General features: G+C 43.8%; 1 protein-coding gene across 2 annotated transcripts; it reads left to right on the top strand.

Moving 5' to 3' along the window:
* The first annotated feature begins 37,809 nt into the window (after positions 1-37,809).
* On the top strand, positions 37,810-70,697 carry cnga3a (cyclic nucleotide gated channel subunit alpha 3a). 2 transcript variants are annotated; one of them, XM_078544819.1, is made up of 7 exons: positions 37,810-38,016; positions 42,474-42,590; positions 49,134-49,313; positions 55,324-55,326; positions 61,564-61,668; positions 64,252-64,358; positions 68,989-70,697. In XM_078544819.1, exons 1-7 carry the CDS (start codon positions 37,916-37,918, stop codon positions 70,392-70,394), a joined length of 2,019 nt encoding a protein of 672 aa, XP_078400945.1. In that variant the 5' UTR covers positions 37,810-37,915; the 3' UTR covers positions 70,395-70,697. The 2 variants fall into 2 exon arrangements, with proteins under 2 accessions (XP_078400945.1, XP_078400943.1); XM_078544817.1 differs by lacking the exon at positions 55,324-55,326.
* The last annotated feature ends 1,392 nt before the right edge of the window (positions 70,698-72,089 follow it).

Here is a 72,089-nt window from a genome sequence, read left to right as displayed (position 1 = left end):
TTCTCCTTGGAGAGGAGAAGGCTAAGAGGAGATTTGAAAGAAGTGTTCAAAATCATGAGGGGGCTGGGCAGAGGAGATAGGGAGAAACTGTTACTGCTGATAAAAGAATCGAGAATGAGAGGGCACAGATTTAAAATGATTTGCAAAAGAAGCAAATGTGATTAAAAAAAACTTTTCCGCACAGCAAGTGGTTCAGGTCTGGAGTGCACTGCCTGGAAGTGTGGTGGACGCAAGTGCAATCGAGGCATTCAAGAGGGCATTAGATGATTAGTTGAATGGAAACAATATGCAAAGGGGGAAAAGGCAGGAGAATGGCACTAAGTCATAATGTTCATTTAGAGAGCCGATGCAGATATGATGGGCCCAATGGCCTCCTTCTGTGCTGTAAGAATTCTGTGATCCTATATACCTTAAAATGGCACTCCAGTATTACTGGTGCCAGTATTACTGATTTTTACCGGGATTTGACATTTTGAACTGGTTTTTCCTCCTGTTGCTTTCAGTTATCCTGCTCCTTTCTTTAGCTGTGGTGGGATAAATACGGAGACTCCAGGGCTTGAATTTTTCAGGTTTAGATGGGCTATTGGAAGTTGGGTACTTTCCCGACCCTGTGACCCCGTCTCCATCCTGGAGAAACCTGCCTGCCCTCTTTACATGTCAGGGAGACAGGCATGGGCTGGAGACAGGCCCATTGCCTCCAAAAGCAGGCCTGAGGCAGAAATGGGCCCAGAGACAGGGTCAGGCCAATGCTGGCGCGGCTCAGCTTTGAGGCCCACCTTTGTGGATGAGAACATCGGTGACTCGTACAATAAATGAAGTAATGCAGATCTTTTTTTTTTGGACGTGGGACTTCTGGGTCTGGCATTTTCCCAGCCTCGCCTCCATTTGGGACCATAAAAATTCCGCCCGGATGGAGACGGGGTCACAGGGTCTGAACACACTTTTTTGTGATCAAAAGTAATGGTGCCATCAGCTAATGGGAAGTGTACTTTTCTAGGGAGGGGTTAATTTTTCCGGTCTACCCTCGAATCTGCTGCTGCCCAGCTGAGAGCTGGTAAACCCAGCTGTGAAGCGAAGGTAAATTTAATGCCAGTCACACCTGGGATGTGAGCTCCCAACTCGCTGATGCTTTACTTTGTTTAACAACTGCAACCTGAAGGCTACTTCAGAGAATGAATTATTACCATTAAAAATATTTCCCATTAGTGTCACGATCAATTCTTTGCTGTATTGCAAGACAATAAAGGGTTGAAAGTGCGACGTGTGGTATTAGTAACAAACACATTAACACATTCATATAAAATTGCTTTTTCTGCTATTTTAAGTAAGGCAATTAGTTTAAAATTTTTCTACTTTTTCATTGCATCAACAACACAGCCATAAGCCGATGGAAACTGTACTTTTACATTTAAAGGTAGTGGGGAAAGGAATATCATATGTACAGGCCTTCTATGATCTGCTAGAATGGCAGGTCTAAGCATTATAGCAATGAGCCCAGAGACAGGGTCAGGCCAATGCTGACACGGCTCAGATTTGAGGCCCATCTTTGTGGATGAGAACATCGGTGGCTCGAACAATAAATGAAGCAATGCAGATCTTTATTTTTGGACGTGAGACTTCCGGATCTGGCATTTTCCCAGCCCCGCCTCTATTTGGGACCATAGAAATTCCGCCCACACACTTTTTTTGTGATCAGAAGTAATGGTGGCATCTTGTCAATCTGCTATATTACCTCCACAACTATAATATTAGCATTTGTATTCCACTCGGAGTCAGCCTCAGGTACACAGATCTTGCACATTTGGCTGTAAACACTCTGGATTGCTGGGAAGACCCAAGTCTTCCTAATTAAGCTCCATCTATAACTAATCTTGGAAATTTACTTTTAGTTTGATGGGAGGGAGTTTTACCAGCACGGATCGACACACTTTAAAGTGAGCTATTGACATGCATTAAGGCTGTGTTATTTACGCCCAGATAACTTGCCTATTCATAAGCTCTCTTTACACATCAGATTTTTGTCAATTATAGATGTAAGGTCAGCAGTTACCATCTAATATTGTCAAAGCCGACCGACTGATGGTAGTGATCTTTTGCCTTCCAGCTGTCAGTATGTAGAGCCCCAGAACTGCTTCTGGCTCTCAGAGGACCAGTTTCAATCAGCTGTGAAGATTTACAAGAAGGGGCACTGGGAAAATGACCAACACTCTGAAGACAAGCAAAAAACAGCATTCAGAAGATGAATTAGCAGAGTTCAATTTTTCCAGTTCATCAACAGGCACTCTATGCTGATGGATTAATGCAGTCAGATTAATATGAAATGATTTTATGTTCTTGTTGAATTATAATGTGAAAAACTGAGTATATTCTTACTTTCAAAAGATGTTTTCTTTGCAAATGATTGTTCCCTCCTTCATCTCAAGTCCCTAGATTGTCTCTCCTTGTTCCACCCTTTCTTGTCTTTTTCTATTTTATCGATGCTTTTGTAATCATTCCATCTCTGAACTTTCCTCTTTTGATCCTCCAAGCAACAAATATGCCATCCTACTTGAAGTTCCTCTATTCAATTGATTGTACCTCTAATTCGTGCCCAGAATCTCACAACTGTGCAACTTAGCTCAGCTGCCATTTCTCCCACAATCAGGTTTAGCATCACCTTACCACAGTTTGTTGATTTGTCGTTTCTCTCCTACCGTGGTGATGTTCGCCACTGCGGTCTTATCCTTTCACCCAGCTTTCTCTGAAAAAGAAATCTGATGTCTGAAAGCTTCCTCACCGCAGAAGTTTGCATTTTCTTTTCTATGTTTTTGGTGATATTACAGGACGAATAACTAAAACATACTTCACCTCATCCTCACCAACCTGCCTGCCGCAGATGCATCTGTCTATGACAGTGTCGGTAGGAGTGACCAGCTCACCGTCATTGTGAAGTCCTGCCTTCACATTGAGGATATCCACCATTGTGTTGTGTGGCACTACCACCGTGCTACATGGGGTAGATTTAGAAACGATCTAGCAACTCAAGACTGAGCAACCATGAGGCGCTGTGGGCTATCAGCAGCAACAGAATTGTATTCAACTACAATCTGTAAGCTCATGGCCCAGCATATCCCCCACTCTACCATTACCATCAAGTCAGGAGATCAACCCTGGTTCAATGAAGAGTGCAGGAGGACATGCCAGGAGCAGCACCAGGCACACCTAAAAATGAGGTGTCAATCTGGTGATGTTACAACACAGGGCTACTTGTGTGCCAAACAGCATAAGCAGCAAACAACAGACAGAGCTAAGCGATCCCACAACCAACGGATCAAAGCTCTGTCGTCCTGCCACATCCAGTCACGAATGGTGGTGGGTAATTAAACAACTCAGTGGTGGAGGAGGCTCCACAAATATCCCCATCCTCAATGATGGAGGAGCCCAGCACATCAGTGCAAAAGATAAGGCTGAAGCATTTGCAACAACCTTCAGCCAGAAGTGCCGAGGGGATGATCCATCTTGGCCTCCTCCAGTGGTTCCCAGCATCACAGATGCCAGTCTTTAGCCAATTCGAATCATGTGCTGTGCCCCTAGCTAAGCTGTTCCTGTACAGCTACAAGACTGGCATCTAACCGGCTTTGTGGAAAATTGCCCAGGTATGTCCTGTATACAAATTCAGGACAAATCCAACCCGGCCAATTACTGCTCCATCAATCTACTCTCCATCATCAGTAAAGTGATGGAAGGTGTCATCAACAGTGCTTTCAAACGGCACTTGTTTAGCAATAACCCGCTCACTGATGCTCAGTTTGTGTTCCAGCAGTTTCACTCAGCTCATCACAGCCTTGGTGCAAACATGGACAAAAGAGCTGAACTTCAGAGGCGAGGTGAAGGTGACTGCCATTGACATCAAGGCCACAGTTGACCGAGTGTGGCATCAAGGAGCCCTCCAGCAAAACTGGAGTCAATGGGAATCAGGGGGAAAACTCTCCACTGGTTGAAGTTATATTTTGTGCAAAGGAAAATGGTTGTGGTTGTTGGAAGTCGATCATTTCAGTTCTAGGACATCACCGCAGGAGTTCCTCAGGATAGTGTCCTAGGGCCAATGATCTTCAGCTGTTTCATCAATGACCTTCCTTCCATCCTAAGGTCAGAATTGGGGATGTTCGCTGATGATTGCACAATGTTCAGCACCATTAGTGACTCCTCAGATACTGAAGCAGTCCATGTCCAAATGCAGCAAGACCTGGACAATATCCAGGCTTCAGTTGACAAGTAGCAAGTAACATTCACACCACACAAGTAGCAGGCAATGACCATCTCCAACAAGAAAGAATCTAACTGTCACTCCTTGACACTCACTGGCATTACCATCATTGAATCCCCCACTATCAACATCCTGGGGTTTACCATTGACCAGAAACTGAACTGGACTAGCCGTATAAATACTGTGGCTACAAGAGCAGGTCAGAGGCTAGGAATCCTGCGGCGAGTAACTCACCTCCTGACTCCCCAAAGCCTGTCTACATGTACAAGGCACAAGTCAGGAGTGTGATGGAATACTCTCCATTTGCTTGGATGAGTGCAGCCCCAACAACACTCAAGAAGCTTGACACCATCAAGGACAAAGCAGCCTGGCTTGATTGGCACCACATCCACAAACATTCAGTCCCTCCACCACAAGATGCACTGCAGGAATTCACCAATGCTCCTTAATCAGTACCTTCCAAGCCCACGACCGCTAGCACTTGGAAGGACATGGACAGCAGACACATGGGAACACCAGCACCTGGAAGTTCCCCTCCAAGCCACTCACCATCCTGACTTGAGAATATATCGCCGTTCCTTCACTGTCTCTGGGTCAAAATCCTGGAACTCTCTTCCTAATAGCACTGTGGGTGTACCTACACCACATGGACTGCAGCGGTTGATGAAGGCAGCTCACCACCACCTTCTCAAGGGCAACTAGGGATGGGCAATAAATGCTGGCCCAGCCAGTGAAGCCCACATCCCATGATTCCATAAGAAAAAGAAAAAATAGTGATATCTTAATGGCCTACTATAAAAGCTTATTTTACTTAAAGTTACGATTTGCCTGATATTTAAAGGTTACAGCGCTGCACTCAACATTTCTTAACTTACTCTCTTAGTTGAGTGCCCTGAGATATTCTTGGTAATTTCCTTACAAATGCAATGACAGATGAGCACCTGAGTACGAGACACTGAGGTTGTAATATATACTTAAAATGGAACTGATACTTAGGACTGGATTTAATGCTACCCAGCTGTTCGGCTTGATGGCAGGAAGCACAAATCCAGTGGGCACCATGCCCACTGCTTATACACCCACTCTTACCCTCACCGTAACTTTACCAGTGGTGGCGGGGGGGTGGGGGGGGGGGGGGGGGTGGAATTGTGTCAGGCTGGTGAGCCAATCAAGGCCATTAAGTAGGCAATTCATGCACACTTAAGGGCCTCATCCCGCCGACACCAGGAGTGGCCCATGCCAAGCGTTCAGCCCAGCAGCTTTCCCTGGGCAAGCTGGTGGAGGCAGGGTGTGGTTTCTCCTTAGTAAGTTCCTGGGCCAATTGGAGAACACCCCTCCCCCCCAACCACCCCCACCCCCCCCAACCCCCCAACAAGGTGCAAGCACCCCAGGTTTCATTCCATCATTTCTACCTTGGCCACCATCCCCCTCACTGCCAGCTTGGTCCCAGCAAGACCTCAGACTCACCTACCAATTTGGATCCAGCGGCAAACACCTTTTATTCTGCCTCGCTGCAGTACCAGCAGTGGCTACCACTTACAGTGGCCCTGCTGCTGGCCTCTGACTGCTCAGCAGCTCTCTGCGGTGGGACTCCCTGTTGCTGAGAGGTGTAAGTCCTGCTTCAAGTCAATTAACAGCCGATATGTCATTTAATTCCTGCGGTGCAGCCATCCGGAGCAGGTATAGACTGGCCCCCTGCCCTTGACTTTTTAGCCAGGGTTGGCGTAGACTATGTGCTACAAGTTATTAATAACAAAAATCAGAAGGTGCTAGCCTGTAAGTATCTGTAAGGGAAAAGGCTGGGTTAGGTCTGACACTTTGGATCAGTTCCCTTTGTCTGAACTGAACACCAAAACATTTTTGTAAAGCTGTATAAAGAGAAGTAGAGACTTAAGGTACTCCATTCACAGTGAAGGAAGTTAATAGGTTGAATGACTTTCAAAAAGCAAAATACTGCAAATGCTAGAAATCTGAAATAACCATGAAAAATGGGGGTTCTTTCTCCAGAGACCCTGTCTGACCTGTTGAGTGTTTTCTGCTTTTATTTTTGAATATTAATAGAAAACTGTTAAGTGATATGAGAGACCATTGCATTGCTGAAGAGACATATAAAGATCAATATCGTTCAAATAGTTAGGAGAGTGAAAGTCTGGGACAGACCCACACCAACAACGGATGAGAAAAGGAGAAAATAGAGGAAGAGAAGAAAAGGACTTCAAGGGGAGAGTTTTCCCCATGTCGGGTGGGCCAAGCAGGAGTGGGCACAGGCAGGCGCGGACCCGATCGCCGCCCATGATCAGTTTCGCGCTGCCGTTTTACACGATTAAGGTCTGTCCAGCGTACTTCAGGACTCCTGTGCATAGCGGGAGTGTGCGTGCGGCGGTGGGCGTGCTCAGTCCGCAGGGTCCAATGGCGACCCGTTAGCCTGTATAAAGGAAGCACTGGCAGCCTTGGAAAGGCTGCTCACAATGGCTGGGTGAAGGGCTCTGCAGAGGGGCAATGGAGGTGACGCAAGTCCGGAGGGTAGGCCATCAGGGCAGGCCTGGCCAGAGGGTAGGCCAGCGGGGCAGTGTGCCCCTCGTTTATCAGATGAGTGCCCAGCTGTCCTGCTGGAGGAGGTGGCAGCGCGGCGGGAGGTCCTTCTTCCGAGGGACGGGAGGCGGAGGCTCCCCCCCACTTGGCCAAACATGCGTGGGAGGAGGTGGTCGAGAGTGTGAGCTCCCATGATGTGGTGGGCGCACATGGCTCTATTGCCGCAAAAGGTTCAAGGATCTCCAGCGCTAGGGAAGGGTGAGTTCCATGTTGCCTCAAGTCACTTAATGCAGCCGTCACCCTTTTCCCCCCAACACCCCCCCTCTCCACACACACTCCAGCGCCAACTCTGAGTACAATAACGTCATTGAATTCCTCACGACATGGATCCCTCACTGGGTGTGACAGCAGAGATTGCCCATGCCCAGTTCACCCTGAGAGGGTTGAGCTAGAATGTGCCCTGCATCCACAGCATGTGTGGCACTGACGCCCAGAGTGTAAAATGGGGTTGAAAGTAGGTCTGGCAACATCTGTGGAGAGAGAAACAGAAACCTTAGAAGTACTGCTCTTCTCTCCGACAGGATTTCCGCTTGTCTCTTTTGCCATATTCACAGTATAAATTTCATCACATTTCCACTTCTCTTCAGCTCTGAAGAAGGGTCGTATGGATTCGAAGTGTTAACTCTGTTTCTCTCTCCACAGATGCTGCCAGACCTGCTGAGTTTTTCCAGCATTTTCTGTTTTTGTTTCAGATTTCCAGCATCCACAGAATTTTGCTTTTATCTTAATGTATATGCTGATTCTTTGAAAGATCTGGCTAACTAGTTCCACTCACCTGCTCAATTCCCAGAGCCCAGCAACTTTTTTTTTCCCCTTTTCAAGTATTTATCCAGTTCCCTCTTGAAAGTCACCATTGAATCTGCTTCCAAGACCCTTTCAGGCAGCACATTTCAGATCACAACAACTCGCTGTCTAAAATAAATTCTCTTCATCTCCCAGCTTGTTCTTTTGCCAATTATCTTAAATCTGCGACCTCTGGGGGCACTGACCCTCTTATCACTGGAAACAGTTTCTCCAAATGAGCAGAGTTTGAGGAAACAGGGCCTGTGTCCTCTAGAGTTTCGAAGAATGAGAGGTGATCTCATTGAAACTTACAAACTTCTTACAAGGCTTGTAGATAGGATGTTTTCCTTGGCCAGGGTTGAGTCTAGAACCAGGGGACACAGTCTCAGAATAAAGAGCAGACCATTTAAGGCTGAGATGAAGAGGAATTTCTTAACTCAGAAGTGGTATATTTTTGGAATTCTCTACCCCAGCGGGCTGTGGAAGCTCAATCATTGAGCATGTTCAAGACAGAAATTGATAGATTTCTGGATACTACTGACATCAAGAGATATGGGGATAGCACAGGAAAGTGGCATTGAGGGAAATGATCAGACATGATCTAATTGAATGGCAGAGCAGGCTTGAGGGGCTGAATGGTCTACTCCTGCTCCTAAGTTCCTACGTTCCTACATTTAATCTATCAAAATTCCTTGGAATTTTAAACAGCTCTAATAAATCTCCCCTTAATCTTTTCTGCCCTCAGCAGAATGCTACCAGAAGTCCCTCATATGAATATACATATAAATTAGGAGCAGGAGTAGGTCATTTGGTCCCTCAAGCCTGTTCCGCAATTCAATATGAGCACTGGCTGATCTGATCGTAGTCCAAAATTATGGCCCCAACTCATGCCTGATATTGTTCTGGTAAATCTCCCCTGCATCCTTTCCAAAACCTTCACATCCTTTCTAACGTGTTGTGTACAGCATGAGACACGGCATGATCCACAATGAGATGATTATTTTTGGTGGTATTGGTTGAGAGAGGATTGTTGGCCAGGAGACTAGGACAACTGTTTGCTCTCTTGCTCTTCTTTGAAATCTTTGACTGAGGTTGTAGATATTAGCTTAACATTGCATCGGAGGGATGAAGCATTTATTGGGTTGTACATTGTGAACCTAGATTATGTGCTGAAATTTTTAAGTGGGACTTGAACCTTCTGCCCAGAGGTAACAATGCTGCCAATGTAGACAAACTGAGAGAAGGAGAATGGGTAACAGTGGAAATCATGATAAGCAAAGAAAAAAGTTTAGATTTTTTTGGTTAAATGTTGATAGCATTTTTTGTTTCAAATTATTAATATTGCACAAGCTGGCATTTGATGAACTTTATTGCTTTTATGTTAAGATTTATTTTGGGTTGTCAGGGAGTTAAGGATGTCCCATAACCATTAACGGAAAACCAACTGGTTTAAATTAAAAAGAAATAATTTAACTTTTTGTTTTGACTGAGATTTCCTTTTTGTTAAATAGGTGCTTATATAAAGCCCACTACTGTGGCTGGTTCATTTTACATTCCAATACTACCTTGACCTTGTTCTGCTGAAATTGTACTTTTTATGGGTTAAAATGATTAATATAGTTCATTAACGTGTTTACTTTGCTATTTAAGGACTGTATTAATCCCTTCATTTTAAAATTGCCTGGAAATTGGAGAGAAATTCAATAGAAATACAGCAACATCACATAATGTAATTTCAAGCCATTCACCTCCCTGTGTTGATTGCTAACTCATGGCTTTGGGAGTATGACAGCCAATGAATGTGGCATTCACCTTGCGAAATAACTGTTGCCGATTTCCCAACAGTCTTATGTATCCCGCAATTGGTTGATCAAAAATTAATACACTTTATTTAAAAACAATTTCCTGACTGACATTTATTACACCTTATGCATTGTCCCAAAGTACATTACCATCAATTTGTTACTATTAAAATGTTATTTAAGCTAACTGGCAACCAATTTGTTCACAGCATGGCCCCCATGCAACAAATGATCAGCTGTTTTTGGTGGCGGCGGTTGAAGTGGGAATGTTGCCACTAGTAAGCATTAGTGGAGATGGTGGTGCAGTGGGAATGTCACTGAGTTCATTAATCTAGAGACCCAGGCTAATACCCCAGGGACACAGGTTCAAATCCCACCATAGCAGCTAGAATAATAAAGCTAGTTTCAGTAATGATCACGTTTGCCCCTTTAGGGAAATAAATCTGACATTCTTACCTGGTCTGCCCTACATGTGACTCCAGACCCACAGTGATGTGGTTGACTCTCAGTTCAAGGGCAATTGGGGATGGGCAGCTGCCCTTGCCAGTGACACCCACATCCCACAGGAAAAAAAGACTGTTCTCCGTCAAATAGTGCCATTTGAGCAGGCAGCTGTCATGCCGGGGTCCAGAGTGGGGAAACCAATGAAAACTGACCATCCAAATGAATGCAGAAAGGCGTTTTTTTTTTACCTCCAGGTTGCTCTACTGGGCGGAATTTTAACAAGAAAGCGAGCTCTGAGATCAGTCAGAGGCTTCTCATTAACAACAATGTTGTCTGTCTTTCTGGAAACTGGCACTCATCCAGCGCGGGATACATGTCAGTTCCCCATCATACAGGTGGATTGACATTGCCCACTGCAATTCGAGTATTTAAATTAAAGAACGCGATTTCACCAGGAAATATTCCTTCCCCCACCACAAAAAAAAATATATTCTGCAAAATGAAATGTACCTTTAAGATGTAAGAGGAGGCGGAATTATTTTCCTCCAGTTTAAAAAGATGTCTATCTCGCTGTTTTGGATCTTTTCTGAATCACCCGAGAATGCAGACAGGGTGGATACAATGTTAAGTTTAGTCCAATTGTCTTGAAAAGCGACACTTAAAAGATCCGTCTTAATACAGAGTAACGTGCTGACAACTAACGTAAAACCAATCAGGCTGCTTGGTCTTTTCATATTCCCGGGAAGAGAGTGCAAATGTGGGACACGAGTGGAAAAGTCGATGTGTGAATTAAATCGTGCGTATACTTAAAAATAAGAGTGTTGCCGGGCGAGGCGCCCAGTTTAGTACACACACTGTTTACAAGGTGCAAGGTCACTGGGTGGAAGTAAGTTTAACATTGAGTCAGGAGACAAAGAGAGAGAGAGAGAGGGAATTAGATACATGTTGGAGGAATGAAATATGCCCTGCAGCAAAAACATCAAGGCTAGTCAGTGCCCTCTACCTTCTCATTTCAGTCGGTCCATGCACTAATGCATATTAAGCAGATGATCTATGTGACGTTCAGAGTTGGACAGACAATGATCATTCAGAGTGTGACGAGTGATGAGATAGGAGATTTCTCTCCCCTCCCGCCTTATCTTTTCCATCTGACTCATGTCGTACCCCTCCCCTCCCACCTCTCTCCACACCCCACCTCAAAACTAGCAACAATCTCAACCTGTTGGGGATTCTCTCTCTCTCCCTCCCTCCCTCCCATGTTGCTACCCTGAACCAGCACAGTGCTGAATGGAGAGTGTGTGTGCCCTCTGCTAGAAACTGGAGGCATGGGTCTGAATGCGAACAGAAAAGCCGTCACTCAGTGAAAGGATCCATCAAGTTCTCCTGGGATCAGAGGAAGGGAATCAACACGTTAGGCGAACGGCGCAGTCGGCGTCAGCAAGTCAGGCTGAGAGGAGAGAGAGAGAGAGGGAGAGAGAGGGAGGGGGAGACCCAGGTAACAGGTTAACTCGAAATCACATCCAACAACAGGAGGATCAGCGCGAAAGCTTCACCCACCAAAGGTAAGGGGCGTGTGGGGAACTGAACAAATGAGGAGGAGGGAGTTTTACAGCGTGGAGAGAAAGTTGCCAGATCTCAGCATCTCACTACTGTGTTTGGGATGCTCCATGGACAGGAGCTGGTCTGCCTCAGCCAGTTAGGAAAGAGAGACTGGGAGACAATGGAGAGAGAAAGTGGATTAGTGAAAGAAACTAAAATTTGCAAACGTGGGGCGGGGGGATGAAGAGTTAATTGTTGTCCACTCCCTCCCTCCCTCCCTTAATAAATCTCCTAGTTGCTCCCACTGACGCTGCTGCTGGTTTTTGCTGGGGTCAATCCCCACTCTGACATTCTCGTTAACCCGAGAGCAGCGGATTGACGGCGATTTTGAGCCCAGGAGTCTCTTTACACTAATCTTACAATCCGTGTGTCTCCTTAATCCGGGGGGAGATGCTGCTCGCCTTTCCCTAAACGGGTTGTGGTTAAACGGGACAAATGTATAGTTTTTGGGGCTTTTTTTGGGGACTGGTACTGTGACAAAGTTATCCGCAAGAAGTTGAGAATTGGAAGTTGCTCCCTCAATCCCGAAAGAAGCATCTCTATTTTAGGGACCCCTACATGCACCAGCTTTCATTCAGTGTGAGATGAAACAAGGCCGGTGCCAGTCGTGGGTTTTTTTTGTTGTTGTTGTTAGATTCAAAGTGTAGACCCAGTGTGGAAATTCTTGCTTTCATTCGGCTATTTGAATCGCCATGGTTACCCGTCTAGTAACCATGGCGAGCGATCTCAGGTTTAAGGTAGATGAGAATTGAGAACAAACACTTGAAGCCTCGCAGCTCCCGTCAGGACACACTCCCCACACTTTCTCAGTAACATTCTGCCCCTGTGGATGTGTCCAATTCTCTCGACACTACACCCACAGGATTTTTAAATTAAGCATTGGAGTTATTTGGCAGATGTCCAACACAAAATAAATGCCCCTTAAAAAAAAAGAAACATGCCCATCTGCAGTTAAATTTGCTCCCAGGAACTGCCTGGAGCTCCAGGTGACATTTTCACTATCCCAATTCGTGGAGCACGGTTTTGTCCAAGCAAGTCTCGGTTTATTAGGAAACGAAAGCGAAATACTGCTGGAAATCTGCTGAACTGACAGCAGAAACTGCTGGGAATTCCCAGCGGGTCTCGCAGCCTCTGGAGAGGGAGAGGCAGAGTTAACTCGGTGACTCTTCAGCTCTTCCCGCTCCACAGAGAAACCCGCTGAGGCTTTTCGAGTATTTTCTGTTTTAATTTCCCTTGAATGGATAGTCACTCGGTGGCTGCTCGATTGCTTCCAGATGGGGGTTCCCTGAACGATGCCGGATGCTCTTTGATCGACTCCTTGGTATTCCTGATGTGAGAGCAGTTACAGGTAGTTACAGGTGGACTCAGTCATGATCTGAAACAAAAACAGAAAATGCTGGAAAAACTCAGCAGGTCTAGCAGCATCTGTGGAGAGAGAAACAGAGTTAACGTTTCGAGTCCCTATGACCCTTCTTCAGAACTTCAGCCCTGTTTCTGAGATCTCTCTCCACAGATACTGCTAAACCTGCTGAGATTTTCCAGCATTTTCTGTTTTTGTTTCAGATTTCCAGTATCCGCAGCATTTTGCTTTTATCTGGGTCATGATCTATTCAGATTTTGCATTGAAAATATCTGACATACACGACACAGAAGGCGTCCTTTCGGCCCACTGTTTCTGTGCTGGCTGAAACACAGCTATCCAGCCTAATTCCACTTTCCAGCTCTTGATCTGTAATCTTGTAGGTTACACCACGTGGGGTGGGTAATCAAGTACAGTATTGGATGAGACTCCATGCCAATGCCACCCTTTCAGGCTGTGAGTTCCAGACCCTCACCATCCTCTGGGCAAAATTGCTTTGACTTAAACACAGCAAATATCTGTCAAAATAGACCAGCCACCATTCTGCCATTCTTCAGTTCACTAACACACAAAATGAGTAGAAGATATATGTATTATCCAATACACCCTATTATTTAAATCTTTTTTTTTTAAGTGGCAACAAGTGTAAACTTGTTCTTGTTATTATCACGTTAATTAAAGACAATCGTAGTGGCTCTTCAGGCAATAAATGTTTTCGATGGTTTTTTTGTTATTTTTGTAAGTGATTTTTTGAACATTGCATCGAAAAGTTAACAATTTTTTGTCACCTCAGGCTAACTGAGCTAACTTACAAACATTACTGAAAAACTATCACATTGTGGTTTGTGGGTGGCGTTTGCTGTATGCTAATTGGCTGCCATGTTTCCTATATCTCAACAGTACCTCATTGGCTTTAAAGCAATTTGAGACATCTGGTTTTCATGAAAAGCAAGTCTTGCGTTTTCTTTATCATTTTCAGTATTAGAACAGCAGCCATAAGCTGCAATGTGTGTGTCACAAAAGTATAATAAGTTTCATAAAATTATTGTGGTTTATTGTAAAGTTGGTTTATGGGTGTGAGTGTAGCTGGTTCTGTGTGTGATTTAATTAAACTAGAGTCAGATCGGCTGCAAGCTTGAAATTGTCAAAAGATGTTTGGGGTAAAGGGCATTTGAAATGCTTAATGACTAAACATGGATGAGGTCTTAGCATGTAGGGTGTGAAGGAAATTTGCCTTTATAGATAAGTGAAGGAGTTGTTTGGGTTTCAAAGGGATGGTGGGATGTTTACAGCTAACAAGATAAATAGAGCAAGGTTATTATGTTTCTCTTTCCCTAAAGGTACTGATCATATTGGCAACATTGAAGTTTTTTATATTATGGGAAAAATACATTTCGAAAGATATATAGAACAATGGAATTTACAGATTAAAGAGGGAGATACATATGTAAAGAATGAGGAAGGTGATGATATGGGGCCAGATAAGAATTAAAAGGAGTGTGTAAAACAGCCACGGGGAAGCCTCCAGCCGTGTTTGCACAGGTCTGCTGTGTCCAGTAACTAAAGTTGGAGAAAAGCCTTTGGAATTCCACTGTCGAGTGGGTGCTGTGGTAAACCTGCTGGCTTGCTATTTAAATTTAAAGTCTATTTTGCATTGTTGCTTTAAAAGGGGGGGGGGGGGTGTAGTTTGGAGTCAGTTTAAATTAGGAATTTTGGGATTTGTTATAATAAGTAACTAATCTCATGTATGTGCTTGAAATCTTTTCTTCTGTTAATAAATGTTTTAATTTAGCTTTTAAAATCTCTAAAGGTGTTAGTGGACTCATTACTTTTGAATTCAGTGCCCAAATCTTCTCGTAATAAATACAAATTGCAAAACCGTTGTGATAGCATGATCAAGGTTCCCTTGTGGATTTGGTCCACCTGGCACACATCACCTGCCACGTCATAACATATTTGATATTTAAAATTCCTTGGTTGGTTTGGAGTTGGTGAATCTTAAAGCTATGAGTACGAGGAGGACATTGAACTCAGGAGTTGGTGTTGAGGGATTTTAAAGTGGTGAGACTGCAAGAATGGCTTTATCCATATTTCTTTCCTGGGAGTAGAAGACATAACTCTGATTGGTTTACAAAAAGTATTTAAGGGTAAGTTAATAGAATTGGCGGATAAGTTGCAGTTGAGATTAACAGACATAATTAAAGTGATAGCACAGCATTTGAATTTGAAAGGGATACTTGAAACTAGTGAGTCACAGTTAGAGGTAGTGAGACTTCAGTTAAAATGAAGAAGCCTGAACATGAACAAGTAATGGAAATAACAAGAACTGGAATTGGAAGCAAAAGAAAAAGAAAGGGCATTTCAAGGGGAGCAAGCAGAAAGGCTGGAGAGAGAACGAAAACAGGAAAGAGAATTGGCACTGTAGAAAATAGCAAGGGAGGAAAGAGAGAAGGAGTGGGAGAGAGAATATCATCTTAAAAAGCTGGAAGTTATAAAAAAAAAGGGATCTCAGATGCTGAGAGAAGTTCTGAGAATGGAATGATCACTTCCAATCTAAGGCACTTCCGAAGTTTGAGGAAAGGGAGGTAGAGGCATTCTTTATTTTGTTTGAGAAGATAGCTAATCGGGTGAAATGGCCACAAGAAATCTAGACATTGCTATTACAGTCTACGCTGGTAGGTAGAACTCATGAGGTTTATGCTTCACTGTCAGAAGAGGTATCGGTGGATTACGATGCAGTGAAAGGCTATTTTGAGTGCAGATGAGTTGGTTCCTGAGGCGTACAGGCAGAAATTTAGGAATATAAGGAAACAGCCTGGCCAAACTTATATTGAGTTTGAGAGAGTAAAACAAAATATTTTTGACTGGTGGACATGGGCATTAAAGGAAGAGACAACATATGCAGCTCTTAGAGAAGTAATTCTTTTGGAAGAATTTAAAGATTCAATTCCTTCTGTAGTGAGAACTCATTTGAAGAAACAGAGGGTTCAAACGTTAAGACAAGCAGTAGAGATAGCTGATGATTATAAGTTAGCTCATAGATCAAAACCTTTCTTTTTTCACCGTTTTAAATCAGAGAAGGATAGGAAGTGGGAAGTTGAAAGGAAGGTAATTAGTCAAGGAAAAGAAGGAGTAGTTGGAAATTCTCTGGAAGTTTTCTCTTGGATCAGGAGGGAAGGTGCTGTGGGTAGAAATGACACTTGAAAACTGAGCTGTTTTCATTGTAATAAGGTTAGGTACACAAAGTCAATGTGTTAGAGGTTATGGGGAAAATCCATCGCAGTAGTTGGAACGCAGAAAAGCTCTGGAAATAAGAGTACTGTGGGTTCTGAGATCCAGGCACAGGAAAAACCAGTGGTTTGTGTATAGGTGAAGCAGGAAGAATCGGTGGTAGGTAAAGAAATGGGAATGTGTTCACAATTTACCCAAGGGAGTTCTGAAGGGCAGGTTACAGAAATGTTTGAAGATTTTGTATGTGAAGGGAAAGTCTTTCCATGTGTACAGAGTGGAGCAGGCAAAGATATTAAAATTTTAAGAGGCACAGGGGCTAGTCAATCCTTAATTTTATGGGATAGTGATATTTGTTGTTCAGAGGGAGTATTGCAGGAAAAAGTGATAATAAAGGAAACTCGTGGAGACACAAAAAGTATTCAATTGTGTAAGTTAAATTTAAAGAGTAAGTTGAACACAGGTGAGGTGATTGTTGGAGTAGTAGGAAAATTGCCCATTGCAGGGGTTCAATTTATTTTAGGTAATGATATAGCTGGGTCACAGATGTTGGTGATGCCTACTGTAGTTGAGAAGCCTGTCAGGGTGCGTTCAACAGTGGTGTTGCAGAAAGATGATCCTGGATAGTTTCCAGTTTGTGTAGTAACGAGATCACAAACTCACAGGTTAAAACAGAGGAGGAATTTGAAAAACAGGGAAAAGGTGCTGGCATTCAATTTGCTGATACCATCTTTGATAAGATTGTTCAGGGAGAGAGAATGGAGGAGAATGAAGTTGAAGTGTTTAGCTCAAGGAAGTTGGTGGCGTTACAACAGTATGATCCATGAATAAAGCAGTTATATCAGACAGCTTACTCAGAAACAGAGGCAGAGTGTAGTCCAGAATGTTATTACTTTAAAGGTAATGCATTAATGAGAAAGTGGAGGCCGTCTCATGTTTCAGCAGATGAGAAATAGATGGTACTGCATCAGATGGTTATGGCATCTGGATACAGAAATTAGATGTTGAGAGTAGCTCATGAAATTCCAATTGGGTTGGGGGGGGTGCTGACATTTAGGAATTAAGAATATTCAGGCAAAAACACATTTCTCTTGGCCTGGATTGCATAGAGATGTAGTCAAATTCTGTAGAACATGTCACACATGTCAGGTGACAGGAAAACCTCAAGCAGTGATTAAACCGGCACCTTTAATTCCGATTCAAGCATTTGAGGAACCTTTTACCAGTGTCCTGATTGATTGTGTAGGGCCCCTCCCTAAGACTAAAAGTGGAAATCAGCTGACAATAATGGATATGTCTACAAGGTTTGTGGAAGCGATACCTTTGCGAAATATTATAGCAAAGAGAATTGTGGAAGAGTTGACTAAATTCGTTACTAGGTATGGTTTACCTAAAGAAATACAATTGGACCAAGGTTCAGATTTAATGTCACAGCTGTTTAAGGAAGCAATGAACAGTTTGGTGATAAAATAGTTTAAGTCAACAGCCTATCATCCTGAATCACAAGGTGCTTTGGAAAGGTGGCATCAAAATTTAAAAACCATGATGAGGGCTTATAGTCAAGGCTATCCACAGGATTGGGATACGGGAATTCCATTCTTGTTATTTGCGATTAGGGATGCTGCTAATGAATCAACAGGATTTAGTCATTTTGAATTAGTCTATGGCCATGAGATAAGGGGACCACTGAAATTGATTCTTGAGAAATTGGTGGGTCAAAATTCAGAAACTACTCTCCTGGATTAGTGACAAACTTCAGAGAAAGATTGAACAGAGCATGTGAGTTAGCTAAGGACCATTTAAAGATATCACAGCAGGTGATGAAGATGAAGGCAGGTAAGTGCACCACAGCTCGTAGTTTTGTTGCTGGGAGAAACGTGCTAGTTTTATTAACAGTATTGGTGAACCATTAAAGGCAAGGCTTAGTGGGTCTTAAAGAATTGAAAAGAAACTGAGTGAAGTAAATTATTTAATAAATACTCCAGCTAGAAGAAAGACGCAGAGTGTGTGTCATGTAAGTATGCTTAAAAAGTACTTTGACAGGGAAGATGACCAAAAGAAGGTATTAGCTGTGGTAGATAAAGAGAGAGAGGTAGAAATGAAATATTCCAAAATTGATTTTCCTCTAATCAAGTTGGATAATGAGGGGGTGCTTAAAAATTTAAACGTAATATTGAGTTACCTTCCAGACAAGTGTCAAAGTGATTTGGAGAAGTTATTGCAGTCACACAAGGCTATTTGTGGGGATAAACTGGGGAGGACAAATTTGGCTATACATGATGTAAATGTGGGTAATTCAGTTTCAATAAGGCAACATCCTTATGGATTAAATCCAGCAAAATTATCAGAAGTACAGAAATAAATCGAATGCATGCCTCAAAATGACATCATTGAGTTTAGTTCCAGTAACTGGAGTTCGCCTATTATGATGGTACCGAAACTGGATGGAACATAAAGACCATGTGTGGATTACGAAAAATGAATGCAGTGACAAAAGTGGATTCATATCCTATTCCATGGTTGGATTGAGGAAGTGGGACAACCAAAGTTTATCACAAAGATTGATGTGCTGAGAGGATATTGGCAAGTACCATTATGAAAGAGAGCAAAGGAGATATCGGCTTTTGTAACGCCAGATGGACTGTATCAGTTTAAAGTTATGCCATTTGGTATGAAAAATGCACCAGCAACTTTTCAAAGACAGACAAACAAAGAAATTGCAGGGCTGAGCAGTTGTGCTGTTTATATTGATGACTTGATAGTTTTCAGTCAAGCGTGGGAGGAGCATTTACAACATCCGAAAGAACTGTTTGATCAACTGCAAGAAGCTAATTTGGTGGTGAACTTGGCTAAGAGTAAGCTTGCGAGAGCACAAGTTATATATCTAGGCCATGCCGTTGGACATGATAAGGTGGTTCTGAGAGATGTGAAAGTAATAGCCATGGTGAATTTCCCTGTGCCTTTTAAAAAAAAATTATTCACGGGATGTGGGCTTCACTGGCTGGGCCAGTGTTTATTGCCCATCCCTATTTGCTCTTGAGAAGGTGGTGGTGAGCTGCCTTCTTGAACCGCTGTAGTCCATGTCGTGTAGGTACACGCACAGTGCTGTTAGGAAGAGAGTTGCAGGATTTTTACCCAACGACATTGACGGAACAGCGATATATTTCCAAGTCAGGTTGGTGAGCAATTTGGAGGACAACTTCCAGGTGGTGGTGTTCCCATCTATCTGCTGCCATTGTCCTTCTAGATGGTAGTAGTCATGGGTTTGGAAGGTGCTGTCTAAAGAGCCTTGGTGAATTCCTGCAGTGCATCTTGTAGATGGTACACACTGCTGCTAATGTACATTGGTGGCGGAGAGAGTGAACGTTTGTGGATGTGGTGCCAATCAAGCAGGCTGCTTTGTCCTGGACAGTGTCGAGCTTGTTGAGTGTTGTTGGAGCTGCACTCACCCAGGCAAGTGTGGAGTATTGGGGAGTATTCCATCACAGTCCTGACTTGTGCCTTGTACTTGTAGGTAGACTTTGGGGAGACAGGAGGTGAGTTACTCGTCATACAATTCCCAGCCTCTCACCTGCTCTTATAGCTACAGTATTTATATGGCAAGTTCAGTTCAACGGTAACCTCCAAGGTGTTGATAGTGCAGGATTCAGTGATGGTAATGCCATTGAATGTTAAGGGGTGATGGTTAGATTCTCTGTTGTTGGAGATGGTCATTGTCTGGCACTTGTGTAGCATGAATGTTACTTGCCACTTGTTAGATCAAGCCTGGATATTGTCCAGGTCTTGCTGCATTTGGACATGGACTGCTTCAGCATCTGAGGAGTCGCAAATGGTGCTGAACATTGTGCAATCATTAGCGAAGATCCCCACTTCTGACCTTATGATGGAAGGAAAGTCATTGATGAAGCAGCTGAAGATGGTTGGGCCTAGGACACTGCCCTGAGGAACTCCTGCAGTGATGTCCTAGAACTGAAACAATTGACCTCCAATAACCACAACCATCTTCCTTTGTGCTCGGTGTGACTCCAACCAGTGGAAATTTTTCCCCCTGATTCCCATTGACTCCTGTTTTGCTAGGGCTCCTTGATGTCACACTGGGTCAAATGTGGCCTTGATGTCAAGGGCAGTCACTCTCACTCAACAAAAATGAGAAGTTTTGAGATTTCGGGGCATGAGTGGATTTTACCAGAAGTTTGTACCAAATTTTAGCAGTGTGGTTGCTTCATTGACTGAGCTATTAAAAAAGAACAAGGAGCAGAATTTGCAGGTCGGCGGGTGGGCGCAATTGGCAGGTCGGGGACTGGCCGGGGAACAGACCCACCGACCGTGATCGGTCCCCTCGACTGCGATTTCACACTGGCTGGCCAATTAAGCATGCGCTGAAATGCTGAGTGCTGCCGGGGCGGGGGCGGGTCGAGGGTGGGTAGTGACGTAAGCGTGGACGTGGGCGAGCGAGGAATGAAAGCTCCCTGAAGGCAGAGAGGTGCCTCAGGGAGCTGAAGACTTCAAATAAAGATTTTAAAATCTGAACAAAAATGCCCAAGCATCACAAACAGTCACCTAAATATATACATTATAAAAATTCTGTCCATCGAGTTTTTTAAAATTTAATAATAGAACCCTCATCCCGACCTTGGATGAAGTTTCATGAGAAATGCAAAGGCCGTCTAGCCGATCCACCTGTCCGCCAACTGTGACGTTGTATGGACAATGAAAAATCGGGGACAATTACAACATTAATGTACCTAATTTCCCTCTTAATTGTTGGCGGGCACACTTCCAAGTTTTGCGCGTGTCTGCCGACCAAAATATCATGCGAGCGTGGGATGACATCGGGATGCTCGCCTGACGTCATCATGTGCTATTTAACGCTCGAGTGGGTCAGGCATGCTCCTGCATGCTGACTTGAAAGTTCAGCCCAAGAAGTTTCAATGGACACAGGAGTGTCAGAATGCATTTGGCAGTTTAAAAACTGTATCGACTACGACCAGTTCTGGCATTACCTAATTACTTCAAGCAATTTAAGTTGGGAGTGGACGCAAATGATGGAGGCATTGGTGCTGTACTGGACAAGAAGATGAACCTGGAATTGAGAAACCGATAGGATATTTTTCACGAAAGCTGAATGTACAACAGAGAAAATATTCAACCATCAAAAAGGAGACTCTGGGTCTGGTGTTAGCCTTGCACCATTTCGAGGTTTATGTTGTAAGCAATTCTTCTGAAACAATTGTTTGCACAGACCACAATCCTTTAAAATCTTTGGGCAAATTTCGAGACCAAAGTGCAAGACTGTTCAGATGGAGCTTATTACTGCAACCGTTTAATTTACAGATTATACAGATGGCTGGATGAGAAAATCTAATTGCAAATGCATTGTCGAGAGTCAAAAGCTCAAAGGAAACTGGACATCTAAAACCTGGACACTGTACTGTAACGACCTCTGTTGATACAAAGAATTTGTGTATACTGCTATGTTAATGCATGCACCTGGTAATGTAATGGCTTGTGTATATAGATAAGTACAGTAAGTAAAGATGGGTTGAAAAAATGAAGCCGTCTTTTAAAATTATGAAGGTTTATTTTTCCATCAGGATGGAGGTGTCACAAAACTATAATAAGTTTCATAATATTATTGTGGTTTATTGTAAGTTAGGTTTATGGGTGTGAGTGTAGATGGTTCTGTCTGTGTGATTTAATTAAATTAGAGTCACATAGGCTGCAAGCTTGAAATTATCAAAAGAAGTTGGAGGTAAAAGGTGTTTGAAATGCTAATGAATAAACATGGATGAGGTTTTAGCATGTAGGGTACAAAGGAAATTTGCATTTTTAGATAAGTGGAGTAGTTTGGGTTTCAAAGGGATGGTAGGATGTCTACAACTAACAAGATTAATAGGGCAAAGCTATTATGTTTATTTTTCCCAAAAGGTATTGACCATATTGGCGATTTGAAAGGTTTTTATATTGTGGGAAAAGTACATTTCCAAAGGCATATAGAACAATGGAATTTACAGATTAATGAGGGAGATACATACATAAAGAAGGAAGGAAGGTGATGTTGTGGGGCCATATTAGAGCTCAAAAGCGTGTGTAAAGCAGCCTCGGGGAAGCCTCGAGCCATGTTTGCAAAAGTCTGCTGTGTCTAATAACTAAAGTTGGAGAAAAGCTTTTGGGATTCTACTGTCGAGTGGGTGCTGTGCTAAATTTGCTGGCTTGTTATTTAAATTTAAATCTATTTTGGACTGCTGCCTTAAAGGGGGTGTGTAGCTGGGAGTCAGATCAATTAGGAATTTTGGGATTTGTTATAATATTAAGTAACTGTAATCTTACATATGTGCTTAAAATCTTTTCTTTTGTTAACAAATGTTTTAATTTAATTTTTAAAATCTCTAAAGGTGTTAGTAGACTCATTACTTCTGAATTCAGTGCCCAGGTCTTCTGGTAATAATAAAAATTGCAAAACTGTTGTGATAGCATGGCCAAGGTTCCCTTGTGGGTTTGGTCCACCTGGCACACATCGCCTGCCACGTCATAACAGTGTGTATGTATGATAACCATTCCATTGATCTCCTTGGCTGGCCTGCGATTTTACATTGTGTATAAACTTGAGTTCATCCAAACCTGCTGTCTGGATCCTAACCCTCGCCACCACCTCAGTGCTTGCTGACCTACAATGGCAATGCTGCAATTTTAAAATTTCCATCCTTGCTCTCAAATCCCTCCATGGCCTCGCACCTACAATTCTCGCAAATCTCTGCGGTGCTCCAATTCTCGGCCGGTTGCACATCTCTGACTTCCTTTGCGCCGCGAGTGGTGCCTTCAGCTGTCAAGACTTTTGGCTTTGGAATTCTCTCCCTGTACTGCTCTGCTTCTGTACCTCTTTATTTCTCTCTTTAGGATGTTCCTTAAAACCTATCTATTTGACCAACCTTTTGGTCTCCTTTTGTAATATTTCCTTATGTGAATCAATGTTAACTTTTTGTTTGCTCTTGTGAAATGCCTTGGGAAGTTTTCCTACATTAAAGCTCCATATAAATACAATTTGCTACTGATGTATGTATGTATATATCTGTATTTTCTAAAAGAATAATTCTTGGCATATGGACATGGTTGCAAATGCCAACATTTATTGCCTTTCCCTCTTTGCCCTTGCAATGGTGGTGGTGAACTGTCTTATTAAACCATTGGAATTTGTGTGCTGAAGATCCCTACACAGATCCCTACAAGAGAAACTTGGAGTTGGTGGCGTTCCATTGCATGTCCAGCCCTTATCCTCCTAGCTGGTAGGGGGTCATGGCTTGGAAGGTGCTGTCGAGCATCCTGTAGGTAGGACACACTGCAACCCCAGAGTGCTGGTAATGGAGGAAGTTATTGTTTAAGGTGGTGGATGGGATGCCAGTCAAGTGGGCTGCTTTGCCCTGGATGGTGTTGAGCTTCTTGAGTGTTGTTGGAGCTGTAGGCAAGTGGAGAGTATTCCATCACAATCCTGACTTGTGCCCTGTAGATGGAGTCTGCAGATGAGCCACCTATCTTAGAATACCCAGTCTCTGACCTGTTCTTGTAGCCATTGCATTTATGTGTCTGTCCCATTAGGTTTCTCGTAAATGGTGACCCCACAATGCTGACGCTTGAACTTCCTGGGAGGTTAGTTAGACTTTGGTCAGGACTTTCCACTCCCGCCCACCATGACACCCACCACAGGCAGGAGCAGAAAATATCGCAAGATGAAACAAAATCAGGTTCATGCCTGCAGGAAAACAGGGTCCTATCGCCTGCTCAGGAATTCAATGGTGGACCGCGATTCCTGATGTGCAATGTCAGGAAGGCCATTTGAATACATTTAAATGTCATGAGTGCTCATTATAAAGCCTGCTTGCCAGTATCACCAATCCCCCCCCAACCCCCCACCACACGCTGGATCAAGAGGTAACATCGGAGTCTAATTAGACCGACGTGTTTCACAATTAGATATAAGCAACGTTCACCTGGCGACCAGCACTTTGCTTGCAATTTCGAGGTCTGTTAGCCTATTTTTCATCGCACAGCGCTCACAGCACCTCGAGTCAGTGTCAGGCTTCGCAGCCAGGACCCCATCGTTCTCAGGGGTGTATCACAGGCGAGGCTCTGCCTACCACCAGCGGGAAGGTGGGGGTGCTGTGAAGGGGCCACAGGGCAAGGCCTCCACCGGGAAGGGGCAATAGTGGACAGAGGTTTGACTCAGAAACATGACATGGGAGGTTTGGGTGGGGGGTGGTGAGGCATCCTCTGGGCCACAATGGAGAAGGGTCTGTTAAAAAGGGACACAAGCGAGTTGGGGCCACAATGGGAGGAGAGCAATGTGAAAAAGTGCTTCATTTCACATGGCTGACTTCGCAAAGACTCTCCTTGTCCCAGTCCAGAGAGGGTGACAACATGTCGGTCCAGGGTCAGTCGTGCCCAGAATGTTGTGCACAGGTAGTCTTCGTAACACCACCTACCTCAGTCTGTGGGGGTTTCTGGCATTATACTGTACCGCAGATGGCATGGCACACTCACAGTCAGGGGAGGTATCTGCAGCCTATAGATAGTGTTGGGGCATTGGAGGGTTCTGGGGAGGGGTGTGCTATAGGTCTAACTGGGCAGGAGGCCTCAAGATGGGAGGGAGTGAAGTCCACATGGGGCAAATGCACATCCTTCTCAGGGACAATTAGGGATGGACAATAAATGATGACCTAGCCTGCGACTGCCACTTCCCATGAACGAATAAAAAAAAATCCATCTCCTAAGATTCAGGGGGCACCACAGAAAAAAGGGATCAAGGATTGGAGGGGGAGGATTGATAGTTGTTAGATGCAGGGAAACCTGGAAATTGAGCTCTTCCTGGCCGATGGGAAGGATTTACAGTCACGCAGGGAGCATTCAAACTGGTCTGGGAGTGAGAGCTCAGCACCATCATCTTCCAATCTGAAGTGATGGCGCAGCACAAAATTAATAAGAGATGACGCTCTAACGGTGAGGACTCTGAGGGCTGATTGGAGGACTGGTGCTCTGCACTGGGAGGTCGATTGAAAGGGCACCCAACTGAACTGTGTTTTACCAAATGATGGGGGAGCCACACCTCAGACATATCAGGTGCCTTTCAGCGGCAGTGCAGGGAGTCAGGAGAATCAAACACCGAGGAGCATTCACACGAGACGAATCCCCATTTCTGGCACTAATCAAACTCCTCGTGTTAACCCCTTGTTCCGAGGGCTGAATTTCCCCAAGGGCTATGAAAAAGTGTGAGGTTATTGGGAGACTGGGCAAGCTGGAGCGGAGTCTTAAAAGCAGGAGCTCAGGATACAGTCGCTGGCATCTGATCAGGTGAGAAGCCTCAGCCCCGCCCCCTCACCCCCATCAAACAACCGCACGTCCTCAGTAAACATTTGCCCTTACATCTTTAACAAAGAGTCTAGTTAGTGAGTGCAGTAAATGAGGATCTCCAGCGACAGGCCAGAAAGCTGCACATCCAAGCATCTGGCCGAAGCGATGCCATAGCAGTGGCTGATGTAGAAGCGGTTTGTGGTGGGGGGGGTTTGAGGTGGACCACCGTGAAAAGTAAAGCACGCAGGCCAAGATTTCAGTGGCGTTTAGGTGCCAACACTGGACCCAACAACTTGAACCCACAGTCGCTCACTAGTCATCGACAGAAATAGGACCTTTGGAGGCTGATGCTCACTCATGTCTTTTTCTCATTTATGCTGCAGAGAGGAGACCTTCAGCAAGATGGATGCTGGATTTATTGCTGCCGGCATCATCGGCACACAGGCTGGAGAGAAGCGGGGGAGAGAAGTTTGCGATGGTAGTGCCAGGGTCGCCAAAGGGAGGAGCTACACCCTCATGAGCAAGGGGCAGCAGGGCCCTCTCTGGACGCAGAGGATGAGGGTCACTTAAACATCATGCGTAAGTGGCTCACAAGACCGAGGGTATACAGAAGACGCGTGTCTTTTCTGCAGATGAGCAACAGGCAGTGTCGCCAACGCCTCCGCGGATCTGGTGGCTCACATCTGCCACGTTCTGCAGGATTTGGTGCCACAGGGACTGGGAGGACATCCATTGCCAGTCGCTGTTAAAGTCCACCACCGCTCTTAACTTCTATTTAAGTGGCTCTTTCCAGGGCTCTTCTGGGGACCTCTGTGCGATCTCTCAAGCTTCCACGCACAAGTGTATCCAGGAGGTAACAGATGCCCTTTTTTCAAAGGCCCACAACTGCATTAATGTCAGTAAAGATCAAGCCAGCCAGGATGCCCGGGCACTGGACTTTACTATGATTCCCAGTTTCCCACAAGGGCAGGATGCCATCGGCTATACTCATGTGGCTATCAAAGTTCCCTGGCAACAGGTACTCCAATACATAAACAAGAAGGGCTTCCACTCCATCACTGTCCAGCTGGTCTGTGACCGTAAGAAACAAATCCAGCAGGTACAAGCCAGATATCCAGGAAGCTGCCATGACTCCTACATCTTGAGTAGGTCGCAGATTCCGGACATATTCAAGGGACCAGACAGGATCTAATGTTGGCTGCTTGGTGACAAAGGGTGCCCGCAAGGGACGGGGCTGATGACACCCGTGCGGTGGTCACAAATAGAACAGAGAGAAGGTACAATGAAGCTCATACTACCACCTGAGGATTGGTGGAGCAGACCATGGGCATGTTAAAGATGCAATTCCGATGCCTGGACAGATCTGGCAGAACACTCCAGTGCACTCCCCAGAGGATCTCACGGATCATCGTGGCTTGCTGCGCGCTGCACAACTTGGCGCTGCAAAGTGGGAAGGAGTTGCCAGATGATGACATGGAGGAATTGTACGTCTCCTCCGATGAGAAAGACATTGAAGGGGATGAGGGCAATCAGGAAGCCAAGGTTGCAGGGGAAGACGCCATTGCATGGGATGGACAAGACAGGCATGCACATGAGGCTCTCATAGCCACCAGATTTCACGAGGAGGATGTCGAGTAGGAGTGAGTTTCCTCTTGGACAAGTGCCCTCCATAATGGACCCAAACTGACATCAGCATGGTTCTCCCCCTCATTTCAACCACCCACTTCAATTGGAGAGTGATCACTTAAATGTCAGGCTCACATTGTCCTGATACTTTGAAGGGTGATGAGGCCTCGGGAGCATGTGTCCTTGCTGAGATAAGGTCCTAACTGGAGGAGAGTGTCCCGGCATCAGAGGTCAGAAGGTGTTGCCTCTTCATGTGTCTCTCCAGCATCCCAGTTGCTACAGCAGCTTAGTAGAGACAGGAGCTGCTCTACAATCCTCAGTGCACCTGCACCTGTGTGCCCCCAGTCTGACAAAGCTCCTCAAGGTGATTCATATCCAGCAATGCTTTATGACTTACCTCGATGGTGATACTGAGAGGTGACACTTGTGCCAAGGCAGCCGAGGACGTTGCGGTCCTCGTGCATTTTTACATGACTCAGTTCTGTGTTTCACCTTTATTACCATTACGTCGACATCAGGCACTCTGTGGGCCTACATGTAGCCTGACCTTTCCATATAGATTGACCACCTGAGGATAAGCATGTTCGCGCACTTGCTGGTAACACATTTGAATGCCTCCTCCTGATCACAGACAGCCTCCCCTAATGGTCAGCCCTGGCCCTTGTCACCTTGGTACAGCAACGACACTATGGAGACCTGAATGTGAGGCTTGGTTCACATTAAAGAGGACACTTCAGCCTCATTACATCCTGGCTCCTAGGCCATTGCTGCCCCCAGCATTGTCTTCCCATCAAGGTGAATTATGTGCATCGAGGGCATGCTCAAAGGCTCCATTGAGCACAACACATTATCATTTAGAGTTATCATCAGTGACCTTGGTGACTCTTTAAGTAAGGGGTTATGCACAACGTCTGGCACAGCGCTGCTTCCCTGCACTGTGATGAGAGCCCTGTGGGCGTTGTGCAGAAAAGTAGGGAGAAGCTCAAGGTTGTAGCACCAAGAGAGCCACAATTATAATGTGGCTGCGAGAGGCAGAGCTCTGGCACTTTGAGCTGGGAAGGTGGTCACACTTATGGGTGAGCTTATCAGATGTACATTCGGAGAGAATGCTGAAGGCAGACAGAAGCGCACATGGGCTGTGATTTTTGGCTCTTTGAATGAAAACCTTGGCATATGACAGAGAGAACATAGAGCTGCAGTATATATGAACCTTCTGGATGCATTCCAATATCTTTCCTTGTACACCAAACCTTCACTTTTCATTAATGCTGAGGAGACAGTTTAATACCTCAGCCTCAATCCTACACGACCAAGATCTAACATTACATGATCCAGTGAAGCAAGGAAACGAGCTCCCTTCCACAAGTACACTTTACTTTAAGGACGAGGCATAACTGATGCCAGAAACAATCTGAGAAGAGGCATAATGTGGTCAGTTGGAAGCATACACATTGGCCAGAGGCACATGAGAGCAACTTCTGCAATAAGTGGGGGAAGGGACCATAGTGTCACACATGGTTGACAACAACATGGCTGATCATAAGGAGGAGGCATACACAAGAAGATATGTGAGATGGGTTCGATTTTATTTACGCTTGTGAAAACTATATACATGTATTTAACACCCGTGCCACTGATGTGATCCGCATATTGTTTTGTCTCCCTGATTCTACTGCTGTGTCTTGGTGCTTCCCCAACATCCACAGCAGAGGTGGAGGCTGACTGCTGCGCCCTGTTGTCTGTGATGACTTCGGCGGGTGCCCTCTAGAGGGCCGAGACTTTGAGGGGCCCTGGCCTGCTTTGGGTCTCCTGCTGTGGAGCAGGTGCACCCTCCTTCACCCGTGGAGCTGAATCTGATGGGGGTCACAGGAAATAGGGATTGGGATCGACGGGACACTGCCAGAGTCACCTGGGTGGATGACCCCGGGGTGTCCAGCTGTTGGTCCCCTCATCCCTATGGGTCCTCGAGTGCCCCTGGCTGACTCCCTGAGGAAAAGGGTAAGCTGGAGTGAAAACAAGCAGCCTCGCCACCCCCCCCCTCCCACATAGCCACTGTTGGGTGCCACCAGTGCCGACACCAATGCAGTGCAGGACCTATGTCCTGGACCAAGGTCTCCATGGCAGCTTCTATCCTACCAGTGTTGACCTCGGTGCGTTGGCATGCTGGCGCTATTAACGTAAACTGAACACGGACGGACTGCTCCATCATTAGTGAAATCTGGGGAATGCAGCAGACATCCCTTCCTGATGTTCCATGATTGTCTCTGCAGCTCCACCAGTTGAGATAGGACTGAGTCTGGAGGCTTGCCATCTGACTCAGACTCAGCAGAATCCTGGCCTCCAGCAGTCCTCCAAGTCCCGGCAACCCCGGAAGGCCCTGCCTCCACCTGCTGTGAACAAGATTGTGTGCTGTGCTCACCAGGTTGTGACCTTGAGCCTGCTCTACAACTAGGTCCCACCGAGGTGTGTGTCCCTGCGCTGGTGGAGGGTGTGGATGAGCGCTGTGACAGGTTTTCAAGGGCGCAGTCCTCAGCTTCCACACCTGAGGTGTCGCCGGGGCTCGAGCTAAGGTCCTGGCTGGCTGAGGGTCTCGGGCGCTTGGCAGAGGCGCAGAAGAGATGATTAGTGCATGGCAGGTGACTCAAAACGCTCAATTGACTCACAGTCTGGTTGTCTGAGGAACGAGCTGGTGCAGGATCCTCACCTGGGTGAATGTCGCTGACCTGTCCGTCGCTGCAGGAATGGTCCAGATCCTCTCTGGCCAGTGTGATGGCTTGATTCTCATATTCTGTGAGGAGATCTTGTTGTCAGGCACTCCACACACACAACCCCACACCCCCACCCCCCGGGTCTGGGACCTCTGCCTCCATTGTGCGTGAGCTTCTCCTGCATAAAGACAGATGGAGAGAATGTGCGCAGGATGCAGGCCAGGGCAGATGATAAGGACGCCTGCCTTATGTGGGCGCTGAGTGGAGCCATGGATGGCATGAGGACACAAGCGCCAGAGGATATGGGGCCAGATGGAGGTGTGAGGGTGTGTGTGGGGGAATGAGTGATGATGTCCCTTGAGCTTGCAGTATGTGGGATCCCTGTGGAGTGTCATCCTGTGAATGTCTGATGGGCTTGTGAAATGATCCGCCAGTCTTTGGGACATATGGCCTAAAAGAGCTGTCCCTTACGTTGTTCACAACGGGCAAAGCATGGACCATACCCAACCAGCCCATGCTTGCAAAACTCAAAACGCAGTGTCCAACATTAGATGTGATTTTGCGATTGGACAATATTTGCTAAATAATCCCCTATGTGCAAAGAATTACGCTGGCAACCAATTTCAGGTTGTCAGTTGGGCTCGCAGCTTGGCACTTGTATGTGTACTGGAAGCTACATATATTAATACACAGCACCTTTTTGTTTGCAGACAGAAAGAAAAAAGTACACACATTGCGCCTGTTTCAGATAAACAAAATAAGTGACAGCCAGGTTCATTCCCCAGGGCAATGTCTTGACCAATCAGAGTCAAGCTGCTTGGTTTAAATTTCAAACAATGCTTGGCAGTACATTGTCAGCCACCATCAATTGGTGCATTCTCCATGGCAACGCATCTACCAATCAGAGTCCATTTGCCCACCAATCAGCACTCTCTTCTCATACAGTATAAGTATGTTATTTCTCCTGACATTGTTATTTTCTTGCAAATTGTCCTGATGAGTGCAAGATGAAAAACTTTGACAAAAAATGTCTCTTTTTTCAGCAATACTCAAGTTCTATACTACCAAACAACTAAGACTATAATAATTGCTGTGGCTTTTCTTAGTTTTTTCTTCTACAATTATCTTGGCAAATTTTGTTCAAACATTTTTGTCGGTGACATTCCAGAGGAAATTCTGTTGGAAAAATAACTGATCCTGAAGGGCTGATTGACCTGAAATAACATGTAAAGTGGGACAATCTCACTGAAGCATCTGCAGATAATGGCTGTTTCTATTTATGTTAATACGGCTCTATCAGAGGGCTGAGCTCAAGACTCTGCAAAACCAGAGGATGCAGCCAGGACTCGCAGTTTAAACAAGACAAACATGTTCATAAAGTAAAGCAAAAGAAGATAATCAACATTCTAACTAATAGTTTAATTTTGCAAACCACCTTGGCAGTGAGAATCCATCTTTAAATGGTTTAGCCATGCCACCATCTGAGGTTCTAAGCAGCAAGTACTTGTGTGCAAGTTATTCAAAACCCAAGTGAGAAATGTTTGACCATTTCCAAGAAGCAAGCACACATTCTAGCAACTTGTATCAATATAAAGCCTACAAGTTACCGAACGAGTGCATATTGTTTGTCAGATGGTAAATGAGAGCCGTGCTTCATTTATATAGTGCCAACCATCATTGCTGAATGTCCAACAGCTCAGAAAAAAGTCCACCTCTGACGTCAGTTATCACAAACTTTGTCCTTCCTGTTAAATCATTTTAAGGCCTGAATTTTGTGATTGGCGGGCCCCTGGAGCGGACGGGAATCGGCCGTGATCGGCCCCAAACCACAATTTCATGCTGGCTGGCCAATTAATGGCCATCCAGCATGAAACATGCCTGAAGAAAGGCTCAGCACGACCGGTAGGGGCAGGAAGAGGATGGGTGCTGGTGAGCGCTTTCATTGAGCTCCCTGAAGGCAGACAGCTACCTCAGGATGCTGCAGACCTCCAAATAATAAAAGAAAGCATAGAAATGCTGCAAAAGATGTCCATGTAGCACAATCAAGCTCCTGAAAGCACACCTCATAAAAACGCTGTCCCCAGATATTTCTTTTTATTTTATATCCTAATGGAGATTTCATCCTTTTTTGTTCTTATTCATTCACGGGATGTGGGCTTCGCTGGCTGGGCCAGCATTTATTGCCCATCCCTGGTTGCCCTTGAGAAGGTGGTGGTGAGCTGTCTTCTTGAACCGCTGCAGTCCATGTGGTGTAGGTACACCCAAAGTGCTGCTAGGAAGAGAATTCCAGGATTTTGACCCAGCGACAGTGAAGGAACGGCGATATATTTGCAAGTCCGGATGGTGAGTGACTTGGAGGGGAACTTCTAAGTGGTGGTGTTCCCATCTATCTGCTGCCCTTGTCCTTCCAGATGGTACTGGATGTGGATTTGGAGGGTGCTGTCAAAGGAGCTTTGGTGAACTCCTGCCCTTGAATGAGGTTTCATCAAAAATGCAAAGGCCGCCTGGACGATTGGCCCCTCCACCAACCATAAAGTTGGATGGGCCATGAAAAATTGCAATGGAATTAGTGGTATTATCACTGGACTGATATTCCAGAAAATATTGAGGACCTGGGTTTGAATCCCAGCATGGCAGATGGTGAAATTTGAATCCAATAAAAATCTGGAATTAAAAGTTTAATGATGACCACGAAACCATTGCTCATTGTTGCAAAGACCCATCTGGTTCACTAATGTCCTTTAGCGAAGAAAATCTGCCACCCTTACCTGGTCTGGCCTATATGTGACTCCAAACCCACAGCAATGTGGTTGACTCTTAAAATGCCCTCTGCGCAAGGGCAATTAGGGATGGGCGATAAATGCCGGCCTAGCCAGCGATTCTGACATCCCATGGATGAAGTAAAAAAAAATTGGGTCATTAATGAGCTTAGTTGCCTGCTTAATTGTTGGTGAGCGCTCTTCTGACTGCTGTGAGTGCACGATGACGTCGGGTGAGTGTCCTGACATCATTTTACGCCTGTTCGAGTCGGGCATGCGCCCGCCTGTGGGACACAAAATTCTGGCCTAAGATTTCTTGGCTGGCATTGCATCTGCCTAACAGTTTTTCATAGATGGTCAGTGAATGTCTTATATCAGTCACAGGCCAGGAGATAGAGTCAATGTCCAAAACTGGATCCTGGTATCACTTCGGTCTGGTCTCTTCATGGTTGTCTAATGTTGATTGTTGTGTAGCTGTTTGACTTAATTAAATGTTCATTTTATTGAATGTCTCCGCAAAAGTGAATTTACTGCTTGGCAGAAAACATAAATTACAAATTAATGTTTCATGCAGTGTTACTCACAAGTCTAATCTGTAAATAATTAGAATAAAATAGATTTATTCAACCATGCAACAAATTTGTTCGTCTAATCATTGTCCAAAGAAAATAAATACCGGCATATATAAAGTTCCCTTCAAAACCACATGATGTCCCAAAGTGCTTTATAGCTAATTAACTACTTTTGAATTGTGATTACTGTTGTAATATAGGAAACACAGCAGCCAATTTGTACACAGCAAGCTCCCACATTCAGTCATGAGATGATGATCAGATAATCTGCTTTTTGTGTGATGTTGATTGAGGGATAAATATTAGTGAGCACACTGGGGATAGCTCCCCTGCTCTTTGAAATAATGCCATTGGATCTTTTACCTCCACTTGAGTGGGCAGATGGGACCTCGGTTTAATGTCTCATCTGAAAGACGGCAACTCTGATTGTGCGGTGCACCCTCAGTACTGCACTGGAGTGTCGGCTTTGATTTTTGTGCTCAAATCTTGGAGTGGGACTTGAACCTGGAACCTCTGACTCAGAAGAAAGAGTGCTATTAACTGAGCATTGGCTGGTACATGACAAGAATTAGGAGAAATAACATTTTCAGCATGATTATTAAAGAAAAGAGGTGTGTTTTAGAAGGATGTTGATGCATTAATTATTGCGCCATAGAAGAATGTTGCTTTTGTCTTTGATTCCACTCACATTAAGAAGGTTTCAGATCTCATCAATCCACCAGGGTAGATAACCTGCTGCTTCTGCAAAAGAGGGTTGGGGCTGTATCAGAGAACAAGACAAACAGAAACATGAATCATTAGGAAACATTTATTCTATATGTTGGGAGTGAATGAGAACTGATTAATTATACTGGTATTCCATATTACATCATATGCACTGATTAATTGGAATTAACTGTATTCTACCTTCACTTATTGCAGAGGTATTTAAACTTGGATACTTTGATGCCATGAAGTTTTCTGTATTTGTTGATTTACTTAGTGCAATACGCCCATTACTGTCCATTACAAGAATGCTTGTCATGCTATAATAGTAGCGATATTTGGAGTGGCAGACATGAGCTGGGATTTTCCGGCCCTGTGGTGGGTGGGACCTGCTGCAGGAGATTTAGCGGCCCAGCCAAAAGTCCATAGGCTTTCGGTGAGACCGGATGATCCCGGCAGGGGGCCGGAAAATCCTGTCCATTGTCTTTCAGAACCGGGAATAGGGGTCATTGGTGATTTGTTAATAGTTGTAAGTGCTCTCCCACATGGAAAATTGAGTTATATTGTTTGCCCTATTAACACTATTTTCTCTGTACAACTAGATGCATGAATAAAGTGACTCCTTAAATCTCTGGGTGTTTTACCAGACTGCCATCGTAAATCTGAGCAGGAGAACGCACTGGAGAACATCAACCACATGGTTGCCTTCGATCTCTGCTGTTTCTAGGATTATCCAGCTTGCCACACAGAATATGGAGTCATACCTGGCACAAAGGAAGATGGTTGTGGTTGTTGGAGGTCAGTCATCTCAGCTCCAGGGCATCACCGCAGGAGTTCCTCAGGGTAGTGTCCTCGGCCCAACCATCTTCAGCTGCTTCATCAATGACCTTCTTTCCATCATAAGCTCAGAAGTGGGGATGTTCGCTGATGATTGCACAATGTTCAGCACCATTCGTGACTCCTCAGATGCTGAAGCAGTCTATGTCCAAATGCAGCAAGACCTGGACAATATCCAGGCTTGGGCTGACATTCGTGCCATACAAGTGCCAGGCAATGACCATCTCCAACAGGAGAGAATCTAACCATCATCCCTTGACATTCAATGGCATTACCCTCACTGAATCCCCCACTATCAACATCCTGAGGGTTACCATTGACCAGAAACTAAACTGGACTAGCCATATAAATACTGTGGCTACAAGCGCAGGTCAGGGGCTACGAATCCTGTGGCAAGTAACTCACCTCCTTACTCCCCAAAGCCTGTCCAACATCTACAAGGCACAAGTCAGGAGTGTGATGGAATACTCCCCACTCCAACAGCACTTAAGAAGCTTGACACTATATAAGAACAAATCAGCCCGCTTGATTGGCACTCTATCCACAAACATTCACTCCCTCCAACACCAGCACACAGTAGCAGTAGTATGTACCATCTACAAGATGCACTGCAGGAATCACCAAGCCTCCTTGGACAGCACCGTTCAAACCCACGACCACTAGAAGGACAAGGGCAGCAGGTAGATGGGAAAACCACCACCTGGAAGTCCCCTTCCAAGCAACACACCATCCTGACTTGGAAATATATCGTCATTCCTTCACTGTCGCTGGGTCAAAATCCTGGAACTCCCTCCCTAACAGCACTGTGGGTGTACCCGCACCACATGGACTGCAGCGGTTCAAGAAGGCAGCTCACTGCCACCTTCTCAAGGGCAACTAGGAATGGGCAATAAATGCTGGTCCAGCCAGCGAAGCCCACATCTGTGAATGAGTAAAAAATATCCAAGCAATTATTGTCAAGGAGCTTAAATGGGGGACGCAAAACCAAGAATGGGGAACTCCAATGCCAGGACCTGGAAACAGGTTGCAAGTCAGGTGATGGTTTGAAGTGGTGGGAAGGCGGGTTGGGGTGGTGCTGGTAGTGAGCAGCCTGGACCACTAAAGAAAGGTGCAACCTTTTTAAAAAAAAAAGGATATCTCGATCGGCCTATTTATGTTGGGCCCCATGACTGGGTCTTGGGGTGAGGGAAGGGGGGGATTCTGGGCAACTGTTTCCCTGGTGGCAGGGCAGGCTTTGTATTTTACAGCTGTATGGGTAGATGGGCACCTGAGTTACAAACACATTGGCTCTTGTGCCTGCCTGCCCCACACAAATGAGGAGTGCTTCTACTGGTGGGGTTTGCACTGAAGAGCACCAACAGGAATTATCATGAGGGTTTTGCGGGGGGCCAGATAACTTATATTACCTGAAAAGCTGAGAATGAAAAGTGTTTTGGGGGGTGGTGGAAGATGTTGTACAGAGAGCTTTCCCATGGATGAACTCTCTGGAGCATTCAATGCAATGACAGTGCTGATTTAATCACTATAGTGTACAAATCAGGAATTCGTCAAATTCTGAACAAATTCTAAAAACTGCTTGGTAAAGGGTAACTGTTTACATGTCACTGGTGAACCAAAACCAATCAACATGTTTTGTGGCAGATTTTAGCAAGGGGTTTCACAGAATTTTTCAGAAATGAAGGATATCCAGTCATTAGTGACAATGTTTAGAATGGAAGGGCAGTGGCCGAAACATCAATTAATGCCCACTTAAAGGCTTCATCCTGCTGCTCCTGGAATTTAGACAATGGTGGGCAGGATTTCTGTGATGTATATAAACTGATTTAATCTAGTGACAGAGACTGGCTTCATTATGCCTGCAGTTGCGATTGATAGAAGCTATGGTGAGGGTTTGTGGTAGTACAGGCTGAAATCCAAGAAAGAAAAAGAAATAACATTTTGTCACATCTCCCATATTCATTCACATAATGGGTAGAATTTAATGCCTGCCCCATGACCTGGTGCTGAGGTTTGGAGGCGATGGAGGGGGGGCCGTTTAATCGAGCGGGAGCGTACTGGGTATGGACCCTGCCTCCTTCCTGTCTCTGCCAGTTCAAGTCCTGGGCGAGAAGTCACATGGGCATCCTCCCTGCCTGGACTCTAATTGATGTCCATATGTGGGCAATTAATGCCCACTTAAAGGCCTCATCCTGCTGCTGCTGGAATTCAAACAATGGTGGGCAGGACCTCGATCCCTAGGGTCCTTAATCAAGGGTAAGGCCCGATAGTAGCCACTTAAGTGCCTGATAGGCACTTAATAGAGTGGGCCTTCCCCGAGCTCTCATTAGCTCTCCAGCTGACTGGTGAGAGCCCCAATGCTTGGATTAAGTTCTGTCCAATGACTTATTTTGAGATATAGCGACTATTATATAGGCAAACACAATAGCTATTTGTGCAGAGCAAGAACCTGCAAAGAGCATTGTGTTTTTTTAAAATTCGTCCATGGGATGTATATGTTGCTGGCAAGGGCAGTGCCTTTTACCCATCCCCAATTGCCCTTGAGAAGGTGGTGGTGAACCACCTTCTTGAACCACTTGCAACTCACGGTGCTGTTAGCAAGGGAGTTCCAGGATTTTGGCACAGTGACAGTGAAGGAACGGCGATATATTTCCAAGCCAGGATGGTGTGTGACTTACAGGGGAACATACAGGAGGTGTTCCTGTGCACCTGCTGTCCTTGACCTTCTCGACAGTAGATGATTAGGAAGGTGTTGTCAAAGAAGCCTTGATGAGTTGCTGCAGTGCATCCTGAAGATGAAGTCAAAAGATAACATCGTTATGGCTGTTTTTCAGGAATGAAATGACATCATGACCAATTTAGCAGTGCATTGATCCACCCTTGAATTACATGGGTGGCCTAGACCAGCAAGGGAGAACATGCCAAGTAGAATTGCATCATCACTTGGAGGCAAATAGTGGGATGTTGGTCAAGAGATGAAAATGATGATGACATCAACATGACCAGTACCAACCTGGGAGCAGTTTGCCTAATTGCTCTTTCATCCTGAAAAGGAGGCAGTCCTAGAGAAGGACTGAAAAAAAGCCTTGGAAAGAAATGTTTTGAAAATGTGTTTGTGTGATATCACATACATTGTTCGTTTGAGAGAGGCAATGGTTACATGTTTCAAGGTCCAATTTTCATGCAAAATACAAAAACTGTCATTTCCTGTAGTGGCAGTTCATCAGTCACAGAAATGCGTTGATCTGATGGTTGCTCCCTCTCTTTACCAGGTGCAGATCAATCTTGTGCTTTGCGAGGAGGGCAGTAAGAGAGATGGCTACAATTAGTACGCAGCATTCATATCCACCCGTTCACAGGCTCTCAGTCAGGAATAATGACGATGAGCTCGAGAGAATAGAAAATGGCAACAGCAGGTACAGAAAACCTTTTGGACTTCCATTGTTTAGCATGCTCATGCCACAGCCAAATGTATACAATGGGGAAATGCCAGGTAACATAACAGTTAACTCTGCCTCCACTCAGGATTTCCAAACTGGTTTCCTTATTTGGCAGGATACACAGAAGTCCAAATGACTGCAAACATCATGTTAAATTATATGTATATATTTTTTTCAAGTGTCAAGACAATGCACAACACAAAATAACCTTTATTTGAAGTTTCTTTAGCTGGTTCAATATGACTTATCATGGCTTTACACATGAATCGCCTTTATTTTTCCAAGAATTGAAGGAAAGTAAATTAGACAGTCAAATCTATGTGACTGCAGAAAGATGTTTGTAATTGGTTTAGGAGACATGTGGTTGCTATTTTCAGCTTTCTAGGCAAGATGTTTGATGCTTTCTTCCATCATGAGGCTGTAACTTCAAGGCTGTGTTCCAGTGTTTACTTAATGCTGAGATGAACCAGCTACTGTTGTGATATGTTATATTAGATTCGAACTAGAGTGATAAGCAGAGAGACTCCTGTATCTCGGTGACCTGCCCTTCTAGCTGTAGGATGGGTCAAAATACAAGGAGACATTACACAAACTGGGGTTGAGTTCATTGAAATTTAGAAGGTTAAGGGGTGATCAGACCAAAGTTTTCAAGATATTAGAGGAAACAGGAAATAAGGTAGAGAGAAAGAAACTATTTTCGCAGGTTGAGGAGTTTAGTACCAGGGACGATGATCTAAAAATTGGAGCCAGACCTTTTAGGAGTGAAATTAAGAAATATGTCTACTCATAAAGGATGGTAAAAATTTGTAACGCTCTTCTGCAAATGCCAGTTGATGCTAGGTCAATTGTTAATTTTAAATCTGAGATTGGAAGATTTTTGTTAACCCTCGCCTTTGTGAGACCGCACCTGAAGTATTGCATAAGGATATATTTGCTGTAGAGGGAGTGCAATGTATGTTCACCAGACTGATTCCTGGAGTGGAGGGATTGTCCTATGAGGAGAGATTGAGGAGACTGGGCCTGTATTCTCGAGATCAAAAGAATGAGAGGTGATTTCAATGAAACATACAAAATTCTTACAGGGCTCGACAGTGTAGGTGCAGGAAGGATGTTTTCCCTGGCTGGGAGGTTTGGAACCAGGGGACATAGTCTCAGAATAAGAGGTAGGCCATTTAGGACTGAGATGGGGAGGAATTTTTTCACAGAAGGTGGTGAATCTTTGGAATTCTGCACCCCATTGGGCTGTGGAAGCTCAGTCATTGAGTATGTTCAAGACAGAGATTGATTGACTTTTAGATAGCAAATACATCAGGAAAATGGCTTTGAGATAGAAGATCAGCTATGATCTAGTTGAATGGCGGAGCAGGCTCGAGGGGCTGAATGGCCTACTCCTGCACCAATGTTCCTATGTGCCCATATATTAAGGGATAGGAGCAAAGGGGGGCTTATGCAGTTAGTTCTCAGATAAGCAATCATCTCATTTAATGGTGGAACAGGCTCGAGGGGCTAAATGACCTACCCCTGTGTACTAGGAGGCTTTGTGATGAAAGTCCTTGTGGTAGTAGAGTTTATAGCCTCTGGATTTACTGCCTTAACTTTACCTTTTTTTTTTAAAGAGTTATATTCACAACCATTTGACTTTCTAATCTCTTCCTTTTGTTGGACTGATTACTAGACAATGAATGTTTACAGAACTCCTGTCATTGGTACCTCATCTCACCAGACTCCATAGTAATTCCTCCTCCCACTTGAATTTGGCTACTTCATCCATCAACCTGGTTAAGAACCAACAACATTGGTTACTAAGGATATAAGAGTTCAAATGACAATTAAGTCCAATATGGGAGTGCTTTTCTCCCACAATGGAACTGCCAGTCCTAACATTGCTGATGGCGGTTGTACTGTTAGCCAATTGGAAAATGTTTATGTTAAAATGCAACCTTAACAATGAATTGTTCGTTAGTTGCCAGAAGCAACAGTAGTAGTTCAACATGTTTTAATGCTCAAGAGTTCTTTGAACTTTTAAACTTTATACTCTACAAGGGTTTTCATTTACAGGAAGGGCCCTTACACACAATGAGCTTGCTCAATCACTCTGTTAGTATTAATTTTCTCTCTTAGCAACACACCCTCCGATTATCTCTTGGTCCTGCTTATGCAGTCTCTTTTGATAGCAGTGATTGGTAACTTATTCCATAGGTTTTGCAAAATGTGGGGGAAAATGTTTATCCTGATTTCCATTATACTCATAGGGGCGGTCAGGAAACCATGTGCTGTCTGTGATCGGGGCTGGACCGCGATTTCACGCTGGGCGGGCCAAATAAGGCCTGCCCAGTGTGAAATGTGTGCTGCAGTGCTCAGTGCTGCTTGTGTGGTGGGGGCGGGGGGGGGGTGTGGGAGGAGGGTGAGAGTGCAAGTTCGCGCATGGAAAAGCTCTCTGAGGCACAGAGCTGCCTCAGGGAGATGAAGAGTTTAAAACATTAAAAATAAGGATTTACAAAATGTTATAAAACATGTCCCCTCATGTGACTCTGTCGGCGGGCATGCGCCGGAGTTGGCACGTGCCGCCAGCCGAAATATCGCGCGATGACATCAGGACGCTCACCTGACATCATCGCGCGTCATTTTACATTCGGCTGGGTCAGGCACACGTCCACCCGGTGAGCATTATATTCTGGCCATAATTCACTCATTTTTAACATGTTCTCATGGCATTTGAGCTTTTTATCATAGCGAACACTTAGGATCAGCTTTGTCGATTCACAAGGATTAAAATGAGAATATCAAAGGCAGGCCATTCAGTTTATAGAAACCTGAATTCTCCCTCATAGAAACCTGCATCCTACCTCATTGGGCTGAATCTTCGGGGGGGGCGGGGCCCGCTTGCCGAGGTGTAAAATGACACAGGGTGATGACGGGCGTGCATCCCGACGTCACTGCGCATCATTTAGATTTTCAGTTCGGCTGTCAAAGGACTGTTAAGGCCATTAATGAACTAATTAAGCCGACTGAGAAAGCTGCCCGTCCAACCTTAAGGTTGGCTTCGGGCAGGCGAAGAGTCCATGCGGCCTTCGCATTTTTTATGGAACCTCATTCACGGGCGGGATGAGGTTTCATGAAGGGTTTGTAAATTAAATACATTTTTTCATTAAAGTTCATTGACATGTCCCAGCTCATGTCACACTGTGACATGAGGGGACATGTCTTAAAATTTTTTTTTTCTTTATTAAAATTTTTGGAACTTAAACTAATCTCCCTGAGGCAAGATTTCTGTGCTCTTTAGCAAGCGCGAAAGAATGAAGGCCCCGACTCAGGGAACACCACCAACCCCCTCCTCCCCCTCCCCCCCCGCCACAGGGAGCACTCAGCACATCCGGGCACGTGTCACGCTGGGCGGGCCTTAATTGGCCCGTCCACATAAAATCGCGGCGCGGACCCAAACAGGGGCGCCGATCAGGTCCACGCCCGCCCCCACACAAGCCCCCCGACAGGGGGAAAATCTACCCCCAGAAACCTGTATTCTATCTCATAGAAACCTGCATTCTACCAATACAAATTTTCTTTGTAATTGTGAAAGCTCAATGCCTTCTCTTTTCCAAAACTAACTGCCTCAACCTTTCCTCCTAACTTAAATTCCAAATACCCGGAATCTTCTTTTTTATTTGTCTTTGTATTCTCACAGCAGTATTTGTCTTTACCTATTTCTTCATGTGTGTATAATATATGTTTTTTTATTCATGCATGGGATGTAGGCTTCGCTGGCTGGGCCAGCATTTATTGCCCATCCCTAGTTGCCCTTGAGGTGGTGGTGGTGAGCTGCCTTCTTGAACCGCTGCAGTCCCTGTGGTGTAGGTACACCCACAGTGCTGTTAGGGAGGGCAAAATCCAAGATTTTGACCCAGCCACAGTGAAGGAATGGTGATACATTTCCAAGTCAGGATGGTGAGTGACTTGGAGGGGAACTTCCAGGTAGTGGTGTTCCCATCTATCTGCTGCCCTTGTCCTTCTAGGTGGTAGTGGGTTTGGAAGGTGTTGTCTAAGGAGCCTTGGTGAAATACACATATATATAATGTACTATACATATGTGAGACAAGATATTAATGACTAAAAAGTGCTGCTATTGAACCAAATAGGTCCGCCTCAGCAATTCAGTTCTAAATATTGCTGACTGTTTTTCATGGAATGACAAACCAAGTCAGTGAAAATCCAAAAAGTGAATGAATCCACAGCTGATCTGGTCTCACTTCATTGTACTGACCTCAGTATGGCGTTTAAGGCATTTTTAACATAACAAACACAATTTGCGGCTGTTTTTGAAATTTCACTCTTTGAAGAAAGGTAGAGGCAGAAGAGAAAAATCTGTTAGTTGTACTCTGAACTTGAGGATGATTTCCTAAAGCATGCCCCTTACTTCTGATTTGGTTTCTGCTTAGGACTCACTCATTATGTGAGGACACATCTTCTGAACTGCAGGGAGTGATCTCCATGGAGACCAAAGGACAGCCTGAGTCCCGCCGGAGTTCTTTCGCAGGCAGAGGAGCTCTAGCCAGGTATTGTCACTGTCTCGACAAACTGCTCTGGTAAGATAAAGCAGATTATACGGGATTCTATAAATCGAGCGCTTGAAGGAGGCCTGAATCGGTATATTTCTTTTTATTCATTTATGGGATGTGGGCATCACTGGCTAGGCCAGCATTTATTACCCATCCTTAATTATCCCTAATTATCCTTGAGAAGGGTTTATAATTATAGAGAATTATAAGTGTAATGAAGACGGTCCAAACGGTCTCTTTCTGTGCTATAATTAAATCTTAAAATAAATACATAGGATTAATAAATTTTTAAACCAATAGATTTCTTTATGCCCATCCTATACTTAGAAATGATAGCAAACCAAGTTGGTAAAATGCCTGTACTGGCTGTGATAGTTCATGGAGGCCTGCCTCCTTGCCTTGCCCCTTGCTTGATACTCTTTTCGAGTTATCAACAGTCACAGATTGCAACTCTTTTGAGTACAATCACAGTTCTTGGTTTCCGGGAGTGGGACATGAACCCACAACCCTCTGATTCAAATGAACTGAGCCACAGCTGACACCTCCCCCCTTGCTTGATGTGGAACAGTGCCCCTCAGACTATATAATCAATTGTCTCTCTCCACTGGAGAGAGATGCCTATGGTCCCTCATGGGCTATGGCTAATTACCAAATTACCATATTAAAGCAAAAGCATTTGCCACTGATAATTAAGCAAAAACTCCAGAATATCTACCTGACCCACCTAACCTAACATCCTATGTTATATCTGTTCGGAGCTTGGCATCACATTCTCTTTTAAGTACCAGACAAATATTAAACAAAGACAAATTCAAAGTTTGGACCAGAGTCAGTATATTGCAATGCATTGAACTGAAGTTCAGGAAGGGTTAGGGCAGAGTAAATATATTTCCCATTAACAGAAGGGTCAAAAACCAGAGGACACAGATTTAAGGTGATTGGCAAAAGGACCAAAGGTGACGTGAGGAAAAGCTTCTTAACACAGTGAATGGTTACGAGGATTAAGAAAAAGATTAAGAAAGGGGGAAAAAATATGAGAGTTAACTAGTGAGAAACATAAAAAATGGATTGTAAAACTTCTGTAGGTATGTAAAAAGGAAAAGATTAGCAAAAACAAATGTGTATCCATTACAAGCAGAGTCAGGGCAATTTATAATGGGGATTAAGGAAATGGCAGAGAAACTAAACAAATACTTTGGCTCTGTCTTCCCAGAGGAAAATGCTAACCTAACTAAAATACAAACTAAAAACCTTCCAAAAATAATGGAGAATCAAGGGACTAATGTAAACAAGGAACTGCAAAATATTAATTTAATAAATAAATAGTACTTGAGAAATTAATGGAACATAAGTAGATAAATCCCCTGGACCTGATGATCCACATCCCAGAGTGTTGAAAGAGGTGGCTGCAGAGATAGTAGATGTATTGGTGATCATCTTTCAAAATTCGTTAGAGGCTGGAATGGTCCCTGAAGGTTGGAAGGTGGCAACTGTAATCCCACTATTAAGAAAGCAGGGAGGGAGAAAACTAGGAACTACAGACCTGTTATCCAACATAAGTAGTAGGGAAAATGCTCGAACCTATAATAAAGGATGTGATAACATGACACACTAGTAATCCAGAGACCCAGGGTAATGCTCTGGATACATGATTCGAATCCTGCCATGGCAGATGGTGGAATTTGAATTCAAGAAAAATCTGGAATTAAAAGTCTAATGATGACCATGAAAGCATTGTTGATTGTCATAAAAACCCATCCAGTTCATTAATGCCCTTTAGGGAAGGAAATCTGTCATCCTTACCTGGTCTGGCCTACATGTGACTCCAGACCCACAGCAATGTGGTTGACTCTTAAGTGCCCTCTGAAATGGTCTGGCAAGCCATTCAGTTGTATCAAACCACTACAAAATCACAGAAAAGGAATGAAACCAGATGGACCACCATCAACCGAGGCACCAGAAATGACAATGGCAATCTCAGCCCTGTTGACCCTGCGAAGTCCTCCTTACTAACATTGGGGCCAGTGCCAAAATTGGGAGAGCTGTCTCACAGACTAGTCAAGCAACAGCCTGACATATTCATCCTCACGGAATCACATCTCACGGATAATGTCCCAGACACCACCATCACCTTTTGCTTTTACCACCATCACCATCCCTGGGTATGTCCTGTCCCACCGGCAGGATAGACCCAGCAGAGGCGGTGGCACAGTGGTGTACAGTCGGGAGGGAGTTGCCCTGGGAGTCCTCAACATCGACTCCAGAACCCATGAAGTCTCATGGCATCAGGTCAAACGTGGGCAAGGAAACCTCCTGCTGATTACCACGTACCGCCCTCCCTCAGTTGCTGAATCAGTGTTCCTCCATGTTGAACACCACTTGGAGGAAGCACTGAGGGTGGCAAGGGCACAGAACGTACTCTGGGTGTGGGACTTCAATGTCCATCACCAAGAGTGGCTCGGTGGCACCACTGCTGACCGAGCTGGCTGAGTACTAAATTACATAGCTGCTAGACTGGGTCTGTGGCAGATGATGAGGGAACCAACAAGAGGAAAAAACATGCTTGACCTCATCCTCACCAACCTGCCTGCCGCAGATGCATCTATACATGACAGTATCGGTAGGAGTGGCCACCACACAGTCGTTGTGGAGGCAAAGTCCCACCTTCACACTGAGGATACCCTCCATCGTGTTGTGTGGCACTACCACTGTGCTAAATGGGATAGATTTCGAACAGATCTAGCGACTCAAGACTAGGCATCCATGAGGCGCTGTGGGTCATCAGCAGCAGCAGAATTGTACTCGACCACAATCTGTAACCTCATAGCCTGACATATCCTCCACTCTACCATTTCCACCAAGCCAGGGGATCAACCCTGGATCAATGAAGAGTGCAGGAGGGCATGCCAGGAACAGCATCAGGCATACCTAAAAATGAGGTGTCAACCTGGTTAAGCTCTAACACAGGACTACTTGCATGCCAAACAGCATAAGCAGCAAGTGATAGACAAAGCTGAGCGATCCCACAAGCAATGGGTCAGATCTAAGCTCTGCAGTCCTGCCACACCCAGTTGTGAATGGTGATGGACAATTAAACAATTCACTGGAGGAGGAGGCTCCACAAATATCCCCATCCTCAATGATGGAGGAGCCCAGCACATCAGTGCAAAAGATAAGGCTGAAGCATTTGCTACAATCTTCAGCCAGAAGTGCTGAGTGGATGATCCATCTCGGCCTCCTCTGGAGGTCCCCAGCATCACAGATGCCAGTCTTCGGCCAATTCGATTCACTCCATGTGATATCAAGAAACAGCTGAAGGCACTGGATGCTCCAAAGGCTATGGGCCCTGACATTATTTCCGGCAATAGTACTGAAGACTTGTGCTCCAGAACTTGTCGTGCCCCTAGCCAAGCTGTTCCAGTACAGCTACAATACTGGCATCTACCCGGCTATATGGAAAATTGCCCAGGTATGTCCAGTACACAAAAAGCAGGACAAATCCAACCCAGCCAATTACCACCCCACTAGTCTACTCTTGATCATCAGCAAAGATATGGAAGGGGTCTTCAACAGTGCTATCAAATGGTATTTGCTTAGCAATAACCTGCCCAGTTTGGGTTCCACCAGAGCCACTCAGCTCCTGACCTCATTACAGCCTGAGTTCAAACATGGACAAAAGAGCTGAACTCCCGAGGTCAGGTGAGAGTGACTGCCCTTGGCATCAAGGCAGCATTTGACTGAGTGTGGCATCAAGGAGCCCTAGCAAAATGAGTCAATGGGAATCAGGGGTAAACTCTCCACTGGTTGGAGTCATACCTAGCACAAAGGAAGATGGTTGTGGTTGTTGGAGGTCAGTCATCTCAGCTCCAGGACATCACTGCAGGAGTTCCTCAGGGTAGTGTCCTCAGCCCAACCATCTTCAGCTGATCCCTCAATGACCTTCCTTCCATCATAAGGTCAGAAGTGGGGATGTTCACTGATGGTTGCACAATGTTCAGCATCATTTGTGACTCCTCAGATACTTAAGCAGTCCATGCCCAAATGCAGCAAGACCTGGACAATGTCCAGGCTTAGGCTGACAAGTGGCAAGTAACATTCACGGCACACAAGTGTCAGACAATGACCATCTCCAACATGAGAGAATCCAACCATTGCCCCTTGATGTTCAATGGCATTACCATCACTGAATCACCCACTATCCACATCCTGGGGGTTACCATTGACCAGAAACTGAACTGGACTAACGATATAAATACTGTAGCTACAAGAACAGGTCAGAGACTCATACGACGAATAACCCACCTCCTGAATCTCCAAAGCCTATCCACCATCTACAAGGCATAAATCAGGAGTGTGATGGAATACTCCCCACTTGCCTGGATGAGCACAGCTCCCACAATACTTAAGAAGCTTGACACCATCCAGTTTAAAGCAGCCCACTTGATTGGCACCACATTCACAAACTTTCACTCCCTCCACCACTAACGTACAGTAGCAGCAGTGTGTACCATCTACAAGATGCACTGCAGGAATTCACCAAGGCACCTTCGACAGCTCCTTCCAAACGAATGACCACTACCATCTAAAAGGACAAGGGCAGCAGATAGATGCATTCCCTTCCTAACCCAGGCGTACTTAGGCCAGCTATACCCCACCTGGACTGCTGATCTGGATATATCCGTTTGTAGGTGATGTCTTTTTTCACATCCAAAGATCATGGTTAACTAGCAAATTTATGAAATTGACAAGAAAGGGAACACCACCATCTGGAAGTTCCCCTCCAAGTCAGTCACCATCCTAACTTGGAAATGTATCACCGTTCCTTCACTGTCACTGGGTCAAAATCCTGAAACTCCCTTCCTAACAGCACTGTGGGTGCACCTACACCACATGGACTGCTGCAGTTCAAGAAGGCAGCTCACCACCACCTTCTGAAGGGCAACTAGGGATGAACAATAAATGCTGGCCCAGCCAGCAAAGCCCACATCCCGTGAATGAATGAAAAAAAAGACACTTAGAAAATAATGGTAGGATTGGGCTAGGTCAACATGGGTTTATGAAAGGGAAATCATGTTTGACAAACCTGTTGGAGTTTTTTGAGGATGTATCTAGCAAAGTAGACAAGGGGGAACAGGTGGATGTGATATATTTAGATCTTCAGAGAGCTTTTGATAAGGTGCCACACAAGAGGTTAATAAACAAACTTAGAGCACATGGGATTCGGGGTAATATACTGGCATGGGTTAAGAACTGGTTAATGGACAGAAAACAGAGAGAAGGAATAAATAGCTCATTTTAAAGTTGGTGGGCTACAACTAGTGGGGTACTGCAAGGATCATTGCTGGGCCCCAGATATTCACAATCTATAATAATGATTTGGATGTGGGGATTAAATGTAATATTTTCAAGTTTGCAGATGACACAAAACTAAGTGGAAGTGAGAGTAGTGAGGAAGATGCAAAGATGCTTCAAGGGGATTTGGAGAGGCTAAGCGAGCGGGCAAAAATTTGGCAGCCAGAATACAATGAGGTAGGAAAAACAGAAACACAGAGTATTTCTTAAAGGTGAGAGGCAGGAAAATGTTGAACTTCCTTGTTCATGAGTCACTGAAAGCTATCATGCAGGTACAGCAAGCAATTAAGAAGGCAAATGGTATGTTGGCCTTTATTACAAGAGGATTTGAATACAGGAGTAAAGATGTCTTACTGCAATTATATAGAGCATTAGTGAGACCGCACCTGGAGTATTGTGTACAGTTTTGGTCTCCTAACTGAAGGAAACATGTACTTGCCATAGAGGGAGTGCAACAAAGGTTTACCAAACTAATTCCTGGGGTGGAGGGATTGTCCTATGAAGAAGATAGACTGGGCCTTTATTTTCTGGAGTTTAGAAGAACGAGAGGTGATCTCATTCAAACACACAAAATTCTTACAGGGCTCAACAGGGTAGATGCAGGAAGAATGTTTCCCCTGGTAGGGGAGTCTAGAACCAGGGGACACAGTCTCAGAATAAGGGACAGGCCATTTAGGACTGAGATGAGGAGGAATTTCTTCTCTCAGAGGGTGGTGAATCACTGGAATTCACTGCTCCAGAGGGCTGTGAAGGCTCAGTCATTGAGCATTGTCAAGACAGAAAATAGATTTCTGGATATTAATGACATCAAGGGATCTGGGTTAGCACAGAAAAATGACATTGAGGTAGATGATCAGCCATGATCTAATTGAATAGCGGAGTGTTCTCGAAGGGCCGAATGCTCCTATTTCTTATGTTCAATCTGGAACGCACTGCCTGAAAGGATGGTGGAGGCAGATTCAATCATGGCTTTCAAAAGGGGCTTCGATAAGCACCTGCAGAATAACATTGCGGGGCTACAGGGAAAAGATGTGGGAGTGGGACTAGCGAAATTGCTCTTGCAGAGAGCCAGCACCTCCTCCTGTGCTGTAAACCTTTCCATGATTCTATGAAAGGGTCAGTGGAGAGTTTGGTGATGTCAATGCTGAGAGACACTTGCTTTTGTAACCCAAGAAGTTCTTTCCCTAGGTTCACCCAGTTCATCCTCATGCTAAGGAACTGGACAACTCAGCAAACGCGCAATGAAGATCAGAGGCCAGATTCCTTCTTGGAACGCTTTCGAGGACCAGAGATGAAGGACGTGTCAAGCCGAGAGAGCAACACCCAGTCAGCTGTAGGCAATCTGGAGCATCCAGTCAGGAGCAAAAAGTAAGTTAAGCTCCATCACAGTAGCTCGTATGAAAGATTAGTTAGAGTGACCCCAAAGATTCTGAAGAATCTAAAGGGGTTTCCAAACCAAAACTCAAACCAAATGAAGCATTTGAAAGCCAATCTGTTTTCCATTACTAGTCCTAGTTATCAACCAGTATTGACGACACTATATTTTCCTGATGGAACTGATGGATGTTTTCCAGATTGGTGCCAAGGTATAACAGCTGAATTGCACGACTAGTCTTCATACCGGCATGAGTTTGGAATGTATTTGAGTATAACCTGGCATTGGACTTGACCCATTCTACATCTTGCAACAATACTGCTTCCCAACTGACCTGCTGAGTATTTCTAGCACTTTCTGTTCATATTTCGTACTCCTTACTGGACGGTTTAATTTCCTGTTATATCTTATTTGTTACAGCCATTAGAACCCACTTACTGTTGCCAGTGCTTATCTATAAAAATTAAAAATCTAATTAAAATCATTGACATGAATGCTAGAACCAATGATTTTTGCCACAGAGCTGGCTGACTGAAAACATCTATTGCAACTGAGACAGATGCACTCAATCTATCCCCCTCAAATTCCAAACATTGAACCCAAGGCCTAGAGCTATTGCTAATATTCGTGGCCCAAGGCTCAAAACATTTGTACATCGTTGCTATATCCATGAAAAGGGAAATGTCAGATGTACATGCTAGTTCATGTACACTAATCTTACCAACACTCGTTTTTAGGCTTGGATCACACAGTTAGAAGTCAACATAATCAAGGAATATGTTAACTGAAAGCTATGAAACCAAGTTATCTTAATTACTCAACGCAGTTACAAACCTGTACATCCGCAAACCAATAATACATGTTGACTGCTCTTTTCCACTCTGTAGTTATCAGGCATACTGATTTTCCAAATGTGTGCCCCTAGATTGGACCTGCACCAACCAGGAAACCATAAGCGTGCTCGCCAACCTTTCATATTGATGAAAGGGTTAAAAAAAATTAAGAGACATAAATTAAAGTTAGAAGCAAATAAGGGAATTCTGCAAAACTCCTTTACATTAAGAATAATTGATATATGGACTGAGTGACTAGAGAAGACTATCAAAACAGATAGCATAAGAGAGAATTCAGAGGAGACCTGATATGTTTCTGGAGTTGGAACGAATTGTTAGATATCTGTGAGGGCAGAGGATGGATTTTGAAGTTTGTCAAAAAGGGGTCTATTGGGTCAAATGGTTCTTTCCTAAAGTTACCTATGTTCCTAAATATACAGTAACAGACAAACTTACACCATGATTTTGAAGAAATTGTGTAAAATATAGATATTGCACCTGAAAGCTTTGCTTTACTGTCTACCTGCTGGATAACAGCAACAAAACCGAAGCTACCAGTGCCAAACTCTGAACTGTCACGATTTACCAGGCAATTTCAAGCGGTTGCATTTTTATCACATCCTTATGTTCTAAAACGCTGCAGCTACGAGTCCCTGGCAAAATTCAACGTCAACAATTGCAACAACAAGGAAGATGAGTGAGTAATCTTCTGCTTCGCTGCATTAATCCTAGTCAGAACCTGCTGTATTCCCAGTAGAGTTATAAATCAAACCTCAGTGCAGTTCATTCGCTATCCTTAAAAACGCATTGCTGATTTGCCAGGTAACTGTGATCTTGGAGCAGGATTACCCTTGAATCAGAAGTTCCATCAGTAGATGTGAATGAACATCATTCCTGCTATATTTGCTATGCTGATTCGAATTGTGTTTAGATTAAGTGGATATTTATTGAGACTTAAACCTGTTGCTGTAGAAGCCAAACCCTGTGCACCTTTTGGAAATCTGCTTTGCTTTGGCATAATGGGCTGCTATATGTTTAGTAGAACCTGGTATCATTTCAGATGTAAAGAAAAAAGGAATAAAGAAATGAGGGAAAGAGGCTGACATGTGCTCTCCTTTTTGGGAAGAAATATTCTTACTGCTACCTCCCTTTAAAAGGCCGTGAGCATCCCCTGCTGATCGAACTTGAGTATGCTGGAGCAGAGTATCAGCTTTAAACATGGACTAGATCAAAGTTCAGAAGAAACTTCTTTACCCAAAGAGTGGTGAGAATATGGAATTCACTACCACAGGAAGTGGTGGCAGCAAATAGCTAAGATACATTTAAGGGGAAACTAGACAAGCATATATAAGGGGGATGGGAATAGAGGGTTATGATGAAAGATTTAGATGATGAAAGATGAGAAGAGGCTCAAGTGGAGCATAAACATCAGCATGGACTGGATGGGCTGAATGGTCAATTTCTGTGCCACATATCCTGCCTCGTGTAATCTCATTGTTTTATGTTGATTGTGGGATGGTGGATAATGCATAATAAATATAGCAGCATGATTGTCTTGAGAAGTATAAAAGTTGTTTGATGACTAAATCAATCTAAAATCTGGTCATTTCATTGTATTGAACAACACAGATGAAAGATGGATTTGCTTATTTATTATGAATTTTACAACACATAGATATATTGATATTACTATAGTCCCATGGATTAATGGCGTGTAAAAATAGTACACAGAGGAAGTTAGTATAAAAGGGTTAATGATCCAAATTTATAATCTATGCTCATTAAAATGATACAGAGGTAATTGGGCAGGCTAGATAGACCAATAGGGGCAAAAATTGGACATCATTATACCTGGCTTATGGGTGTAAAATGGACACAGTTCGGGCCAATGAGGGGTCTAAGGAGCTGCACCCAAAGGATGGCCAAAAGACTTCCTGACCGCTATTAGGTCAGGCAATGTTTCAGGCACCACTTGCAGCTGCCTGAAAAAAGGCACGAAACTCCATCTGTATGTAAATGAGGGACCTGCAGCCTGTTTTAGGCTCCCTAGCTGCTATCTGACGTCGCAGATCAGAGCAGGAGCTGAGTTGCTCCACTTAAGTGATCACTAGGCGACCAGGAGTAAAAGACAAGGAGTGTTATTTTTTTTAAAAAGGAATGCAAAATAAATTATTGCTGTGGAGCCAAAAGGAGCTGCCTGATAGCTTGCACATTGCAATTGATTTGTGAATTAACCATGGGCAAACTGAGTTACCATAAATTTCTGGGGTTTACTGCTACTGATCTATCCAGGGCACTGCTGTTTTCAATCTGTGAGGATTATTGTGCACATAATAAGATAACCAAGGAGAAGGAACTTGACTAAATCCTCTTAATCAGCTGAAAGCTCTAACTAAGGGCCAGTTATGCGGCACCTTGAAGGATAGATGCCACACAATATCCTGCAAAGTGTATAAGCAATATAACAGGAACTCCAATAGAATATCCATACTAATTGAATGTTATCAGTCAAATCTCTTCGCCCGCCCCCCTACTTTTGCAACACATCAGAAAATAGAATTGGGATTCGCCATTCATTAGATGTTTATGTAGGATGTCTAAATTAATTTGATTCTAACTGTCACACATAACCCAACCCTTAAATATTCTCTACCTTCTTTCAAATCTTACAGTAATAAACAGGGTTCTGCACTTTTTGTTTCTCTTCCCAATGGGTCTCATTATCTATTTTAGAGTTGGTGCTTTCATTGGAAAAATTGATTGCTTAGGTTTGAAACTAGTTCAACACAATGCTGCGTAGTCATAAAGTATCTGTTTAACTGTACTGACAGTCTGATTACAATTATATAAGACACTTACCTCTTGGGTATATTGTAGGCCAATGATAAAATCATTCATTTGTATCATGCATGCATTGTAATGGTGTAACTGATGGAACAATTGTAGGGCAGCTTACTGGATTTTCTGGCTAACAGAGGAGAGAATTTTGCTTTCTATTTCTTTGGAGCTGTGTGTAGATGGTGTCCTATTGTAATGCGTTACCTTAAATTTAATGCGCAAAAATACACCTAGTAAAGATTACCAAGTACAGACGAGGGAAGATATTAGATCTTCTTGCTCATGCTTCCATTATAGTATCTGAATGCCTCTTGAATGCTCTCAGAACTTTTTACCACCCCCCCCCCCCCTCCAAATACCCACTTCAAAGGCTATCCTAGGTAATTGTAACAGCAATGGTGTAAAACAGGCAATATCGAATCAACTGCCCAATATAAAACCAGCCCAATTTGACTTTCCACCAAAGCTATGGAAAAGGTCTGGTTAGACCCCATTTAGAATACTGTATTCAGTTCTGGATGGTACACCTCAGGAAGCATATATTGGCGATGGGGTGCAGCGCAGATTCATCAGAATGGTACCATGGCTAAAAGGCTTAAATTATTAGGACCAATTGCATGGACTAGGCTTGTATACCCTTGAGAAGATTGAGGGGTGATCTAATTGAGGTATTTAAGATGATTAAAGGAATTGATAGGTAAGAAGTTGTTTCCCCAGATTGGGGGCATGGGCAGTCTAGAACAAGGGGTGATAACCTTGAAATTAGAGCCGGGCAGTCCAGGGATGATGCCTTCACACACAGGTGGAGTGGAAATCTGGAACTCTCTCCCCTAAAGTTGTTTAGGCTAGGCCAATTGAAAATTTCAAAACTGAGATTGATAGATTTTGTCAGGCAAGGGTATTAAGGATTACAAAATCAATGTGGTAGATAGAGATAAGATACTGCTAGGCCATGATATAACTGAACTGTAGAACAAACTTGAGGAAGTCTAATTCTATTTCTATCTTCCTATCTTAAAATGATTTTTTTAGTGTGAGAATTTGTCACTGATAGATGCTGATTTTAATAAGCTTTAATGGATGCTAATATCTTTTCATACTTATTGGTGCATATTATAGGTTGTAGAACACTGTTAGGTGTGTGATTCTATATCTCATATTGTTAAACAGCATTTTCTATATAATTTGGTTTATTGTTCACCGTATGTAAAATGTTACCAGCATGATTGCATTTCAGAAGTCTGTAAATGTAAGAATACCTAAAGAGACATTGGAGGGGAGATTTTAGGAGAATGTGCTGCTCATGCTATCCTGCTTAAGATATCAGTTGACAATACTCTCTTTTTTGCTCTTATTGTAGTCTGTTTAATTAAATGTCAATGATTTTCCATTCCTTTTCTCAGCTGAATGTGGGAAGTCAACTCAGACTAGTTGAATGAAATGTCTTTTCTAGTATTAATGACATTATTCCAACGCCAGGGCAACTTCATGTTTTGTGTCACTATTCTATTTTACAATGCGGCAGCCAGTGGTCCTTGGCACATTTCAATGTAAACAACTGCAACAACAAGGATGAAGGGTAAGCAGCTTAGATAGATTTAATTCGGCTCCCACTAGAGATTCTAACCAATCCCGCTAATAACATAGAGTAGCCCCGTAGTAGTTCAGTTAACCCTGAGAAGTGTACAATTAACATCTCAAGGTACTTTTTCTCTGACTAATAGCTATATAAAGGAGAAATTAATGAATATGGTTTGAAATGTTACCCTTGGATTCTATTTCTGGTTTATCTATCATAGCCTCTAGCAATTTAAATCAGTAGTAGGTAAGACGATTGGATTGTCCGATTAGATGGCTTATATTTGTACACTAATCAAATAAGTCATAATCAGAACCTTGGTGTTTGATTTAGACATTTTGAATCTTTTGTTCCCACATTAAGATCTATAATGCAATCGCAGTTTATTTGGAAATAATTGCAATGATAAATTTTAGTAAGAGTATTTACTTAAACATAAAAGAATTATTTTGTTTATGGTTGAAACTGGAATTCTCCATAATTTGAAGGAAAGAAAAGCTTGAAGCAAATGACAAGGAAGCGGAAAATAAAGAGACAGGGTAAGGTATAGAAATTAATGTCAAACTGTGCAGTTTTGTTTTCTAGAGTAGACCTTCCTGCGTATATCAACTAAACAAACATCTTAATAGGCAGTATTGAAGATTAAATTGAGTTGTCCCAGGGACTATGTTCACCAAGCTGTTACAGAAATAATTTGCCCACTGGCATTCACTACAGAACCAGCCTTTGAAACAAGTGCCTCCTGGCGTTGAGGAGGTTAAAAGTAGCTAGGAAAGAGCCATTCTTAATTAACAAGGATGGCATACAAGATGTAAAGACATTAGAACAGAACACACGGAAGAACCATTCAAAATTAAAATGAGCAACTGAATGCATCTGAGTCTTTCTAATTTCTTATTAGAAATTAAGATGAAAAAAGAAATAAATTGAAGTATATAAAATAAATAATATGACAACGAGATGGGAAAGTAACAAGGCTGTCCTGCAGATGTTTTTGTGTCTGTCGGCATCCCTCCATCTACTTAAGATGATGGATATGCGGCAAATCCGTTGGGGATGGGATAGTTTCGTATGTTGCACTTTTGTTGATGGCTGAAGAAACCAATCCGTGAGAGGCAGGTTCTGCCACAAGTGCTGCAAATGAGGAAGCTATCAGATGTCGCTGTGGGCTGTTGTTATTCTAAGTAATTCTTAATCTTGGTTGTTGTAGAGTTTAGTTACTATGAAGCATTAAGATACTACCTTACTAGTATAATGCTGTTTGTGGAAACTGTGTTATAGAAACACTGAAAAAGACAGTGTAATATATTAAATTTGCTTTTGTCAATTTAAAACAACATTCCTTTAGCATTCCCTTCCTAAGATGCTCCCGACTGCCACCGCTCAGTCCTTTAAATATAAGGTCTGTGGTTTATCTGAATCATGACTTCTAGGTATGACCTGTACATTTTACAAATGGCTATACAATTAACTACCGTTTTAGATTTCCTTATAATCAACTGTGTTTTTACACTTGTTGGCTAAAATCCACATTAAAATATTGTATTTCATTTTAAATGATCTTGTTAGGTTTGCTGACCAGACTAGGAATAGTTCAATTATCGTCCTACAATCATGTCACTTTAGTATTCCTTCTTCATTATGGGCCACATTTTCCCCCTGTTGCGGGGGTGGGGGTGGAGTGCGAGATCAGGCGTGCGCAGGCGGGCTTCCGATCGGCACCCCCGGTCGGGGGCGTGCTGCCATTTTACGTGGGTGGACCAATTAAGGCCCACCCAGCATGATGTGTGCCAGGAAGTGCTATGCGCACCCTGTGCGGATGGGGGGGGGAGGGCGGGATTCTTTCAGCCGGGAGTCCGCTCTTACGCGCATGCGTGTGAAAGAGCGCACAGATCTCCCTGAGGCAAAGTGCTGCCTCAGGGAGATCGGCTCCGATTCAAAACTTTGAATAAAGATTAGGAAAAAATTTTCCCGCCATGTTCCCTCATGTGACACTGTCACATGAGTTGGGACATGTCCATAACTTTTATTGTAAAATATTCTGCATTTTTAAAATCACTCATGAAACCTCATCCCGCCAGTGGATGAGGTTTCATGATTTTTCACAAGCCCGCCTGGGCTCCCGGCCTGCCCGCCAGCCTTAAGGTTGGACGGGCAGGTCCATTAATGGATTTAGTGGCCTTAATAGGCTGTTGACAGGTTGGCGGGTGCGCATTCGACTCAGATGCGCGCCCAGCGAACTGACAATCTAAATGACGCGGGGTGACGTCGGGACGTATACCCCAACATCACCCCGTGTCATTTTACGCGTCGGCAAGCAGGCCCCGCCCCCGCTCACCAACCGGAAGATGCTGGCCTATGCCATAAATGTGCCAGTAGCTAGTAAATAGTGATAAAACGATTGTTGTGACCAATTACACCATTAGAATATTGTTTTTCCTTTGGCCCTTCCACTTGGCTTACCATTGGATTCTGTTTTTGGAGCCACAGGCACAAGTCTGGGCTACATAATCCCTAGCACTTTTTATGATTGGCCAACTGGACTAAAATATCTTGCTTCTGCAGTGGTGCTCCATCTGGCTGCCTTAGTCCAACTAAGTAGCAATATGCTTTTCCCAACTGAGATAAGTGACTCGGAACAACAGGTAACTGGCTGAGACTCAGTTTTTTTTCTTTATTCTTTCATGGGATGTGGGTGTCACTGGCAAGGCCAGCATTTGTTGTCCATCCCGAATTGCCCTTGAATTGAGTGGCTTGCTAGGCCATTTCAGAGGGCAGTTAAGAATCAACCACATTGCTGTGGGTCTGGCGTCACATGTAGGCCAGATTTCCTTCCCTAAAGGGGCATTGGTGAACCAGATGAGTTTTTAACAACAATCAATTATTGAGACAAGCTTTCAATTCCAGTTTTAGCAAATGAATTATAATTCCACCAGCTGTTGTGGTGGGACTTGAACTCATGTCCCCAGAGCATTAGCTGGGTCTCTGGATTACTAGTCCACTATGGCACCACCTCCGAAAAGTCCTGTTCAGGCAGCAACCATTTTGTTGCCAGCATGCTTCTAAGCTCTTTATGAAGAGAATATTTCATTTCTGACAGTGTTCCTCATCCCCGCGAGTTCTTTCTCTTTCAAGTGTTTTCCTTTAATTGAGTGGATTTCTTTACAAATGCAAGTGGCAGTGCTGTTTCTTCAGCAGCAGGAGGCACTCTCTAGCATAAGGGTAGGATAGGTGATGCTAGAGGGTTTGGTAATAAGTGGTTGTGTTACCACATTAACAACCCAGAATCAAAGACTAAACAGGGATGTTTTGCTGCAGCTCTACAGGGTATTGGTGAGACCACACCTAGAGTACTGTATACAGTTTGGTCTCCTTATTTAAGAAAGGACATAAATGCTTTAGAAGCAATTCAGAGAAGATTCAGTTGACTGACTCCTGGAATGAGGGAGTTGCCCATTGAAGAAAGGCTGTATAGCTTGGGCCTGGATCCTTCGGAGTTTAGAAGAATGAGAGGCGATTTTATTGAAACATAAAAAATCCTGAGGGGACTTGACAGAGTGGATGCTGAATGTTTCCACTTGTGGGAGAGACTAGTACCAGGGGACACAGTTTGAAAATGAGGGGTCTCCCATTTAAGATGGAGATGAGGAGAAAGTTTTTCCCTCGGAGGTTCATTAGTTTGTGGAACTCTCTTTCCCAGAGAGTGGTGAATCCGGGTCATTGAATATTTTTAAGGCTGAGGTAGATAGATTCTTGACTAACAAGGGAGTCAAAGGGTATGGCGGTAGGAAGAAGAGTGGAGTTGAGGCCACAATCAGATCAGCCATGAACTTATTGAATGGTGGAGCAGACTCGAGGGGTCGAATGACCAAATGTTTGTATGAATATGAGTTTAAATACCACCATGACAATTTAAGCATTTGAATTCAATTTTTAAAACGCTGTATCTATGAAAGTGATCATTATTGTAAAGCTGTCAGATTGTTGTTAAAAACCAGTTAGTTCACTCTAACTTTTTGTCCTTACTTGGCCTGCACTAGGTGTGGTTCCAGTCCCAAACCAGTGTGATTGACTACTAACTTGCCCTCTGAAGCGGCCTTTAAGTCACTCTGTTGTATCACCACTTTCTCAAGGTAACTAGGAATGGACAATAAATACTGGCCTTGCCAGCAACACTCACACCCTGAGAATGAATTAAAAAGATAAGGGGCGGAATTTTATGGCCCCAATGTGGCGGGGGTGGGGCCAGAAAATGTGGCAAGCTGTTCAAAAATCTATTGACTTCGGAAAATCCCGCTGGCGGGAGGGACTGTAAAATTCCGCCCAGATAATATCAGCTTCTTTGAGGCTTCGCTTGAGTATCCTACATTTGTGAGACATTCACTGTCCTTTCCTAGCAGCCTGGAGTTGAGCAAACTCGTTGCATTATTACTAGAATAGATCAGAATGTTTGGCGTGCCTGGGGCCTAAACATCCTAATGAGCCAAACACCCAAATAAGCACAGCATGTCATCATAATATTTCAGCGTTAAATTATATAGGAAAAACTGGGCGAACTAATACGCATAGCCAATTGTGAATTTTTACAGACCCAAAAGTAAGTGATTACCCAGTTAACCATCATGAAAAAGAGAGGTAATAAATGGTAATAAAATATTCAGCTTGTTGCTGGTCTAAATAAATGGACCCTATTTGTGGTTTGGCTGTTTTATTGACCCGTGTGGTCCTTTCTACCCATGATCCTCTTTGATATATAATAGCCTCTTTGATGTGCAGTAAGCTGTTAAATATTGATGTTCATCATGCAGCAAAGTGGAAGAAAAAAAAGATGAGAACAAGGAAGGGAAAAAAGATGAGAAAAAGAAGGAAGAGTAAGTAATGAAAATAAAAATGACGAACATTGATTGGTACACAATTGTTCTTAACTTCTTCGTATTCAGATTTCCTTGCATATCAGCCTGTCTGATCTGGACACCATAACTGTTACCATGAAATGCTTCCATTATACTTCTGATATTTGCATTATCCTTGTGCTAACTGCAAGCAAGAGTGCAACAGGGTGTAATGCTTGGAAGTTTCTGCTTTTGTGCTCGCTGGCTATGACTTTACACTCATTTGCCCTAATGGCCAGAAAGTCGTGTGCTGATAATTGTAGAAGTAGAAAATCCCAGCCAATCTCTTTTACAAGTGGCAGGCACATGGTATCCTAAAGGTACTAATACTATTTCAACTGAAGATAATAATGATTTAATTTAGTAATTTATTACATTGGATTAAGCATGAACTATCACGACTACCCCTGTGTCCGAAGGTTCTGGTTTAAGGTCCATGTTTGAATGCAAGCATGTATATCTATACCAACATCCCACTGCATTATAGTTGGGGCTGCCATTGTTTGGACCTTTCTGCCTTTCAGGTAGAGATTAAAAATCCCGTCAAACTTCCTGAGGAAGGGGTGTTCTTCTGCTGTTCAGCCTACTTCACTCCCTCAACCAACATCGCCAAAAGCAGACTACTTGATCATTGCAGTTTGTGTGGTCTTGCTGTTTGTGAAATGGATGCCATATTCACCCACATTACAACAGTAACTGCACTTCATTGTAGGCAAGGAGCCTGGAGTTTCCTCTCGTTGATTTTCTTCAGAGAAATTCAGTCAAACCAACACCAAAGATTGAGGAATCTCAAGCGCAAAAAAAAAGTACAAAATTGAGTTTCCGCAATATTTTGCACCAGTTTAAGAAACACTGTGATGGAAACCGGCCCTGCCCACAAAGCTGGCCACACCCCCAGATCGAATTAATCGCCATGACGACGTCCCCCAATTAGGCCTGTTTGCAGAACTTTGAGGTGGCTGCTAACATTAAGCCTTTTTTTTGGTGCAAGGACACTGTTATGCTCCTTTTAAAATATTTTACATAGTAAAAATGATTTGATTTACTCAGAAACAGCCTGCTGTGCAACACTGAAACTAGTAAATGGCTTGTGTCGTGTTTTTTTAAAGTCATTTTCAATTATTTAAAACTGGGTTACTCTCAGGTGGTGCACTACACGCTCTGATTAAAAATGATTAGTCTTTATGATAAATCAATTTTCAGCTTTATTAATAAAACTACAGGAGGTTATTACTCTTAAATATATCAAGGGATATTTTTTAATGGAAAACATTTTTAAAAAAATCATTGATAAGATGCCCGAACGGTGCTGGTTCATGGAAGATTACTGCCTTTGGCAATATGCAAATGAGTTTGAGCAAAAACTTCAGCAAATAATTCAGTTTCTAAAATGAGTGTAATTTTGAACACAATTTGTACCCAGTGCCAATTGTGGCTAAAATGGAAACTCTTAGCCAAGGTGTTTTAGTTTAATGTTTGCAGTAGATATAGGGCCCTGTATCAGGCTTCTGTTATGAATTTAATATGGTGATGTTTTCAGCTGATATGTTTGAACTTGTAGATTGTGAGTGTAAATTGACATACTGTTTGTTCTTCAGTTGTTGAAATGTATGACATACATTGATGTGATATTGGTTCTTCCAGTTTTGAATTGTAAAGTGTACATAAAGCTTATAGTTGATGGATTATCATGGACAACAGTACCAATAGACTGTAGGCTGTGTGTGAAATAGTGGTGACTAAATAACTTGCGTGTCTTGGTTCATAGATTATAACTTGTTGAGTTTAACATCTAATATTGAGCGAACGGTATTATAATTAACCAGGTAAGCAGCTCATCGTGATCTTTGAATTTATTTAATAGAGAATATTTTAATGCCACTTTTACATGGAATGTTTTAAAATGAAGAGTATTAGCAATGTTATTCTTCTTGATTTCTAGAAATGTTGATAATATTTAAAAGTAGAGCAGAGCAATTTGCATAATGAGACTGAAATGGAAGACATTAGTCCTGTTGCAAGTAATCGACCAAGTGAATTTAACTGGAGTAAAATTTTTGCTGGAAGTTTCTGTTGTGACATATTCTGTTTTGGTCCCTAGGAAGAAAGATGTGTACGTCATTGACCCTGCAGAAAATCTTTACTATAGATGGCTTTCTATTATCGCAGTGCCTGTCATGTACAACTGGTGTATGCTAGTGAGCAGGTAGGTTTAAGTTTAACATAGTAAGCAATTACTATTTGACTTACAAGAAGGAAAAAATATCCAAACATGTGAGTTTAAAGGGGCATTGATAAATGGTAAAGCATCTTGACATATGTGCCCAAATTTATGAACTGGTATACATAATAGTACCATTTGTGAGGTGAGAAGATTAACATATGGCTAATTAGGAACTAATGCAATGTACAAATTTCTACCTCCAACTCAACAGTGGCCCTTGGCAAACCTGACCTTCTCAAAAGTCCCTCAACTTAAATTCCAAGTATTATTATACTTTTTTGTCTACTCTTACAAGTTGCAATTTCTCTTCTGTGTTTTAATTCCTGTACAATATGTAAAGCTTTACACTTGAAATTTTGCATTTTGTTTTATACTAAGATTTCACTGCTCTTCTGAAACCTCTTTCCCTATAAACACTCTAATCCATATTCGGATCCGCAATCTTCATATTACCATCTTCTAGGGTTTTTGTCGTTCTGATCAATGGCCATCTCTGACCATTTCCTTGTAACTCTCACCAGATTTCCCTAACACATTCAGCCCTATTTCCTTCTGTTTCTGCCCCTGGGAAAAAAACTCTCCTCCAAGTCAAACACTTTCAACCTCTTAAGAGCCTAATCTTTGTCCCTCCATTCAATTCAAGACTCCTGCAGCTGCCATTTTGTTCAACCACTCCCTCCTCTCCGACTTTGAAACCCAGTAAAACTCTCTCTCATTCTGGTACTTCCCTCTGGTATAGTCACCAATTTTATTTACTTAATATGAGGGAGCACAGACTTGTGCTTATTGACAGCACAACTGATTTAGCTGCCAATCTGGCTGGTCACATAATGTATTATCAGGCCTCACTCTCATCTGCTCCCTACATCCGTAATTTGAAAAATAAGAAGCTCATTGACTTCTTGTTCAGTGGTTATGACCATCAGTTTAGCTACAATATCGCTTCCCTCATTTCCCTTGTCCACAAACAGGCTTGGGCTGATAAGTGGCAAACAACATTTGCGCCAAGAACAAGAGAGGGTCTAATCATCTCCGCTTGGCATTCAGTGGCATTACCATCGCTAAATTCCCCACTATCAACATCCTGGGGTTACCATTGACCAGAAACTGAACTGGACCAGCCTTAAAAATACTGTGGCTACAAAAGCACGTCAGAGGCTAGGCATCCTGAGGTGAGTAACTCACCTCCTGACTCCTCAAAGCTTATCCACCATCTACATGCCACAAGTCAGGAGTGTGATGGAACACTCTCCACTTGCCTGAATGATTGCAGCTCCAACAACACTCAAGAAGCTCAACATCATCCAGGACAAAGGAATCTTTTTGATTGACACCCCATCCACCACCTTAAACATTCACTCCCTCCACCACCGATGCACAGCGACAGCAGTGTGTGCCATCTACAAGGTGCACTGCAGCAACTCACCAAGGTGCCTTCGACAGCACTTTTCAAACCTGCGACCTCTACCATCTAGAAGGATAAGGGCAGTAGATGCATGGGAACACCACCACCTGCAAGTTCCCCTCCAAATCACACACCATCCACACTTGGAACTATATCGCAGTTCCTTCACTGTCGCTGGGTCAAAATCCTGGAACTCCCTTCCTATTGGCACTGTGGGTATACCTACAGCACATGAACTGCAGCGGTTGAAATTCCTTCAACTAATCTCTAAAACAAATATGTCACTTAAGCACTTAATCTCTTATGAAAACAATAATTTCTATTCTATAACCACTTGGAGCTGTCAAACTGCTCACTTAGCAGGCATCCCACTATGATAAATGTTGAGATGTAAAAACTGTCATGCAGCACAAATACTGTAATGACTGCCTCAGGCTTATGTCAAAAGACAAAGTGAAATAGCAAGCACTAATTATTTTTAAATTCCACACATTTTTTTTAATGTACAGCCTAGTAGAGTTAAATCCCTTGACAGCTTTGACAGTTCTAATGGGTTTTGACAATTCTTTGACAGCTGTTTGACAGCTTGACGGTTCCAGTGAGCCTATGCACTTTTACGCACAATCATGTCTACTTTCAACAATCCCAAAGGGCACCTGACCTAGTTCTCCCAAAGGGGTACCTTACCTCTCCCAAGGTGTCTCGAGAACATATCCAAAGGGGTACCTTACCTCCCCAAAAGGGTGCCCTGGCAGTCAAAACAAATCCACAAGGTTCAAAACAGCTCTTACCTGGTCTAATCTGCACTTTTTCAGTTTCAGACTCTTACCTCACCAAAATATTACATGAGGGGAGGCAGCTGCTGATTTATATAGGCAGCTGTCTCCGTGAATCACGGATGTGTAATTTAGAACCCACCCCCATTTCCCCATCCCCACCCCCCCTCATGAAAATGGCCGGGTTTATGGGTGGAACTTCCGGATTCGGGCCTCTGCTGGTACTTTTGCGCAGCAACCCTCTCCGTCTGTGCGAAAACTCACGCCATAATATCAACCTTCCAGGTACAGCCGACATAATACGACAGTACCATGCATCAGGGCGACTATCAGAGCACGCATGTTGCTTTATTGTCAAATTTAAAGTTGCATTTTGTACTTCAGGGCTTGTTTTGATGAACTTCAAGTAAAAAATCTCGCCTTGTGGCTGGTGCTGGATTACATATCCGACACAATCTACATAATGGATTCAGCTGTAAGATTCCGAACGGGTAATCAAACCTTTTCTTTAACGAACCACGTGTTTACTTTTCACATTTCTCTAAGATGTTATTTCTTGCTCCTCAGCCACCCGCTTCCCAGTGCCAAGCCTCATTTCGAGGTTGAGAGGATGTGTTTGTAACTTGCCCTCTGCCCATGCTGCTCTCAGTCATTCAGCTGGAGGTGCGGTCAATTGGTTACCCCTCCAGGTATCAATTGAATGTGCCCACAGTCTCCTCAGACAGTTCTGTTGAGACCTGAGGGTCGATTTTCAGTTCTATATGCAGTCCCGGCAGCAGGCCTTATCAACTTTAAGCGCAGACAGCCTATCCAATATCTCCTCATTATCAATTTTAAACATTCAGACACTCGAAGGGTTTAAAATTGATAAGGAGGGGGGTCGGTTGCCTGTATTTAAAGTTGATAAGGCACCAGGACCGGATGAGGTGCATGCAAAGATACTGAGGGAATTGAGAGTAGAAATTGACTGTAATTTTCCAGTCTTCCTTAAACTCGTGTGGTGCCAGAGCACTAATTGCAATTGTTACAACCTTGTTCAAAAAAAAGCATGTGAAGCTAAGCCCAGCAATTACAGGCCAGTCAGTTTAACTTCAGTGGTGGGGAAATTTCTGGAAACAATAATTTGGGACAAAATTGAGCAAATGTGGGTTAATTAAGAAAAGCCAGCATGGATTTTGTTAAGTGTAAATCATGTTTGACTAACTTGCTGGAGTTTTTTGTTGAGGTAACAGAGAGGGTTGATGAGGGTGATGCTGTTGATGTGGCCTACATGGACTTCCAAAGGGCATTTGATACAGTGTTGCACAACAGACTTGTGAGCAAAGTTATAGTTCATGGAACAAAAGAGACAGTAGCAACATGGATATTAAGTTGGCTGGGTGACAGGAAACAGAGAGTAGTGGTGAATGGATGTTTTTCGGACTGGAGAAAGATTTGTAGTGAAGTTCCCAAGGGTGTTGCGACCCTTGCTTTTCCTGATATATATTAATAATCTAAATCTTGGTGTACAAGGCACAATTTCAAAATTTACAGATGATACAGTATTGTGAACTGTGAGGAGGATAGTGTAGAACTTCAATGGGACATAGAAAAGTTGGTGGAGTGGGCAGACAAGTGGCAGATGAAGTTCAATGCAGAGAAGTATGAAGTGATTCATTTTGGTAGGAAGAACATGGAGAGACAATATAAAAATAAAGAGTACAATTCTCAAGGAGTTGCAGGAGCAGAGGGACCTGGGTGTACATGTGCATTAATCATTGAAGGTGGCAGGACAGGTTGAGTGAGCAGTTAATAAAGCATACAGCATCCTGGGATTTATTAATAGAGGCATAGCGGATAAGAGCAAGGAGGTTTTTTTGAACTTGTATAAAACACTAGGTTGGCCTCAGCTGGAGCATTGCATAAAGTTCTGGGGCGTCACACTTTAGGAAGGGTGTAAATTCATTGGAGAGAGTGGTTCCAGGATGAGGAACATCAGTTACATAGATTGGAGAAGTGGAACTATTTTCCTTGGAGAAGAAAAGGTTGCGAGAAGATTTGATAGAAGCGTTCAAAATCATGAGGGGTCTGGACAAAGTAGATAGGGGAAAACTCTTCCCTCTGGCAGAAGGATTGAGAATGAGAGGGCACAGATTTAAAGTAATTATCAGAAGATGCAATGGAGGCATGAGGAGAAACTTTTTCACACAGCGAGTGGTTCAGATCTGGAATGTTAAAAGCAAAAAACTGCGGATGCTGGAAATCCAAAACAAAAATAAAAATACCTGGAAAAATTCAGCAGGCCTGACAGCATCTTCGGAGAGGAACACAGTTAACGTTTCAAGTCCGTATGACTCTTCAACAGAACTAAGGAAAAATAGAGAAGAGGTGAAATATAAGCTGGTTTAAGGAGGGGTGGGACAGGTAGAGCTGGATAGAGGGCCAGTGATAGGTGGAAATAGCCTAAAGATGTCATAGACAAAAGGACAAAGAGGTGTTGAAGGTGGTGATATTATCTAAGGAATGTGCTAATAGGTGACATTAAGGGTAGAAAGCAGGATGAGCAAGGGACAGGTAGCCCTAGTGGAGGTGAGGTGGGGGGAAGGGATCGAAATAGGCTAAAAGGTAGAGATAAAACAATGGATGGAAATACATTTAAAAATATTGGAAATAGGTGGGAAAAGAAAAATCTAGATAAATTATTGGAAAAAAGGGGGGATCGGAAAGGGAGTGGGGATGGAGGAGAGAGTTCATGATCTAAAATTGTTGAACTCAATATTCAGTCCGGAAGGCTGTAAAGTGCCTAGTCGGAAGATGAGGTGCTGTTCCTCCAGTTTGCGTTGAGCTTCACTGGAACATTGCAGCAGGCCAAGGACGGACATGTGGGCATGAGAGCAGGGTGGAGTGTTGAAATGGCAAGCGACAGGGAGGTCTGGGTAATGCTTGCGGACAGACCGAAGGTGTTCTGCAAAGCGGTCACCCAGTCTGCGTTTGGTCTCTCCAATGTAGAGGAAACCGGATGCGCGGGAGATTGACACGGTGGTTGACAGGGCCCTCAACCGTGTCCGGCCCATCTCCCGCGCATCCGCCCTCACACCTTCCTCTCCCTCCCAGAAACATGATAGGGTCCCCCTTGTCCTCACATATCACCCCACCAGCCTCCGCATTCAAAGCATCATCCTCCGCCATTTCCGCCAACTCCAGCATGATGCCACCACCGAACACATCTTCCCTTCACCCCTCCCCTGGTGGCATTCCGTAGGGATCGTTCCCTCTGGGACACCCTAGTCCACTCCTCCAACGCCCCCTACACCTCAACCCCCTCCCACGGCACCTGCCCATGCAACCGCAGAAGGTGCAACAACTGCCCCTTTCCTTCCCCTTTCCTCACCGTCCAAGGGCCCAAACACTCCTTTCAAGTGAAGCAGCATTTCACTTGCATTTACCTCAATTTAGTCTACTGCATTCGCTGCTCCCAATGCGGTTTCCTCTACATTGGAGAGACCAATCGCAGACTGGGTGATCGCTTTGCGGAACACCTTCGGTCTGTCCGCAAGCATGATCCAGACCTCCCTGACGCTTGCCATTTCAACACACCACCCTGCTCTCATGCCCACATGTTCATCCTTGGCCTGCTGCAATGTTTCAGTGAAGCTCAACGCAAACTGGAGGAACAGCACCTGATCTTCCGACTAGGCACTTTACAGCCTTCTGGAGTGAATATTGAGTTCAACAATTTTAGATCATGAACTCTCTCCTCCATCCCCAACCCCTTTCCAATCCCCCCTTTTTTCCAATAATTTATATTGATTTTTCTTTTCCCACCTATTTCCATTATTTTTAAATGTATTTCCATCCATTGTTTTATCTCTACCTTTTAGCCTATTTCGATCTCTTCACCCCACCCCACCCCCACTAGGGCTATCTGTACCTTGCTTGTCCTGCTTTTCTACCCTTAATTAGCACACTCCTTAGATAATATCACCACCTTCAACACCTCTTTGTCCTTTTGTCTATGACATCTTTTGGCTATCTCCACCTATCACTGGCCCTCTATCCAGTTCTACTTGTCCCACCACCCCCTTAAACCAGCTTATATTTCACCTCTTTTCTATTTTTCCTTAGTTCTGTTGAAGAGTCATACGGACTCGAAACATTTACTGTGTTCCTCTCCGCAGATGCTGTCAGACCTGCTGAGCTTTTCCAGGTATTTTTATTTTTGTTTTAGGTCTGGAATGTGCTGCCTGAGAGTGTGGTGGAGGCAGGTTCAATTGAGGCATTCGAGAGGGAATTGGACTATTGTCTGAAGAGGAAGAATGTGCAGGGTTCCGGAGAGAAGGTGGGAGAGTGGCACTAGGTGAATTGATCATTCGGAGAGCTGGTGCTGACATAATGGGATGAATGGCCTCCCGTGCTGTGACAATGATGTGACGTTGAGGCTAGGGTGATGGCTAACCCAGCTGGAATTCAGAGTCAGCTTTAAGTTTAATAATTCAGCTGAGTTCTCAGCACATACAGGGCCTATTGCTAGGACACTGTAGAGTGGGGTGAGGAGAAAATCATGTTAGAATCAGCCATGATCTAATTGAATGGTGGAACAGGCTGGAGGGGCTGAATGTCCTGTTGCAATGTTCAGCAGCCTACATTATGTTCTGCAGCGAATCTTGACCCCATAATTATCTAGTTGAAATGCAAGAATTCTGGTAAATGAGAAAACTTGACAGCTACAAGGGTTTAATTAATTATACAGCCATAAACTATGATAAAATTAGAAATGAAAATAACTTATAAAAGGTACATTTAAATTTATCCCTCTGGCAGTATTCTAGGTTAGAGTTCAGAGCAACTCATCCAGGGCCTTTGACACTGCCAAAACTCCCCAGCGTGGGCTAGTGGTTTTTACCATATGGAGTACTTTTTCAACCCCTCAAGGAACACCCCTCCTATGTGTCAGCTATTTAAAAGGAAACTGCAGGGAACTAGTTTTATTGAAATATAGTAACAAAAATAAACTGTCTGTGAGTTAGGAATTATTGAAAGAATCGGAAAGCTATTTATCCTGCAGCCCTGCTAACTTGAAAAATCGATGCTTCAAAGTTTCCCCCCTTGTACAGCTCAATAATGTCACACTTCTTTCTCCAGGTTTTCTTGAACAAGGGCTGCTCGTTAAGGATGCAAAGAAATTGAGAGAGAATTACATGAAGATGCCTCAGTTTAAATTGGACATGCTCTCTCTTCTACCAACAGATTTAACCTACATTTGGTTGGGATTTAACTACCCGGAGGTGAGATTTAATCGTCTATTCCGTTTTGGCCGAATGTTTGAATATTTTGATCGCACGCAAACCAGGACCAACTACCCTAACATATTTCGAATTGGAAATCTTGTTTTGTATATTCTCATCATTATTCACTGGAATGGCTGCATTTATTATGCTATTTCAAAATCGATTGGGTTTGGTATTGACACCTGGGTCTATCCAAACATATCCCATCCTGAATATGGGCGGCTCAGCAGAAAATACATCTACTGCCTTTACTGGTCCACTTTGACCTTGACTACCATTGGAGAAACACCTCCTCCAGTCAAGGACGTGGAGTATTTATTTGTAGTAATTGACTTTCTGGTGGGAGTGCTCATCTTTGCCACCATTGTCGGTAACGTGGGCGCCATGATCTCAAACATGAATGCCTCTCGAGCCGAGTTCCAATCCAAAATTGACTCCATCAAACAGTACATGCAGTTCCGTAAAGTGAGCAAAGATCTAGAGGCCAGGATCATCAAGTGGTTTGATTACCTGTGGATCAACAAGAAGAGCGTGGATGAGAAGGAAGTCCTTAAAAACCTACCCGATAAACTAAAGGCTGAAATCGCCATCAACGTCCACTTGGACACTCTAAAGAAAGTCCGGATCTTTGCAGATTGTGAAGCCGGCCTTTTGATCGAGTTGGTGCTCAAGCTGCAGCCTCAAGTGTACAGCCCCGGAGACTACATTTGCCGAAAGGGGGATATCGGCAGGGAGATGTACATCATTAAAGAAGGCAAACTGGCTGTTGTAGCCGATGATGGGGTAACGCAGTTTGTGGTCCTGAGTGATGGCAGTTACTTTGGAGAAATCAGCATCTTGAACATAAAGGGCAGTAAGGCAGGCAACAGGCGGACAGCCAACATAAGGAGCATAGGCTACTCTGATCTCTTCTGTCTGTCCAAAGTTGACCTGATGGAAGCCCTGACTGAGTATCCAGATGCCAAAAAGATTCTGGAAGAGAAGGGGCGTCAGATTCTGATGAAGGATAATTTGATAGACGAAGAGGCAGCAAAAGTGGGAGCGGATTCAAAAGACCTGGAAGAAAAAGTGGAGAGAATGGAGTCTTCATTGGACAGCTTGCAGACTAGGTTTGCTAGGCTCATGGCCGAGTATAAATCCAGTCAAATGAAGCTGAAGCAAAGGCTTACAAAGATGGAAAACAGAGTAAAAGGCTATGGCAGTGGATACCTATCGGATGGACTGGACAGTTTGACTGACACAGAACTAGGAAAACAGTGACGGTGACGAGAATAAATGGCAATTTCCTCATTTGTTTTTCTTACTATTTTGATATGATATACTGACGAGAAGATCAATTATTTTTATATGGGACTATAATGGGATAGTTTATAAATTATGACTCATGATTAATATCTGTGAACATTTCATGTAGATTTGTCTTTAAACTTCATCAACAAACTGTGACCAAAGCTCATTTTAGTGCTGAATGAGTTAAGATAGCTTTAAGTACGTATGTTAGTTCATTGTATCAGGGAGCTGGTTCTGACACTGTGCTGTTTAATTAACTAACAGTAACGCACTAGGAACAGAGCCAGGAAATACAACGTTCATGTTTTAACATCTGTGCTGTCAAAGTTTAAATGTATTGGATTTTTACTTATGATTATGGTTATATTAGATATATAACATAAATATTATATAATATATGCATTAAGGCCCCCACAATTTATGCCTGGCATTTGTTTGCACGACTCCATGCATTCTCAATTCTTAAGAGGGGAGGGAAGGAGAGGGGGAATTTGAAAACCTCCCTTTAAATTTTAAGTAATATGGCTGATGGAATAATGGGGCTGTATTTAATGCAGGCAACTGACATCTCACCTGTGGACTGGAGAGCTGGTGAGGGCCCACTTTGTCTCCATTTGGGAAAGGCCCGCTGTATTAAATGGAGGCACTAACATGGCCAGCGCCAGGCCTTCCCTGGGATCAAGAACCCAGAGGGCTGAAAAACCACCCCCCATTGCAGGCAGCACCACCATGGGGGCGGTGGCAGCTGCTGGCAATGCACCCAGAGAGAAGCCTGGGATCACCCAGGGATCCAAGTCTGGGTGAGCGAGGCAGAGATTGCGGTTGAGGGATAGGGGGAGGAGGGGTATCGGCAGCATGGGCAGGGGTGTGGCTCCCAGAGGCTCTCCCCCCACCATTTTCCCAACGCTGGTTCCTTCGATTAGGCAATGAGTACCTTTATAACAAGGGACCACCCTCCTGTGAGCTGCAAGCAAACATGACCAGGTTTGCTTTTTGGGCTTCTTGCATGGCGACTGCCCTGTGCGGTGGTGGGGTGAGACCCTTAAGTGCACATTAATTGTCCACTTAAGGGCCTCAATTGGCAGTGGGGCAGGAAGGTCACCCACGAGGCTTAATCGAGGCAGAGGTGGAAAGGCAGTGGGCTCGCCACCCTCCTGCCTGATTAATACCCTCCCAGCCTCCAAACGCACCTCGGGGGAAGGCATTAAAATTCTGCCCCGGTAACACTGCTGTATGTGAGTGACAATCATTGAGAGTCAACATTAAAAGCAGAGACGGCTGCTTACTAATACAATTTAATTTCTCTGACCCCCCTTACCATGACATATGGTCAACAATGAGAAGATGGCAACAAGCCACACTACTGCTGAAGTTGATATCATGCAGAGTCAGTTGCTAGCACTGCATTTCCTGAAACCTGCCCCTTGGTAATATCAAAACAATAAGTTGATAAAAACAAGTTTTCATCCAACTAATTTTCCAAATGTGACTAAATTAAGTCTAGTAACGACAGGCTCATTACTGGGAATGGTCAATGTGGCTAATATATTGGAAACTTTCAGAAGGTAGCTTGTGGCTATGTGGGAGATTGTCCATTTTAATTGAAAGGTGAACTTGATGGACATATTAACCTTTTGTACTTTGTGAAGATAAAAACGCAATAGA

The sequence above is a fragment of the Cetorhinus maximus genome, chromosome 7 (assembly GCF_964194155.1).
Source record: "Cetorhinus maximus chromosome 7, sCetMax3.hap1.1, whole genome shotgun sequence".
Classification (NCBI taxonomy): Eukaryota; Metazoa; Chordata; class Chondrichthyes; order Lamniformes; family Cetorhinidae; genus Cetorhinus; species Cetorhinus maximus.
Note: the sequence above shows the minus strand (reverse complement) of the source record. Positions and strands in the feature narration are given on the sequence as shown.

Coding starts and splice junctions, on each gene's coding strand:
- cnga3a (XM_078544819.1), top strand. CDS start 37,916: ATGGCTACAATTAGTACGCAGCATTCATATCCACCCGTTCACAGGCTC. Junction 38,017..42,473: donor ATAGAAAATGGCAACAGCAG/GTACAGAAAACC, acceptor GTTTCTGCTTAG/GACTCACTCATTATGTGAGG. Junction 42,591..49,133: donor GGCAGAGGAGCTCTAGCCAG/GTATTGTCACTG, acceptor TTCTTTCCCTAG/GTTCACCCAGTTCATCCTCA.